The 72,089-nt window shown below is 38.6% G+C and overlaps 1 protein-coding gene and 1 pseudogene across 1 annotated transcript; one reads left to right on the top strand and one right to left on the bottom strand.

Annotated features, from left to right (window-relative positions):
- The first annotated feature begins 30,108 nt into the window (after positions 1 to 30,108).
- LOC101438977 (A-kinase anchor protein 7 pseudogene) lies at positions 30,109 to 31,025 on the top strand (annotated as a pseudogene).
- Positions 31,026 to 52,052: 21,027 nt separating this feature from the next.
- Positions 52,053 to 53,000, bottom strand: LOC101439396 (olfactory receptor 5V1-like). Its single transcript, XM_004473018.1, has one exon. It carries the CDS (start codon positions 52,998 to 53,000, stop codon positions 52,053 to 52,055), a length of 948 nt encoding a protein of 315 aa, XP_004473075.1.
- Positions 53,001 to 72,089: the final 19,089 nt, after the last annotated feature.

The following is a 72,089-nucleotide window of genomic DNA, read 5'->3' as shown; positions in this document are numbered from 1 at the left end:
CTGCATCCATCCACGTCAACTGCTCTGCCACCAACTCAGGAAGGAAAGCCAGGAGGTTAGCCTTCTCCTCACTCAGCATGTTCTCTGAGGTCTCATGTCATGGGCAGGAAGGCTCTGATGGTGTAACCTGCCCTGCTGCTGACTTTAGCTCTGGTAGTGGTTCTGGTGGTTCTGCCAGACATGCCTTCCCCTCAAGAGGTGGTACTGGTGAAGGTGAAGAAATAGGCTGTGCCTCCAGAATGGACACTGGTGCAGACTGTGTAGGTGGCACCGGAGGTAGTGGTGATCCCACCTCCAGATCAGGAGCTTGTGGTACAGATGATGACATGACTTCCTCCAGTCTGGAAGCATGTGCTCCATCTGGGGATGGAGTTGGCTCTACCTTCAGAGTGGTTATTTGTGCTACCACCATAGGTAGCAGTGGATGTGGCAATGGAGCCAAATAAGCCTCAGGACCTGTCCCTGTGTTTGCTGCAGGTGATGCAATTGGTGCCACAGTTTGCACTGAAGGCATTTGCAGCTCTGGAGCTGACAAATGAGTGGGAGAAGAGGAAGATTTGCACCATGAATGGCTCCAAGTATCTTTCAAATACAAAGAAGATCCCACAACCTCTAGGGTAATATCCAGCCCAAAAAGTGTTCCCATACTGCAATTCCCCAGGTGACTACTCTGAGGCTCTTCCTTGCTCCTGGCCCAAGGCCAATCTCTGGTAGGGCTTGCCTATGTGGCCCAGTCCTGGTCCCCACCCCAAAAGCTCATGTGCTACCACCCCGAGCCTCCTCACTCTTTGACTCTGCCTCAGTGGGTTCAGGATGACTCATCTGTGAAAGCAGAAACTTGGAATGGTGCTCCAGGGCAAAGATAGGTAAATGCACCTGAGCATACCCCACCAACAGCTTGAGATAGGGACAGTCTGCTGGTTGTAGGAAATCTTCAGGGTACTTGTCGATCCAGGTGCCCAGCAGGGAGGAGAGGGAGCTGAGGGCAGGTGGTGTGTAGCAGAGTCAGAAAATGGCCTTTCTTCCACACTGTCCCCCCAAAGACCCTCCCACTGGAAAATAAAGCCCATAAGGACAGGGAAGGGTCTTGACTTCTCTGCTCATAGTCTGGCACTGACACACAGTAGGAACTTTATCATTATCTAAGTGAGGAGGGGACAGGGTCTGTCCTGTGCTGGGTTCTCCCGTCCCCTACCCAGTAACTTCTGAGGAGCTGCCTCATCTCCTGCCATGTGTCATATGTCTCCTTTTCCCCTTAATACTGCCTTCCCAAATGATAGAAGCACAGCTGGCCCTACCATCCCTGCAGGAGACAGACAGGACTGAAGCCCATGGCAGATATCGAGCAGGTTGCTCACCACCTCCTTTCATGGATTTGCATGAAATGGTGTTTGAGGGTCTTGGGTCTGTGGTGGGAAAGGGCCCTCTCAGGGACCAAAAATGATTTCCCAGGGTCCTCTGCAGCTAGTGCCCCAGGACTCCACCCACAGCTTCTTTAGACTCCTTTCCAAATAGAGGGGAAAGCCCTCTGGACTCAGCCCTCCCAGGACATCATTGAATGAGTGGAGTCCAGGGTTCTTCCCAGCCTAACTCCTCAATCTGGTCTCAGGTGAGGAGAACCCCTGCCCCTCTCCCAAAGAGAACTCACTTTTTCATTTCAAGACAAATGTCATGCCTGCCACTGCCCCAACATTTATGCCCATATCTAGGAGAGTCTATGAGCATGTCATGGGAAACTTACTAAGTGTACTCCCCTGCTTCAGATGGCTTGTGTTACTGCCTCCAGCCCCAACTCAAATGGAACCCAGAAGAGCAGGGAAATTTGCCTGCTTTGTTCACTGCATGAAGTGACATGCTTCAGAAAGTGTCTGCACCTAGTAGACACTTGATATATACTTGCTGAAGGAATGTGTCCTAAGCAGCACCTTCTCAGGCCTAGGATGAGTCTGGACTCCTTTGGCAGCCTACAATGATCCCTGCTCTGACAACACCAAGATTGGAGGCACAGAAAAGGTCTCAAACCTCCTTTAGAAATGAGAAAACTGGAGTATTTAAGGCGGAGAAGCTGTGAACTTCTTCACTCGGAAGAGGAAAGTCCTGCCTAGGAACAACCCTGCCCCTTCAGCCACCCTGTCCACTGATCCAGGCTCGGGGAAGCACTTTCCATGGATTCTCCAGTTATACCTTATAATCAACCTTGAAGGTTTTTCCTTTAACTGCTCCCCTTCCCAAGGAGGAAACTGGGGCCAGTGAGTGAAATGACATTTCTGAGAAACAAGCATGTTGGGGGCAGAGCAGTCAAGTGAGTAGGGATGGGACTGGCTCTCACCTGTGGAACAACCAGTCCAGGACCTGCTCAGTGGTGGTGAAGCCCTGGTATGTTCCAAAGAAGATGTTGGCATAAATGAGGTTGCCCTCCTGCAAGGCAGGCACAAGGTGCTCCACCAGCTTCTCCCAATTGTCTGCCTTGACTGTCCATGCAGTTCTCCTCTCTTGTGAGTCTTAAGTTGTTCTTCCTTTAGGGTGGGCCAGAGAAGGCACATGGGGTCAGAGGGAGAACCGTGGATGCTTAGGTGGGTCTGGGGCTGTAGGCAGACCTGCTCTCCCCAAGCCCTCAGCAACTTCAGGCTGAAGGGGTCATGTGTGCCTCTAGCAGAGAAAGGTCCTCTGCCTTAAAATTAAATTTGATGTGAGGAAATACTTGTAAGATGAGATCCTAGGCCCAGTAAAGGACAGATGCCTGGAGTGTCCCTGCAGAGAGAAAGACACCTGCAGGCCCAAGGATCTGAACAGACACCTCAGAGAACAGAAGGCCCACCTGGTCAGTAAATAATTTTTAGGACTCCACTTCTCATAGGGCCAGAGTTACAAGGCTATGCCATTTGCCACCCTGACCCCAGATCAGGAAAATGAAGGAAAATGAAAAGACACAGGCAGGGTGCAGCGATGCTCCTGCCCACACAGGCAGCAGGTTGTAACTGAACTCCAGCCTTAGGGAAGTAATCTGGCCCTTGTGCTTGAAAGTGATGTCTGCATGTTCTCTGTTCAGTCCTCCCTTTCCTGGGAACCTTTACCAGGGGCAGGAGGGATCAGTGTTTTGGGGCACATGGGAGGTGACCAGGGCAGCAGTGCTGACAGGGCCACAGGGAAGGACCATTAAAGGTTCAGCAACACCAAAGGCCAAATCACTGCTCTAAGCTTCCTCCCTTCTGGAATACTGGGCAGCCAAGTCAGGCCTCAGGTCCTGACCCGGGAAGGTGAAGGGGACAGTTACGGGAGATAGCAAGAACTTTTCTAAGTGAGAGGAGCACTATGGCTTGGAGCAAGTTTTGAAGGGTAGTTATGAAGACCGCTGCCCAGTGACATGGGACCAGGGAGGGGAAACAGAAATACAGCGGCAAAAAGCATGCATATGTAAAGTGAGCCCACCCCTCAGCCTACCCTGAAGGGAAACCCATGGAAAAGACTCCTTTCTCCTGTTCCTTTAAACATTTGAAGTGACCTGACCCCTGGTCTATCGAATGGCAGTGTGGTGGGTGATTGGTGGGGGCCCAGGTTCCTCAGAAAGTGGGATATTGGGCCACTTAGGGGCTAAAGCACCAGCAGAGAGAGCAAGGGAATGGCCAGGGTGGGATACAGGCCCTGTGGTGCTCCCCAACTCTTTCAGGACCCCAATTGGCACCTGCTCCTACCTGGAACCAGTGCTGGCTCTGTCTGGGCCCATGAGGGACCTGAACTTTTGGCAGAGAGAAGGTATAAATGAGGCCATCCTCCAGCTCCTCGCTGACCATCTGCATGGAGCTCTTGGGAAACATTGCCCAGCAGCCTAGCCAAGGAAGTGAACAAGTGACCTGCTGTACTCCACAAGGGAAGCTGTGCCCTGTTTAGTCTGGGACCCGGATCTGGCCCAGATGGGTGTCTTCCTTTCCCTCCAGCCCCATTGAAGAGGAGATGACAGCTGAGAACTCAAGGTTAACACTGGTAAACATGGGTGCCAACCCCAAGTTGAGCCTTCCCATTCATCCAGCCATGACCTGGCAGGTGACAGGAAGAACCTACTGGGGACCTGTCCCTTTCTTCCTGCTCCTTCCCAGGCTGGTCCCAATGCTTATGACTCTCACTACTGGGAGTTGGATGGGAAGTGGGGCTGTCCAGGCAGGAGCACAGTAGGGGCAGGTGCTGAATTGAGTGGCCCTGGGCCACCTCATGTTACCTTTGGGTACCTCCTGGCCGATGACCAGGAGTCTTGTGGCTGAGATCTAAGCCAATGTTGAAAGCAATGGTTAAAGGACTCTTTCCTGGTTTGGTTGAAGCTGGAGCCTCGTGAACTACGATCACAGCAGGAGAACATGGTTCCCTCTTGGGTGTCTCCTGCCAAGTGAGCTGGGAAGTGGCTGCTTTTGGAATCTGGGTGCCTGGTTACCAGAGTTCCAAGTTCTGTTGGGGTCTCTCACCAAGGAAGTGAGGTCACCTCCTTAGGTCCCCTTACCTGGGCCCCTCAACTGTAAGAACTCCACAAAAATCCCCCTGCATGTGTGTCTCTCTATACTCCTCACCTAGATCACCTTGTAACTGGACACAGTTCTGCCAACATGTCCTTCCCCACAGCTACCTGTGAAGGCCTGTGTGCAGCTCAGGCCCTGGCTATGAGGAGACACAGCCTGGTATATACCTGGCTACTCCTTCCTTTTCAGTTTTGTGACCCAAAACTAGTCACTGTGGCTTCCCTGGTCTCCTCACTGACACAGTGGGAATCATTCTAGCATTTGCTTCCTTGGAACATCATCAAATCTGTGGGGAGAACACTGCAAAACCCATAGTCTTGTTTCACATGTAGTTAATACACAGTCATGGAATAAAAGGACATGACAAAAACACAACTCAAAACAGGGCTGGGTAGGGCTGTGTGATCTTAGGAAACTCATCTTCACTCCTGGATTTCTGTCTCCATTCTATACCATGACGAAGTTGAAATGAGATGAAATTCAGCCATTGCTGCTGTGCCAGAATCCTTCTAGAGTCTTCCCATTGTAATTAGATTCACATGCAAGTGCCTGCTCTCAACCTCTGTGGTGAGCTGCCTGTGCCCTGGGTACCTGCCATCTCTTCTTCCAGGTACAAGCAATTTCAGAAAACCACCCTTGAACTGAGTCCTGGCCTATTGACTCACTACTAAACAAAATAAAATGACTGAATGTTAGGATATTTCTAATACTTACACAAAATGTTTTCTGTTTTCACCACTTTTCCTTGTGAGTGAACTCTCCCTCTCTTGGTCTCTCTCCCATTTAACATGAATCCTGCAGCTCAACACAACAGGACTGGGAAGCAGCTTGTCCCACAGCTGAGCCTCAGTTGAGGCTCTGCCCCAGCAGCTGCCTTCCCAACCTCCTTTCTGACCAAACTCCTTTTGCCTCCCACTCCTCCTCTGCTGTGCTTTCTCCCAGGTGTTAAATATTCCCACATGTGTACAGGGCTGGCTCCTTCTTGGCATTCTGGTCACAATGTACATGTCACCTCAATGTGTCCTTTTAGGCATTCCCACCTGGTGGTCTCATAGCTCTCCTCGCAGCTCCCTGCTTAGACTTCTCTATAGCACTTGCCCTTTTCTTGCATTTGTGTTTGTTTTGGTCTGCCTCCTGATTGGCAGAGGCCACAGGGGTCCTTTTCACTCCACAGCCTGGACCAGACCAGGGCTTGGTGTAGGGTGAGTGCTCAGTGCACAGTTGCTGAATGAGTACCCGAGATAATTTCTGAGACCATTTACCAGCCTCTGTCTAGCTCAGTATTTAGAGATGGATGCTCATGATAGGAGGTACATGCTGTGTCTGAGGCAGGTGGACAGCCAGAAAGACCTCTGGATGACTCTCTCAGTCTCCAGGGTCTCAGCAGGCACAGTGGGCACAGCTGGTGACATGGCTGCCTGGCCCCTGCCAGCCAGCATCAGCACTGCAACTCCTGGCAGGATAACCACAAAAGTGATCACACACTTTGACACTCCTCAAGGCAATGGCTCTCCTGGGCCCCTGGAAGAGCAGTGGGTCATCACAGAAGGACCAGGGTGAATGGACACTTCCTGAGTCTGTGAAACCATTGTGGGTCACCCACTGTAAACATCCCAATAGGCAGAGGAGGAGACTGAGGCCTCCCTCCTGGATCCCCCTTCTACTCCAGGGAGGGGTTCATCCCAGTTCCAAGTGCCCAGAGCCCCTCTGACCCCAGGCTTGTCTTTCAAGTTTGCCCTGGGGCTGTCACCAGCTCTGCAGGCCCTGAAACCTTGGGAATCCCCTCAGCTTGGCATCTTTCCCTGTGCTCATGTTTGAGTCTGTGGGCAAGTGGTAAGAAGAGTGGGTGCCACTGCCCAGCAGCAGAGCTGCCCCCAGCATCTTCCTCAGTTCCACCTGCTCATCCCCCTGGTGTCCTGTCCTCCTCTGACCCCAACCCCATAGTCCACACCTGGGGTCTTATGTGTGTTCTGGACCCATGCAGGGAGGTCAAAAGGAAAATTGTCTCGTATGAGAAAAGTCTGAGCAGGAGATCTAGGCGTGAAGGTGCCCTCATTCTGATAGCAAATGCAGTGATCAGGTTGGCACCCTGGCCTAGAAGGGAGTCACCTTAAGTCATCCCTTGTGCTCTGCTTGCCTCAGAGTCTCTGGGTCATTCCTGTGCTTCTCTGGGCCTCACTTTCCACATGGCAATGACTGGCTGCAATCACAGGTTCATCAGCATGTGCTCATGCAGGACATGGAGACAGGTCTCCTCAAGGGTAGACCTGGAGGTGGGCACAGCCTTGTGAGTCTGAGCAGGGAGGAAAGCTGTTGAACCTTGCAGTTCCTTCTCCTCTCTGCCTCCTTCTGTCCTCACTGAGAGGACACAGGGCACCCAATCTCCACCCATCTCTAGCAGAGGCCAGGGGATGTAAGAGGGGCAGGAGGGAGCCCAGGGTGGAGGCAGGCCAGACTGCCAGGGTTGAGAGTTGGAGGCACTCACTGCAGCTAAGGAGCTGCTCCTGGGCCTCCCTGACTTTGCCCCACATTGATGGGTGAGCAGCAAGCACCAGCATCATGTTCTATGGCTCTAAGTGAGCAAGCCCAGCCTCCGACGTGGGCTCAAGTTCATTGCTCTGGCCCATTCCTCTTCCTGAGCAGGGCCTTGTCCCCTGGCCTGCTCACTGGAGGACGGGATCTCCCTAGGTGAAGCTCATTAGGAGCCTTCAGTTCCCATTATCTGTCCCTCAACACATGCTTTTGAGGTTGGAATCACTGGCTTCCTTTTGCATTAAAGAAAACTGAGGGGCCGGGATCCTGACACAGGACTGTGATGTGCTCCAGCAGTGGGTTTCAAAGTCAGGCCTGACCCCAAAGTCTGTGCCTTACAGAAGAGCCTGAGGATGTGGGTGGGCTACAGGGGATAGCCCTGCAGGCAAGGGGCTCTGAGGTGGGCATGGCCTGGTTAAGGCTGAAGGAGGTTCCTCTGAAGCTGGAACACAGGGTGGGGGAGCACACTGGGGTGGGCTCCTTGGGCACAGTGCACAGAATGGTGAGAACTGGCAGGAGCTGAGGGGGCACAAACCCTTTAACCACCAGAGCCAGGGCACTGGACAGCTGCCATGGATGAGGGGGCCTGCCTCAGTGTCCTGCTTTGAACACTGTGGGGCCTACAGTGACCTCCTTGGTTTGACTATTCTATTTGCAAGCCCCAGGATGAAGAGTCAAGCAGCTGTTCAGGAGGGTCAGTACCCAGAGAGGACTTATGGCCTTGAAGTTATTTAATCCTTTCAGGGGTCAAAGACCTGCAGTGACCAGCCTGATGGTCTACTACTTAGATGTGGTGCTGGGAATGCCTTATAAATCTGTTTCTTTCCACTGTCTCAGTTCTGCAGTCACTCAACAAACCTTTATTGAGTGTTTTCTGGGTGCCCAGCACCATGGGACAGAGTATCAGACACTCTCTATTCCCTGTTAGAACTGATACCTGAGGAGGGGTAGAGTTGGGCATAACAATTTGTAAATGTTGACACAGAGACCAGAAGAAGGTGTTATGGGACCCCAGAAAGACCTACTCCAGAGGGCACACATCAAGGCAGGCTTCCTGAAGGATTTGACAGCACAGTGAGTCACTGGGAATTGTGCAGGTGGTGGGACAGGGGTGGTGGGAAGAGCAGCCTGACTGGTGGACAGAATGATCATGGGTGTGCTGAGCCAGGCCCTACAGGCCATGTGTCTTACTTTGCCAAAGGGCTGCTGATGCAAAGTACCAGATACAGGCTGGCTTTTATTAGAGGATGTATTTGGGTTAGAAGCTTACAAGACTATGAAAAACCCAACTTGAGGAATCATAACAGGTGCTTTCTCATCAAAGTCAGATGCCACATGGTGAACCAAGAAGGCCTGTGCTCTCTGCTGAGATCTCTGCCTTTCTGCAGCTGTGGGAAAATCTGGCATAGAGCTTGTCTCTTCCTGGGTCCCCTCTCTCATTCTCTAATGGCAGGATCAAGCATGCCATATTACTTGTCCTGTGTCTGTGCTTCTATCTTTGTGTTTCCATTTATATCAGACCAGGAAAGGGGCAGAGGTTAAACCTGAGTCAGGCCTCACTGACAAAGTCGAATCAAAAGCACTGAAGCAATCTTACCAAGTAATCTACTCGAAGGACTTGGAACTTAATGCAGTTAAAGGGTATCACACTCACAGGAATGGATTAGATTAAAAGCATAATCTTTCTCTTTTTGGGATTCATAAAATCATTTCAAGCTTTCATACCATGAGTGATGTGAGGGGAGGGAAGACTTGACCATTAAGGTTGTACCTGAAGATTAAGATGCAGGAGTCCATGGCAAGTGGGGCTACAGGCATCTGAACATGTCATTCATTAAAGTGGTAACTCCCAAATGTTAAAGTTTCAGTGCCTACAGAATTCTGACCTCTTTTGACACCTGTATTTACAGAAAATTCTGACCTGATATTCTTTGGACAGGGCTGAGGTTTCCCAGCTGGGATTATGCCCCAAGAGCACTGCTTGGCTTAAATTACAGAACTTTTTTGGCTCACAAGTTTTGGAGGTGAGAAATCCAAATTCAAGGTATAGGCAGTTCTTGTTTTCTCCTATAGTCTGTAATATTCTGCTATTGTCTGTAGATGCATTTTTGTCTCCATCACATGACAATCTCTCTCACTCTCTCTGGTTTCCCCAGTTTATGGCTTCTGGCTCTATGTAACAGTTCCTTTGTCTATAAGGATTTCAACCTTATGAATTAAGAACCACCCTGTTTTAATTTGAAGTCACCTAAAAATCCTGCTCACAATTGAGTCCACACTTTAACTAATAATATAGGACCTCCTATTGTTTAATGGGGACAACCATAGGAATACTGATTCCTCTGTGGAGTACATGAGTACATGGAGTACATGGCTCAATCCCTAACCAGGATTCAATCCTCAGACCAGGAAAATGCAGTCGTACCAAATGGTTTGTACTCTCATCAGGTGACCATGAAGCTTACCCAAGGCTTATAGGGGAAGTGGATTTCGAACCTGTCTGTTCTGATTTCACCGGACCCATGTTAAAACCACAGATTTCCAGTTTCCACCCCATATAAGGCCCTGTGTCCTTCTGGTCCCAGCTCTCTTCTCCAGCCAGCCAAAGCAGATGGTGGAAAAGAGCAGATGACATGTGATTATGGGGATGATGAACAGGAGGATGATGTTAAGGAAAGAGGTGGTAAAAATATTGAACAGGAGTGAGAAAGAAACAGATATGGAGATTCTGGATTATGTGTGACAGATCTCTGGGCTCAAGGCTGGGGTGTCCCTGACCAGGTGAGGATCATGCCCACATCTAATGAAGAACTCAAGGCAAGCCATGACCCTTCAGTATAAGAACAGTAGCCAGAATTGCCCTGGGAGGACACTCTCTGTATAGCTGGGATCCCAGCAATGGGTGCAGCCGAGTCTGGCCCAGGCTGTGTCATGATGCTTGATGCTGCCTTCCACCCTGGGGGTCATGGAGACTGTTGGAGATTTGGGCTCAAAGGGTACTGGGAATGAAAGAAAGAGAAAAAGGAGAGTGAAAGAAAGAGAAAGAAAAAGAAAAAAGAATGAGAGAGCTGGGATGAGGGGGTCTGTGAGTAGAAACTCATCAGACAATTTTATTGTTCATGAGGGGCTCTATATATACTCCAGTCCACATGACAACAAGTAGCAACATGCAGTTAACCATCAGCATTACTCATAGCCTAGGGAATTAAAAAAATCTTATCTCAAGGTAAAAAGTCTAAGTGTTCTATTTACTACAAAAGATATGTGCTCATCTTGTCTTTCAGCCTTTAACTGTGTCATCCTGTTTGCTGGTAACTCTTAATTACTGCATTCCTTAGGCTGCAAGCATAGCCATGGAAACAGCACATCTCTCCGTGTGAGACCACTGTGCCTCAGTTTCCAACATTTCCTGCTTTTTGTTTTAGTCAAGGTGACTGTGCCCATCTCTGAGAGTCTTATCCATCATTGACTATCAGTCAAGCTCTTTGATTTGAGGAAATTATTGATGTACTTTTGCTAGCACCAGATTATTCACATGTCCCATGGCTGTTACACTTTGCAATTTTCTTCGACAGCACTATTTGGCACAGGAGAGAATCATGAGCAACAGAACAAATATGATTAGCCTTATTCCTAAAACTGACAGGAAATGCTGTCATATGCACCAATTAACTGGGTTAAATTTTGTAATATGTGAAATCATAGCTGAGAAAACATCCTTATCATTTGCTATATGAATTTGATTATGAGACATCTCTAATATTTTCCTTTGTAATTCAATTATTTCCAGAGAGATATTACTTTTATGGCCTAATAAATGATTTTTAATTTTTCCATACTATATCTGATGAATTATATGCAAGTGGAGTTATACAGAAATTATTTTCATTCCAATGACACCTCAACCCCCTTAACAAATTTAAATTATAAAACTGATCTCCAATATGTAACACAGCTGATTCCAAATCATTAACTCAATTATTTAACTGCTTATCTATATGTTCTTGACTATGGCACAAATCACTAACATTTTTATGCCAATCATGTACATATTGTTGTGTTTGTACTTTCGTGTAAAGCTACTGCAGGAGAAGCAGCAGCTGTAGTGATTGCAATTAGTCCCAAACTGCTTATAATAAGCAGTCCAATAAAGCATTTAATCCATTTCAAGAATTCTTATGTAGCAATAATTGACTTTCAGGAGATGACTGCCAAATCTGCATCATTCTCATTGGTATCCAGATGCCTTTTCTTCTTCTGGCTATAGCTATTGTTTCTTCATCGATGTTCACCTTTTCAGTGGAGCCACTTTTGCCTTCAGGTTTCAGTGGTAGGGCCCTGGATCTTCACAAAGGCATCTGCATCAACAGTCCTAAAAGGGATGTTAGTGGAATGGGCAGGGACATGACAGTCACCTGTTACTACTAGCAAGTATCCTGGATGTTTTATCATAATGTGAGGGTGATTTCCAATAGTTCATCATTTCTGTCTTGCTTTTAGTATTTGCAATGTACCCCTGGATAGGGATGGCAGTCTTTAGAGTGACCAGACACTATTGGGTTAAGTCTTTCACTTTTAGCAGGACCTCCCATGCTGCACACAATTGCTTTTTTATATTTTGCTTTTGGTCTTTTTTCAGAATTGTGATTAAAAACCAAGGGTTAATTGTTAAGAATTTTGATTTTGCCACAGTCTCCACCCAAAGCCAATATTGGTGCTTGCTACATCCAATTCATAGGCTAAGTTAATGTCCACAATTTACTTTCCTTTTATTATTATTTAAAGCAGCTTGCAGGAGGTTTTCCTACTTCTATGAAGGACTTTTTCCAATTAATACATATAATGATTTTAATTTTTGAGCTAAATGAGGGATGAAAGATTTTTAGCACTTCGACAATATTACAAACTATACTAACATGAGAAGACATTGCACTCCATCAGCTACAACTGAGGGCATAGTTTTGTCCCACCCAACCAAACAACATTGAAGAATTTAATAGAACAGCAGGAACTTTGCAGACTGTCCCAATTTTTTGCCTAGTTCAGGCTCTTAAGATAAGATACTATTGTCTCTGATGTTTCTTTTCATTCTGAAAAACGGATTACTGGTTAACATAATGTCATCAGTAGAGTTTCAGCCACTGATTTTTTTTTCTATGCAGCCAGATTATTATCACATGCCAGGACAGATGGTTGGGCTATGCACACAACCTTGGGGAAGCACTGCAAAAGTCCATTGTTAGGTTTTCCATAAATAGGGAAATGCAGGCTGGCTTGACCTAAGAAGACACTAAAGAAAATCTTAGCAAGTTTTAAAACAAAGTGATAGCAACACAGCTGGACATAAACTTCTTGCAACAAACTAGCAATATTTGGGACGGCTGCATACTACAGTGTTGTTATTTTAATTTATGATAAGAGGTTGTTTCTATGATACATACGTTTTTGTAATAATTAAAACCACAATTAACCACATTGTACTTCTGTTTAATATTATGCTGAAATATTGGTGAATTTATACACTCTTAAGCACTCATTTGAAACTTTTACTTATATAACTTTAATTAACAGAGGGTTAAAAAAACTGTTAATTTTGTAACACTTTTAAACACCTTCCATGCAACTTATAACATGTTAAATGAATTCAACTATTTTATTACCTTAATTTTTCTTTCAAGGAAAAAGAACAAATCTCTTGTAACTAGTTTGAAATAGAAACTTACTTTTCAGGATTATATTTTGAGAATGCAGGTTTGAACATTATTTTCCTTTAAAAGAGATAAGACCTTTTATTCTTTGAACACTGAGGAAATGATGAGGTTAAAGCACAAGAAGCTATTTTGATAAAACAGGCTTTCTTTGTATACTGATTATTCAGGATAAAAACTTTTCATAAAATTTTACCAAAACAGACTAATGATTTGAGAGATTTTGAGATAGAACAAAATTTTAACTTTGAATTAGTATACTACTTGATACTAAAACTTTTAAAACTTTATAGACAGACCCATCAAATTTTATTTAACTTTAACCATAGAAAATTCTTCTTTCATGAACCTTTTGCACTTTCAGTATTCATTCAGGTTTTGCCCCACATTTTAATGGTTCCCAAAAATCAATCATTTTTTCTTAGGACAAAATCATCTCCTGTTTCCTTAACAATAAAAACACATTCCATACATCTCACATACATAAGTTACTAAAACAAATTTGGAAACTGTTTCCAGGCAAACTTCTTCTAACATATAATTACCATCAACACTAAAAAAACTTGTTAAACTAATGAACTTTTCTTCACTTTAAACACTTAGTAGCATGCTATACCAGAAACAGTCCCCTAGAAGCAAGTTGTCAGGGGAGGCTGGCTGCTGACAAGTTTTCCTGTTATAAAATTACCTTTTTATTATTATTATTATTATCAATTCAGTTTTTGTTTAATAATGACTTTTTGGAATTAGCCATTTAAATACCTTAACTTAAACGATGCTTTGTTAAACTTCTAATAATTATTTATAACCACATAGACTATAATTCTATTATTTTAAGACAAATTTTACCTTTACAGAACACATTCTCTTACCTAAAGTTACCACAGTACCTTCTACAACTTGGCACATGCATTTAGGTCCAATGAGTTTATGAAAATTAGTCATCCCATTTTAGGATAAAACACACCTTTTTGAAAAAACGTATTAAATTTCAGTCAGCATTCCCACAAACTTTTAACTTTCTTTAATATTCATTTAAGTTTTACATCTATGTAAGTTACATCAGTGTAAATTTTACATACAACTATTCATTTCATTTTAGGCAAGAACCATTTTTTTATGAAGAGACATAGTAATTTCATTAAGACTTACAATTTTTATCATTGTTGTGATGTCAGTAACATTTAAACTTAAGTATTAATATAAGTGCTTATTTAATTTTTGGCCATTTGAATAGAACTCTTTGAGAAATTTTTATTTATTAATTTATATTACCATAGGGGGTATCAAAATACACACTGACATTGAACAAACAGACAAACACAAAGCAATTAAAACACACCAGTAGAAACATACAGTTTACAATTGACTCATCCTTCTTACTTTATTTGGTATAGCTGTTTTTAAGTTCTCCATCATATCACATCTTAGATTTTACTTTTTAAGATTTCTTCTGGAATTCATGTTGCCTGTAAAATGCAAGCTTGTGCTTGGAAACATTTTTATTAGCTATCAGCAATCAGTTAAGATAACTTGAGCAGCATAAATGTAGTTAAGCTCTTATTTAGCAGTTTAAACCATTAACACATATTTTTTAGATTACTACTTTTTAACTCTACACTGAGATTTGAAGTTCAGGAGTAAACTATTGATTTAAAACTGAAAATTCCTTTTAACACCTTGATAAAAATTTTATACCAATTTTATTTTCTTGGTTAAATAGGCCCAATCAGAATTAGCATGGACACAAAACAGAACACCAATGTTGCCATGTTTTTCTCCTTTTCCAGAAGTTTATTTCTATTAACTCCTGTTAGCCCACAGCTACATTTTATGTAGACAGCAGGGGGTTTACAGAGTTGCTGCCAGAATAATTTCTTTATCTTAGTTAACACTTTAACCGAGAGTTTTCTTACAAACCTGATTTCACTAACAAGGACTTCATTTAGTATTTTTGCCTGTTTTAAATCTTACAATAGTTTAAAAGATATTTGTTCATGATGGAACTCAGCACCTCCCTGAGGATTATTAGCATCTGATGGAATTGGTCATGATATAACCAGAAAAGCTGATAAGAATTGCATGGCATGACAGATCCCCTTGTCGAGATCCTTGCAATAAACAGTGCATCAAGGGTGTTTGAGGAGGAGGGTTGGAAACAACTATCTTTTAGCATAGGGTAAAGCATCTGCCATATCTGAAAAAATTCCATGTGCTGAGGTTGGGGCAGCCATAAGTGGTGGCTCATCAGGTGCAGTAGGTTGAACTGGATATAAGCTAGGATAAGTGCCTGGATAAGATATATGGAGATTGGATATTTCATTACCACAGACAGTTGTCTTCTTATCTATAAAAGGATTAGTACTAGGATTAGGCATAAAGCCATGAAACTCTCCTCCAATTTTTGGCTCAGAATTTAGTTCTTTCAAATGGCCCTCCATTTTCTGTTTGTCTATGGGTTTGAAAATATAGTAATTTCTTCTTCATCATCTTCCTCTGATTGTAAAGGATCTAAGGTGGCAGCAATTTGCTGGCACAAAGCTTACACAAATAAAAGGAATGGATCCCATTCTTTGATATGCTCTCCTTAAAGCTTTCATTACACATCTCCACAGTTTCAAATTTAAAACATTATGCCCCTGAGGCTGAAATCAGCAACAATGCTTTTATATTAAAGCAAACAATTCTAGTAATTCATAGCTTTTTACAGGCACCCCATTAACTTATAATAAAGTTTTCAACAATTGTGAATATTCTTCCACATGTCCCATTTGATTACCCATTATCCTAATGACTTCATGGAAATGATACTTGCCTGAAAGAAGACTCAAGTCATACATTCGTGACCATTGTAGGAGTCCTTTCCATGGTTCCTGATACTGTTTTGGAAGACTCACTTCTTTGGGCCCCATGTTGGGTGCCATTTGTTGGAGATTTGGGCCCAAAGTGTATCACAGATGAAAGAAAGAGAAAAAGGAGAGTGAAAGAGAAAGAAAGAAAGAAAGAAAGAAAGAAAGAAAGAAAGAAAGAAAGAAAGAAAGAAAGAAAGAAAGAAAAGAAAGAAAGAAAGAAAGAAAGAAAGAAAGAAAGAAAGAAAGAAAGAAAGAAAGAAAGAAAGAAAGAAAGAAAAGAAAAGAAAGAAAAGAAAGAAAAGAAAGAAAAGAAAGAAAAGAAAGAAAGACCAAGAACACTGGGATCAGGGAGTCTGCAAGTAGAGATGCATCAGAAAATTTTATTGTTCACAAGGGGCTCTATGTATACCCCAGTCCACATGACAACAAGCAGCAACATGCAGTTAACCATAAGCATTATTCATAGTCTAAGGAATTCAAAAAATCTTATTTCAAGGTACAAAGTCTAAGTGTTCTATTTACTACAAAAGGTATGTGCTCATCTTTTCTTTCAGCCTTTAACAGCTTCATCCTGTTTGCTGGGAAATCTTAATTACTGCATTCCTTAGGTTGCAAGCATAGCCATGGAAACAGCACATCTCTCCTTGCAAGACCACTGTGCCTCAGTTTCCAACAGGAGACATTCCTTGAAAGAAGGAGTCCCTGGCTTAGTGCATCCACAAGCCCAATCCTAGATAAACTAAATTTAAGGGAGCTTGTTACTAGTAGACCTGTCTTACCAGAAATGCTAAAGGGATTACCTCAGGCTTTTCAGAGGAGCCAAAGTGAGAAAGAGATGTTTGGTTTGGGATGTTATTAATTTAGGAAAGTACGTATAAAGAATTATTGGATTGCAAGAAATATAGCCACTCAAATATACACATTAAAAAGGAATTTATTGTGAGAGGGCACTCAAATGTAAGATTTGTAAGGACAGGGACCATATTTTTCTATTTAACAAAATATCTCTTGGACCTATCAAATCTCCTGATGAGAAGTAGGTTGTCAGAGTTGAACCCAGTTGTGGTTTGCTTCATATGACTCTTCTGCCCTTTCTATTTGAACCTATACTTAGTAATAGAGTTGATAGGTGTATATCCAAGAGACTTAAATCTTTAGGCTGTTAATGTGCCAGTTGAGTTCTGAATTTCAAAAGAGTTGCAACACCTACTCTCCAGTTCATTGGACTCACCCAGCACAACTAACAAGGAGATGATGATAGAAAACACCCATCCTATGGAACAGAGAGTGTGAAACTGCAAGCAAGATAGTCCCATCATCTGCCCATGGGATCTAAGCCCCCACTCAACTAGAGGCAGAGTGGGCATCACCATCCCAGATCCTCAGGAATGGGGAATGAACAACAGAGTAGAGTAGACTTACTGTTATTTTACTATAAAGTTATTGTGATTCTAGCATTGGAAGTACATTTATCATTGATGTGGAAACAGTGGTTACTTGATAGTCTGATGGGAGGGAGAAGGAAAAAAATGTGTAATATGGGGGCATTTTTAGGATTTGGAATTTGTCCTGAATGACATTGCAATGACAGATACTGGTCATTATATATCTTGTCATGACTTACAAAACTTCGTGGGGAGAGTGTAAACTACAATGTAAACTATAATCCACACTTAGTGGCAATTCTCCAAACTTATTCATCAATTGTAACAAATGTACCACACTAATGAAGGATGTTGTTAATGTGGGAAAATGTGGGAGGGGTAGGGAGCAGGGCATATGAGAAGCGCTATAGATTTTATTTAATATTTATGTAATCTAAGTATATATTTTTTAAAATTAAAATTATGTATATTAAAAAGTAGGTTATTAAAAAATATTGGAAAAATGAGTATTAAATCTCATGAAATATGATGGAAGGAACTAGAACTGGTGATCTTGCCAGTCCTGAAAAATTCTCAGGCATCCAAACTCTCCATCACTAGCTCTCTGAAATCCTACTATGCCTTGCTTTGCTTTTCTATGCATTTATTCCCTATTCTCCAGATTCTTTTTGTATCCTGTATTCCTGTACTTACCCTTCATCTTCAGGTCCTAAACCCTTCATCAATATCACCTTACAATTGCATTAACTGTGAAAGGGGATTCCCAGGCCAGGGGATCCAATTGACCTACCTGGATCAGGTGGCCACTTTGGTCAACTCAGCTATGGCCTGGGGAATGAGATCCCATAGTGTTTTATTTGGTAGATACACTCTCCTAAGAAGGGAGTATTGGCAGAGAAAATGTAGCCAATATTTCTGATATAAGGCTTTGGCCAAACATCCAGGTGTAACTGAGAATATGAAATTGCATTTTGAAAAGAGTGGCAATAGATCTTGGTGTCATTAGCAGATATGTGGTGGTGGAAATTAGGATTAAATGAGACAAACTTGGGAGAGTAGATTTATGATAGTATTTAAAAGTGATGGAAACTGGACTACAGTTTTTTTTTTTTTTTTTTTTTTTACTAATTCCTCCAAGTGTGCAGCTAGGTCTTCAATTTTAGCTCTTTTTTCTTTTTTGTTGTATGAATTTATGGCTGTAAATTTCCCTCTCAGTACTGATTTTTGCTGCATCCCATGAGTTTTAATATATTGTGTTATCATTTTGATTAGTTTCAAGGTAGTTACTGATTTCTACTGACATTTCTCCTTAGCCCTCTGTTTGTCTATGAGTGTGTTGTCTCAATTCCATATCTTGGTGTCAAATCTGGGTCTCTGGTCCTTGCAGAATTCCAGCTTCATTCCACTGTGGTCAGATAAATTATTTTGCATGATTTTAATCTTTCTGACTTCACTGAGACTTTCTCTGTGGCCTAGCATGTGGTCCATCTTGGAGAATGATCCATATGCACTTGAGAAGAATGTATATCCTGCTGTATTTGGGGATAATGTTCTGTATATGTCTATTAGGTCTAGCTCTTCTAATATATTGTTCAAGCTCTTTGTTTCTTTATTGATTCTCTGTTGAGATGTTCTGTTCAATGGTGATAATGGTGTATTAAAGTCCCCCAGTATAATTGTAGAGGCATCTATTCCTTCACTTATTTTTTCCAGTGTTTGCCTCACATATTTGGAGGTGCCCTGGTTAGGGGCGTAAAAGTTTATGATTGTTTTTTTTTTCCTTGAAAGATTATCCCTTTCACTTATATGTAATTTCAGTGTTTCTCTCTCAATCATTTTGCACTTAAAGTCTATTTTGTCTGATATTAATATAGTTACTCCTGCCTTTTTTTGGTTATTGTTTGCTTGTAAGATAGTTCACTTTCAACCTCCTTGAATCCCTGGGTCTAAGATGTGTTTCTTGTAGACAGCATATAGGTGGGTCATGTTTCCTTATCCATTCTTCCAATCTTTGTCTCCTTACAAGTGAGTTTAATCCATTGACATTCAGTTTTACTACTCTGAAGGAGTTGCTTATATTCACCATATTTTCCTTGGATTTGTGTTTGTCATGTTTTTTTCTCTCTCTTTGTCTTTTTAGTTGTTCTTACACTCTCCTCAACTCTGTGTCCCTGTTTGTTTTTTTCTTTCCTCCTGCAGAACTCCCTTTATTATTTCTTGAAGGGCTGGTTTCTTGTTGGAATACTCTCTTAGTTTCTGTTTTTCTGTGAGTATTTTGAACTTATCATCATTTTTGAATGATAGCTTCACTGGGTACAGAATTCTTGTTTGGAATTTTTTTTTTAATTATCCTGACTATGTCATATGACTGCCTTCTTGCCTCCATGGTTTGAGATGAGAAATCAGCAGTTAATCTTATGGAGCCTCCCTTATATGTGATGGTTTTCTTTTCTCTTACTGCTTTCAGTATTTTCTCTTTGTCTTGAGCATTGGATAATTTGACAAGTATATGTCTTGGGATAGACCTGTTGGGATTTATGCTGTTTGGTGTATGTTGTGCTTTCCGAACATGTACATCCATCTCCCTCAACAGGCTTGGGAAGTTTTCATCCATTATTTCCTCCAACACCCCTCCTGTCCCTTTCCCCTCTCTTCTCCTTCTGGGATACTTTTAATGCATATGTTTGTGCATTTTGCATTGTCATTCAGGTCCCTAAGTCTCAGCTGGATTTTTTCCTATCTTTTTATCATTCAATTGTACTATCTGTTTGATTTCAGTTGTAATGTCTTCCACATCACTAATTCTTTCCTCTGCCTCTTCACCTCTGCTATTATTAGCTTGGTGTGTATTTTTGATTTCTTGGATTGTGTTGTCCATCACTGTCATATTTGTTATCTTTTTGTGTATGTTTAAAATTCTCCTGTATGCTCTCCAAGTGTTTTCTTAATATTCTTAATCTCTTCCTTCACTTCATTAATTTGGTCCATGATATATGTTTTGAGAGCTTTGATCAGTTGTTCAAAGTTCTTCTCTTCATGGTTCTTTGTTCATGGATTGGGCCATGTTTTCCTGATTATTGGTATGGTTTGTAATTTTTTGTTGCTGTCTGGGCATCATTTTATCTTGATGAGTTTATTCAGTTGATTACCTTCTCCATCTAGTCTCAACTTTTATTTAGGTTTTGTTTTTGTGTGTATGTTAAATCATCTCTTTGACACTTTGTTTCTCTTATTCTATTTTCTTATTGTTGTGTAAGTTCCCTTAAAGTAAACTATTAGGGCCAGGGAAAGGAAAAGAGGTAAGAAAAGAAAAAAAAAAAAGTGTAATAGTAGTATTGATAGTAAATGTTAGCAGAATAATTATGTAAGACCTTGGAAAATGGGTATTAAGCTTATTAAGTTGTGTGGAGTTATAACAGTAAAAAATATGCTATTGGAAGCCTACAAAGCACACCCTGCTGTCTCACTCCCTTAGGTGTGCTCCAGAGGACTAGTGGACTTTCTGACTCCACCTTCTACCTGCACAAGTTTCCCTATTCCAGGGCATCTAGGTAATTTGGGCTCTCTCAGGAGATTCATCTCTCCTATCTTTCTAGCCTCTCCCCAAGCCAGCTGGTATGCTCCTCCAAGCTCAAAAAAAGGGGGGACCATACAATTGAACCTGTACTCCTTGGGTCCCTCTGCACCCCTCACCGAAACCCTCCTACTCATGGAGTTTGCCTGAGACTGGAGGGCTAGGGGAATGCCAGAGTGCAGAGAGTGGTGGGTTTGGGGAACATGGCCTTGGGAGAATGTGGGTTCAGGGTATGCAGGCTTGGGGAAGATGGGTTATGGGGAATATGGGCTGCAGGGAACATGAGGTTCAGGGAACACTGGTTTTGGGATCATGTGTTTGGGGAACATAGGGCTCAGGAACACCATTGAGTGACCAGCAGTGTTCAGGGACTGTTGTGGCTATCCCCTGGGGGAAGGATTTTGCCTTCCCACACCTTTGGGCCTTAGTGTCAGAAACCTGCTGTTTTACCTTGAGCAAGTAGTCCTTTAGTCACAGTCTCTCCAGATTGATGTCCAGACACCCCCTGCTTTGTAAGTTCCTAAAACTGCTCACTTGGGCAAAATGCTGTCCCCACTCAGCCAGTTTTTTGCACAAGAGATGATGAGGGTGCACTCAATCAGATGCCATTTTTCCTACCTCCCCTCCTTCTTCTTAAGGCTCAATAGTCCCAGCTTCTTTTGATCTCAGTTGTAGGCTTGCATAGAGCTCATTTCTTTCTGGGCCTTCTTAGCTGCTCAACTGCTCTGTTCTCTTCAGTTTCAAACTAACAGACAAATGGTGCATATCTCCCCAGGGCTTTATCTATTTAAACCTTTCTGTCACATGGCAGGATTGAAATGACCGAGTTCTTTCTCTCTTGTTATGTGTATGGAGCTCTCTCTTTCTGTGTCTTCTTGTATGACTGTCCATTTATAAAGTCCCACCAAGGGAGTAGATACACAACCAGAGTTCAATAAAAAGCTCTAAATTGATTTAACCAAGTAAACTTAAAACCTTTGAATTTAATGCAACCAAAGGGTATCACATCTTGAGGAACAGACCATTTTACAAACACAATGATTCTTTTTTGGGGGGATTCATAAATAATCTCAAACTGCCACAATCACATTAACTCCAAAAGGTATTATTGATAAAGAAAAGGCAGGGTTTCTTTTTCACAGGTGATATATGTATGTGTATGTATATATATATATGCATATATGCATGTATGTATATAATGTATATGTCTTAAGTTTGTGGGAAAGAGGGGCAGGATGGTGATTTAGACTTCAGGAATACCAGCATATAAAGCAGTAGTTGAAACATTGAGAGTTGTGATGAGTTTACAAAGAAGTCTTGTATAGGGCGAGAAGAGGTAGACAAAAGAAGAGGAGTCCAAAATAGAGACAGAAAAGGAGTAGTCAGAGAAGTAGGTGAAGGATTAGAAGACTGTGGCATTGTTAAAACTACAAATGAGAAGATGATCTAAAGAAGTGATCAACAAAGTAATTCTGCCTTACCTAGAAATACTCATAGTTTTTCTAATGAAAGAATATTGATGCTAAACAGTTTTAAGAATGTTTGAATGTTTTCAATTTGAATGAACTTATCTGAATTTCAAATGCCATAGGGTAGTGACTTCTTTTTAGACCATCACTGTTAACAAGTATCCAAGGAAATGGTCAGCTGAAGCTACCCTTTAATGTAAATGTGTTCATTTTTTCAGTCTTAGAGTAGCTTGATGTATTTTGTGGAGGTAGCAGTAAAAGGTATTTCAAATTCAGTACGATATAAATCTCTCTCTCTGGTTACTAGATGGCTTGGTGGGATTTGTTTGCCAAATTTATTTTACTATTATTCTAACTTGAGCTCAAATAATGAACAGCGGACAGTAGAACAACTCCTTTGTCATCTTAGTTAGCAAAACTATCATTTGTAGATGGTTAGTGTGCCCAAAGTCAAGAGGGCTTCATAAGATTAGCATTGCTATGTAGGGAAGTGCTTCTTCAGCTTCCACAATCTTTATGCAAGAGTTGTAGAAGTTTCAGTAGATCTGTCATAGGGTTCAAGGAGTCTGTTTGTACAAAAATGTCTCTGGTATTTAAGTGGCCTTTTGGGTGACTCTCTCAAGAGATGAAGATGGCTTAAATTCATGACTGTTAGGTCTAACCAAGAAAGTGGGAAAGCCCAGTTGTAAAGAAAGACTGTTAAAAAACATTCCCAGTAATTGTTGTACTGTAAGGTCACAAACTGGCATAGTACATATTGAAAATTGCTTTCTCATTATTGTTCCCCCTTTTTTTCCAGTGTATTTTGTATTTAGTTGATTAAATGACTAAAAATTTGCTCAAAAATATACACAACTTACTGTTTGCCAGGATGGTGGAGGGGATTGCCTGCAAAGGACCCTGTTGGAACTTTTTGGGATGATGGATAATTATTGAGATTGTGGTGAAGGTTCCAGGACTATGCATTTGTCAAAACTCATCTTACTGTACCTTGTTATCTGTTAGTTATGTCTTAATGAACCTGACTTTAAAAGTTCCAAAGTGGAAGCGTTGAGAAACTATTAGAATTTTTATTGGGATTGCATTGAAACTGTAAATCATTTTAGGTCAAATTGACATCCTGACAATATTTAGCCTTCCAATCCATGAACATTCAATGTCCTATTATTTATTTAAACCTTCTTTGATTTATTTTAGCAAAGTTTTGTAGTTTTCCATGTGTAAGTTCTTTATATCCTTGGTTAAATTTATTCTTAGATAATAAAATATTTTGTTGTTCTTGTAAACATATTTTTTTCTTGATTTCTTCCTCAGATTGCTCATTACTAGTATATAGAAACACTACTTAATTTTGCTTGTTGACCTTGTACCCTGACACTTTGCAAATCTCTTATTAGTTGTAGCAATTTTTGTTGTAGAATTTTCAGGATTGCAAAGAGTGGAAGTTTTACTTCTTCCTTCCCAATTTATATGTCTGTTACTTCTTTTTCTTGCCGAAATGTGGGCTTTTGGTTCAATGCTAAATAACAGTGGTGACAGTGGTCATCCTTATCTTCTTCCTGATTTTAGAGGGAAAACTTTCAGTCTTTGATCCTTGAGAATAGAATATGATCTATATCAACCTGAGGATATTTCCTTTTTTCCCCCATTTATCTAGGTGTTTATATCAAGAAAGGAAGTTGGTTTCTGTTAAATACATTTTCTGCTTCCATTGAGATGGTCATGCATTTTTTTCCCCTTCATTTTGTTAATGTGGTGTATTACTTTAATTGGTTTATTATGTTGAACCACACTTGCATACCCTGGATGAATCCCAATAGACTACAATATATACTTATTTTAATATGCTCTTGGATTCAATTTTGCAAATATTTTATTGAGGAATTTTGCATCTAGATTCAAAAGAGAAATTGGCCTGTCAATTTCTTTTACTGTATATCTTTATTTGATTTTGTTAGTAGGGTGATGCAAGTCTCACCAAATGAGTTAGGAATTGTTTCTTCATGTTCAAAATTTTTGAAGATTTTAACCAGTATTGATATTAATTATTCTTAGAGTGTATGGTAGAAGCCACATGTGAAGCCATCTGGTCCTGGGCTTTTCTTTGTTGGGAGGCTTTTAACAACCGATTCAAGGTCTTTCCTTTTTTATTTATTATATATTTTTTTAGATCTGTTATATCTACCGGAGACTTGGTAGGTAATTTGTGTGTTTTTAAGTATTTGTTCATTTCACTAAGTTTATCTAACTTATTGGCACACATTTGCTCATTGTATCCTCTAATAGTCCTTTTTTATTTAATTAGAGTCAATAGTAATGTCCCATCATTTCTGACAGTTCTCATTTTTTTCCTTTGTCAGTAAAGCTAAATTTTTGTTAATTTTATTGACATTTTCAAACTTAGAGGATTTTGAGTTATTTTCCTTCCTTCATTTATATTTTAGAGAAGTTTTACACATACATTCACAGAACAGTTACACTGAAAGTATAGGGAATTCCCATGTAACCTCACACACCCACACACACAGTTCCCCCTACTAGAGACATCTTAGATTAGTGTGGCACATTTGTTACAGTTGATGAACCAATATTGAAGCATTGCTGTTAACCAAATCTCTGGTTGACATTTTGGTTTACACTTTTGCTGTACAATTCCATAGAGCATCATTGCAGTATGATACAGAACAATCTCACCACTCCAAATTCCAGTGTTCCACCCATTCATCTCTCCTCCTCCCTTCTGAAACCCTGGCAACTACTATCTTTATATCAGTGTTACAAGTCAGTCAATCTCCCACCACTGGATTCCCTGTGTTATACAGTTCCAAGCATTGTACACCTCATTCAAAGGGTACACTCAGTGGCTCTTATTTTCATCACATAATAGTACTAGCATCACCTCAGTCAATTTAAGAATGTTTTCATTACTCCAAAAGGAAAAATTCCATACACCCTATACCTCCTCTTGTTGTCCCTTTGGATTGATTTATCTTCTTTGCCATTGCTGCAAAAATATTACAATATTGCTGTTAACTACTGTCCATAAATCACATTAGTTTTAATTTTTCCATATTCTTAACAGTTCATAAAAGATCAATCTTATATTTATACTATTAAGCAAAATCCCCATCTACCTCCAAAATCACTGTTATACATTCACTAGATTATTCTCTAGCTTCCTTTCAATTGAGGTTTACATCCATAGACTATCCCTTTCAGCCCAGTCACATTTACAAATCAACAGTGTTAATTATAGTCACTATAATGTGTTACCATCAATTCTTCATTTCTATACTTTTATAATAAAGCTTATTAAAAATTCTCTATACGTTAAACATCAGCTCCCATTCTCAACACAAAAACTATGTTCTAGAAACCTATACTCTAGAGTTTACCTCTGTGAGTTTACTCACTATATTTAGTTCATGTTAAGTGAGACCATACAATATCTGTCATGTTTCATCTGGCTTATTCCTCTCAATATAATATCTCAAGATTCACCCATGTTGTCATATGCATCCTGATTTCTTTTTTTCTTACAGCTGAATAGTATTCCATGGTATGGCTAGATTACATTTTGTGGGATGCTAATGCTCTATAAGTGTCTGTTTGTCCAAGAAATATTCATTGTATTTAATGACCATCTGGTGAAAGGTTAATTGGACCCTGGGGCTGATTCCAAGTATACTCAGTTTACAAGTTGGAAGAAAGAGAAAGAAAGCTTACTATTAAAGAAAGAGATCCTTTTTGAGGGTTGATTTCAGTAGGCAATCAGGTACTGATAACTTGCTCTTTTCTCAATTCATAGCCTCTGGAACAGCAGTTCTATGTTTCGAGTCCCACACCATTGACAAAAACTGAAATACAGTTGTGATATAGGGACAGAGCTGTCAGAAACTGCTTCTTCATTCCTTCTGCCATGTTCACATATCTGAGTTTTAACTTTTTGGGTCTCTACTGTCACAGCTATCACCAGAATTGCTGTGATAGCAATTCCACTCCTACTCAACATCTTCACCTCCTTGTTAGCCAGTCTTGGCTGCTACAGATGCCACTCCTGCTACTCCAGTGCACATTGTCTCTACTGCAACTGTAACGTTTTCTCCTCCTTCACTCCCTGGAAACTTGGCATATTTGCTCCTGTGGGTAAAGACCAAACTCACTGTCTGGGAATTTACATTCTAGTGGGGGAAGATGTATCATTTCATCTTATTGCTGCATAATATTCTGTCACGTGTATACACTGCAATTTGTTTATCCACTCATCAGTTGATGGGTACCTGGGTTGTTTCCAGTTTTTGGCAATCATGAATACTGGTCCTATGAATATTGGTGTGAAGATGTCTATTTATGCCACTGATCTCAGTTCTTCTGGGTATATACCTAGAAATGGCATTGCCAGGTCACCTGGCAAATCTATATGCAACTTCCTTAGGAAGTGCCCAACAATCCTCTGTAATGGCTATATTTGTCTACAGTCCCACCAACAATGAATAAGCATTCCTATTTCTCCACATATTCTTCAATATTTACAGTCTTATGACTTTTTAACAGTGGTCAGTCTAATAGGTGTGAAATAATATCACACTGAAGTTTCATTTGTATTTCCCTAATCAGTAGTGATACTGAACTTTTTTTTCATGTGTTTTTTTTTTTGCCATTTGTATTTCTTCTTCAGACAACTGTCAAATCTTTTGCCCATTTTTTATTTAGGTAGTTTGTATTTTAATTGTTGAGTTGCATGATCTCTTTCAATATCATAGATATTAAAACTTTATCAGATATGTGATTATCAAATATTTTCTCTTCCTGAGTCCACTGCCTTTTCACCCTCTTGACAAAGTCTTTTGAAGTACAGCAATGCTTAGTTTAGTGGAGGTCCTATTTATCTTTTTTTTTTCCTTTCATTTTTTGCTCGTGTTTTGGGTGTAAGGTTTAAGAAACTGCTGCCTACCACAAGATCTTGAAGATGTTTTCCTACATTTTCTTCTACGCATTTTATGGTTGTTGGTTTTATATTTAGTTCCTTGATCAATTTGGGGTTAAATGTTTTTATTAGGTGTAAGATGAGGATCTTCTTTATTTCTTTTGGATATAGATATCCAGTTCACCCAGGACCACTTGTTGACTAGATTGTTCTGTCTGGGCTGGGAAGGAGACTTGTTGAAAATCACTTGACTGTAGATGTGAGGGTCTATTTCTGAGTTCTTGATTCAGTTCCATTAGCCAATCTCTCTGTCTATGCCAGTACCATGCTGTTTTATACCACTGTAGCTAACTAATATACTTTAATGTCAGGAATTGACAGTCCTCCAACTTCATTCTTTTTTATGACATGTTTTGGCTATTAGGGCCATTTACCCTTCCAAATAAATTTGATAATTGGTTTTTCCATTCCTGCAATAAAGGCTGTTAGTAACATTCTATAAGTTTTTGTGTGTCCATGAAGACTGAACTCACCTTCCTATTTGAAGGACAGCTTTGCCAGATAAAGAATTCTTGGCTGGAAGTTTTTCTTGTTCAGGGCCTTAAATACATCATTCCACTTTCTTCTCTCCTCCATGATTTCCAATGAAGGATTACAATGAATCTTACTGAGTTTCCCTTTTATGTGATCCTTTGTTCTTCTCTTGCTACTTTCAGAATCCTCTCTATATCTGATAATTGTCATTCTGAATAGTAGGTATCTTGGGGTAGGTCTATTTGCATTTATTTTGTTTGGGGTGCATTGTCCTTCTTAGATATTACTATGTATGTCCTTCATAAGGGTTGGAAAGTTTTTGGTCTTTATTTCCTCATATATTCTTTCTGCCCATTTTCCATTTTCTTCTACTTCTGGGGGACAACCATAATGTGAATGTGCATTTTGTGTTCACATTCAATTCCATGAGACTCTGTTCCAATTTTTCCATTCTCTTCTCTTTTTATCCTTTAGTCTTTTCCAGTTCAGTTGTTCTTCATTCAAAATCACATTCTGTCTTCAGGCAATTCAAATCTGCTTTTATGTGCTTCTCATGTATTTTTAATCTAATCCATTGGGTCTTTCATTCCCATAAGTTCTGTTATTTTTCTTTGCAGGTTTTCAAATTGTTCTTTAGGCTATCCCAGTGTCCTTTTAATATCTTTTATTTCTTTAATATTTTCTTTAAATTTGTTGAAGTGATTTAGGAGAATTGTGTGATTATCGCTGATTAATTGTATTAAATCCTGTATTTCTTCATGATATTTGATTTTTTCTTTTGGATTTCTTCATGATATTTGATTTCTTCTTTTGGATTTCTTCTTTTGGCTCTTCCTTAGTATAGCTTCTAATTTTGTACTGATATCTAGGCACCTGAATATGAAGGTGAGCTCAAAGTCTTCACAAACAAACAAAAATGATAGAATATGTTACCAAAAGACCAGATTTACAAGACATACTATAGGGGGTGCTGCACCCTGAAAGGAAAAAAACAAGGGCAAGAGATTTGTAGAAGAGTTTAGAAATGGATTATTAGAAAAGGTAAACTAAAGAATAAGAAGCCTGGCAGTACAAGACATGACAGCTGAGAACTGAAGGACAAAATGAAGTAACTAATGCCTTTACAGTAATGACACTGAATGTTAATGCATTGGAATTCCCAATCAAAAGACATAGACTGATAGAATGGATAAAAAATGAGTCATCTATATCTTGTCCACAAGTGACCCACCTCAGATGTAAGGACACAGCCAGTTAAAAGTAAAAGGTTGGCAAATGGTATTACATGCAAATAGTAATAAAAAAAGAGCTGGAGTAGACCGGATAAATGTAAAATGACAACATTACAGTATATGAACAATAATGACTCAGTGCAATGGGCAAATTGTTCCTGTGATCAGTATTTTGTAATTTTTTCATTCAAAATAGTCACTTGCTTTTAATTGAGGAGGGCTGGAAAAGGTATATTTTTAAACACTTCATTTTTCTTTAACCCTTTCTTATTCATATTCTAATTATTAATAAGATAATCTATCTGAATCAATAATGATTTAGCATGACTACTGTTGAACAAGATTTTGAATTTGTTGGCCTCATAAAATTATGAGTTGGCAAATTTTTATCTGCTATAAATCGTTCCAATAAAATGTGAAGAATTCTTAAATAGGAATTTGATTATCTAGAAAGAATTATGGCCTAAATGGAAATTAAATAACTAAACCAATAATTTATTACATTCTTAGAGATTTTTACATCCAATATTTAGAACTGTAACATAAAAAATAGAATTAATTTTTATAAATACTGACTTTGCTCTATTCCAAAGGCTTTATTATTTTTTTAAGGGAAGACAGCATATTTCTTCATAGGCATGAAAATGCTTAAACTCATTTATAAGTAAATGTAATGTAATTTGCCCGGTGAAAAAATAGCTAAAATCCATAAATAAACATGATTTTATATTTGAAATAATTTGATATTTGATGTCCAAATAATTTCCCCTCCATCATGATCTATTAGTAGTTTTTCACAACTATGAAAAAAGTTGTTTTAATATTCATATGGGAGAGATTTTTTCAAGAATTTTCTTAAAAAAATTAACCAGTGCAAATAAATTCAGATTGCAGGGGATAAGGTACTACCTGGGACTTATCTTCAGTAAAGTAGAAGAGAAAAATTCCACACTTTCATTCATTAAAAAATGAATAACCAAAGTATATTTTGATCAGTGAAAATTAATTCAAATGAATATCATAAAACATTCTTAACCAGTAATTGCAATAATTACATATAGAAATGTTCATTCAGGTACTAATGCTGAAAAAACTTTCACACGTCCTGTTAAAAATAACACTAGACCTAGGCATGCTTGGACATTGCTTCTTTTGATTTAACAACAATGACAAAAAAAAAAATCAAGTCAACAGGAGGCAAGAGACCCTTACAATACTCTTTTCTTTATTGTCTGTAAATGATTTTTTCTGAGTCTGTATTTTTAATCTGCAAGAACCTAAGGAACAGCTCATGACGGCATTCAGCACCCTCACAGGCCGAATAGTCCCGGGCTGTCTAGCACCCAACCGCCAGCTCTGCCCCGGGTTTGGGGCCAGCCTGGACCAGACCATGGAGAAACCAGGAGAAGGAGGAATGAATTCCCGTAAGTATGAAAACACATCAAGAAAACAGAAAATGAGGAATGTGAATCCAACATTATGGATTCTTTGATAGATATGCGATTTGCAACTATAGATATAAGAGATGATTATGAACCCTACAAGTGGAATTAAGATCCTGCAAAAGGCAATAATCCAACGAGATAACCGACTGTCCAAAGCCGTGGTCAGTGGTGGTTCCTTTCATAATACCCTGCTTGTGATGTAGTTACTAAAGGAAGATGAAGTGAACGTTGGTATTGATGAATCTTTTGGAATTAAACCCCTTCATAGAAGAAATCCTCCAAGCACTTGACTTGGTTGTTTCAAGGATTGGCACTTTTGGAAATCAGATTGGATTTGTGAGACTGGCACAAGGAGATCACTTAAACCCACTTTTAAAGACAGCAGAGGCTGCAAAAATAACATTTCAAGCAACCAGCCTCTTGACAGGAGAAAACAGGAGTTTTAAGCCTCATTCGACCTTCATGACATTGTCGAAACACCAGGGTTCCATAAGGAAGAAGTGAAAAAATAGATCCCAACCTCTATGAAAAATTGATCAATCACAGATTTGGAGAAGAAATATTTTTATCAAATAGATCTTTGCTCCATGTTGAAAAAAACAAAGCAATGTTTACTATTACTGGGAGTCTTCAATTGTGATAGGTGAGCCGGATGAGGCTGAGCTAGTGAGGCTCAGTAAGAGGCTGGTGGAGGAGGCGGTTCTCAAGGTTGTGCCGCAGAATTTGGAAGAAACACAGAACAACATCCAGCCAGGGTGGGAGCTCGGTGAAAACCGAAGAGGCTGAAAGGAATGGCCAGGACGGCCACAGCACAGGAAGTGAGGCTGGAACACAGCCCCTGGCCCCTCTGCCAAGGCCCTAGACTCACTGCCCCTGCCGTTTAAGTTTCTCCGGGCGAATCGGGGAGACAACCTGATAATTTAGAGATACATGTGCATGCATTTCTGAGACACAAAAGAAGAGAAGAGTAGTGCTGGGACTAGCAGAAAATTAGGTGATGAAAGAAGAATGAAAGGCCAGGTGTCATCTGCCCTCAGTTCCCGGGAGCTCTTGCTGTCACCGGGGGAGTAAACTCCGAGTTATGCTTCCTGGACTCAAATTTGAGACAGTGGAACAGGCCTGCAGTCAACGGTATACTCCCATAGGTTTGATATGTTGTGTTCTCAATTTCATTCTTCTCAAGATATTTGCTCAGTTGTCTCACAATTTATTCTTTGATGCACTGATTATTTAAGAGCGTGTCGTTTATTCTCCGTATATTTATGAATATTTCCATCCATTATTAATTTTCAGCTTCATACCATTATGATCAGAGAAAGCATTTTGTATAATTTCAACCCTTTTTTGCATTTTTATTATCTTTTTTAAAAGATAAATAAATCACACAAAATGTTACATTAAAAAATATTAGGTTCCCATATACTCCACTCCCCACACGCCCACTCCTCCCACATTGACAACTTCTTTCATTAGTGTGGTACATTCATTGCATTTGATGAATGCACTTTGGAGCATTGTTACACAAGCTGGATTATAGTTTATGTTGTAATTTCAACCTTTTAAAATTTATTGAATCTTGTCTTGTTACACAATGTATGGTCTATCCTGAAGCAAGATCTATGAGCGCTTAAAAAGAATGGATATACTGTTTTTGGGTGCAATTCTCTATAACAGTTTGCTAGGTCTAGTTCATTTACCATTATATTTAACTTTTCTTTTCTTTCTTTATCCTTTGTAAATGTTCTATCCAATACTGAGAGTGGTATACTGAAGCCTTCAACTATTATTTTGGAGATTCTATTTTCTCCCTTCAATTCTGCCAGTGTTTGCCACAAGTATCTTGGGGCACCAAGGTTAGGTACACAAATATTTAATATAGTTATTTCTTTTAATGAATCGACCCTTTTATTAATATATAATGACCTTCCTCCTCCCTTTCAAAGGTTTCCATTTAAAATCTCTTTTGTCCAAGATTAGAATTGCTATTCCAGCTCTTTTTGGTTACTGTTTACATGGAATATCTATTTCCAATCTTTCACTTTTAATCCAGTTGTGTCCTTCCATCTGAAGTGAGTCTCTAGTAGACAGCATGTAGGTGGCTCATATTTTTTCTTCCACTCTGTCACATCTTTTGATTGGGGAGTTCAATCCATTAACATTCAATGTTATTACTGTAAAGGCATTAATTATTTCATCTATTTTGTCCTTTAGCTTTCTCTTGCCATATCTAACTATTGTCTGTCTTTTTACCCTTTAATTACCCTTTTTAACAATCTTCATTTCTATAGTCTTCTCCAAATATTTCACCCTTTTTTGTTGTTGTTTGATTTTGTTTACCTTTCAGACTGCAGCACTCCCTTACTATATCTTGTAATTCTGGTCTTTTGGTTACATATTCTAACAGTTATTGTCTGAGAAGACTTTGAACCTACCCTCATTTATTGTTTTTTTTTTTTTTTTTTGGCTTTTATAAAGGGAATTTATTTGGGGTAAACATGTACAGTTCTGAGACCATGGCATGTTCAAATCAAGGCAATGTTAGCAGAATGCTCTGGGTTCTGAGCTTCTAGATTCTTGGCTATGTCTCATAAAAGAATTTACATATAAGCCATAGGGTAGGCAAGGGTGTAAACACCCTTCTTTTCTAGTTTGTTAATAAACTAGAAAAGAAATAAGTATGCAATGAGACATTGATCGAGGGTGTGATACAGTGTAAGAGACATGCATGTGTGACCCAAAGTTAGGTATTTTTAAGACCTTTTTTCCTCTGCCTTCCTAATATTAGGGAGGGGCCCCAGCTGTCTGCTGTTCTCATGGGTTGCCTCACTTGTTAGCTCTCAAAAGACCCATTTTTGGTGGTATTCAGGGCTTCCCCTTGACCCTGGAGAGTTCCCAATGGGTCATCTTGGCCAGGGTCTCAGCACAGCAGCTTGGCTGAGTCTCAAAATGCCCCCTTGATACCCAGGTTTGCTGCTGCCCCTGCTATTCCTGCCGCCCAGTGGAGACCGCCTCACCTGGCTCTGTGACCTTTTCTTCCTGCTCACTCCTGGGTGGCTGCCACATTTGCTTCTCCTTGGTGCTGAGACCCATGGTGCATGTGCACCTCTTGCTGTTGAATTAGTCACAGATACTACCTGTTGGCCTGTACAAAAGGCATCACTCCCACTACTGATAATGTCCTCAACCATTCCTTTACTAAATCCACAGATATTTACTGAGGGAGGGTCAAATATGTGTGAGGAAATATGTTAATTACTAGGAGGTATATTTGTGAATAAAGACAAAAATCCTATTCTAGAAATGAAATTGACATTCTTGTGGGGAAGGTAGAAAAATATATAATAAAAAATGGAAGTATAAACTATTTTATATAGTGATAAGTACCAAGAACAAAAAATAAAAGAGAAGGGATTAAATGCGTGGGATTGAATGTTTGAAATTGAAATGCATTTATGAAAGTGCTCAATCAGAAAGTGACCTGGGAATCAAGATCGGAAAAATGGAAGGGAGTGAGCTAAAGAGGATTCTGGTGGAAAGTATCCCAGATCTATCATTGTAGTATACCCAAAGGAAAGTTCCAATGAGCTTATTTAGAAATAGAGCATTGAAGATGGTGATTAAGAAAAAACTGATCAGGTCAGTCTAGGTCCTATTCCAATGTGACTGTTGACCTTCTAAGAATAGGGGGATCTGGTCCCATAGAAAAATACAGGGGAGAAGGTAATGTGAAAAGAGTGGCAGAGATTGGGGTTATATTGCCACAAGCCAGCGAACACCCATGATTGCCAGTAACTACCAGAACCTAGGAAGGAGCAAGAAAGGATCCTCTCTTAAAGCCTTCAGAGAGGGGGGGTAGGTACGGTGGCCCCTAGGCATGTGACAACATGGCGGTGCCTCCCTCCTGTCATCACAAAAGTGCGTTGCAGTAGCCGGCAGGAGCAGAAAAGCCTGGATGGCATTGTCCAAAAAGCAAAAGAAAACAAGTCAGGAGTCCAGGAATTATGGGAGTACTGCTCAGGTTTTTGTTTCAGGGTCAGCAAGTTTCCTGAGGTGTGCCTTTGAAAAGGCCATTCTGTAATCTTCCCTTAAAACAACAAGAAGTTCAGGAATGCAAGCTTTGCCAAGCTCTGAGCTGACTTCTGTGGTGATGAACTCCCAGCACTTTACATGGAGGCTGAAGAGACTGGGCTCCTATCTGGATTTAGGATTCCTCCAGCTGCGTTGGCCTGAGGGTACCTGTTAACTGGCAGTACCTTCCAGAAGGATCTGTGCTTTTTCCTCATCTTTGTAAAGTCATTTACTGGGAGGTGATTTGTTCATTGAAATTCAGATGAAGGTATTTTACAATTTGAGAGAGGCTGGGTAAAGTGCTAACTATAAACATGAAATGTTCTTAGATGTTTACAAGGAAACTTCTAAACTTCTGTCTCAATAGATACCTCCAGCTCCTCTGCTTTTCTGTTAGCATGGGTTTTATTCACATTGGGGCATCCCAGAGTCTGAAGGTCACCTATGTAAAGTAAAAAACTCCACATTGTTTTTTCTAGAAACCAAAGAGTCCATGTAGTCTTTATATAGCTTATTGACCTTTCAAATATTTGGTTCAATCCTCTAATGGGTTAAATCCCATGAAAGTGCTGTTAGGTGGGATCGATTGTTATATCCCAACCTAGTGACTAACTGATGCCTGAGATGTTTACAAAAAGCTTTCCCCAAACACACTTAGTGGGGCTGTGCCAGCCATGTGCCTTCACAAAGAGTCCTCTAACTGCTAGTCCAAAACAGTTGTGAAACTTAAGTGTAACTGAGACCTCTCCTCCCCATTCCACACCCTCTTATAGTGACTTCTACCAATCACAGTCTTCTTAGGTCTGTTCCTGTGTGAAAAACAGAAGCAAGTTGTTTGGTTTAATGGATAATTCCACTGAATATTGATATTTTAGAAGAGGGCACAAAATAGAGGGCTCCCAAATGGTGCCTCTTTCATTGTGGTGATTTCCAGAATCAAGACCCTCAGGGGAAAAGATGACAGTTCTCCTCAGAATTTAAGATGTGGCCTGGTCCTTAGATCTTTTTTTTTTTTTTTAAAGATTTATTTTTATTTATTTATTTAATTCCCCTCCCCTCCCCCAGTTGTCTGTTTTCTGTGTCTTTTTGCTGCGTCTTGTTTCTTTGTCCACTTCTGTTGTCGTCAGCGGCACGGGAAGTGTGGGCGGCGCCATTCCTCGGCAGGCTGCTCCCTCCTTCCCGCTGGGCGGCTCTCCTTATGGGTGCACTCCTTGCGCGTGGGGCTCCCCTATGCGGGGGACACCCCTGTGTGGCAGGGCACTCCTTGCGCGCATCAGCACTGCGCACGGGCCAGCTCCACACAGGTCAAGGAGGCCCGGGGCTTGAACCGCGGACCTCCCATGTGGTAGACGGACGCCCTAACCACTGGGCCAAAGTCCGTTTCCCTAGATCTTTTTGAATATTGTTTTCTTTGCCAGCCTTGTCACTTAGTCACCTCTGATATGTACTCAATGAATGCCTAGTGACATGGGAATGGTAATGTGCTCTAAATTTTTTGTGGGATGTATTCCCTGTCAAACTCAGTCACCCTATTATTTATATGTGAGCTGGGGTCATGTGGAGATCTTCATGGAAATTAACAGCTGTTGGTTGTAGGTTGTTTGCACATACTCTGTCAGACACAGCATTTCATTTCACACTTGCAAGGTGGAAATACCTTTCATAATGTCATGTGGGAAAGCACACACTGGCAAGGCCACATCTGGGGCATGGGAATTTCATGTGCCCATGACGGAAAAGGAGATGTTTTCTAATAAGACTCCTGTGCTGAACAGGATGGTTTCCACACAGCAGTATTCAATGATATATTAGTTATCATTAGGAATCCAGACCCTGTTTGCGAATGGTATTTGACTTTTATCCAAGCATTTCTCTGTTAGCTTCCAGCACTCTTCCGCTGAGCATACTCTGCAAGTTGGTGGGAACATAAAACTACCTGGGAACTGTGAAAAAGCAGTCGCTGGTAACATTTGAATCCCCATGGGCAACTGCTGATGATACTGGAAACCCAGGAACCTCACAATATAGGTGTCTACCCAGGGTGCTTAACCCCTTCTATTTTTCAATGCTTAAGAGAGAGCATCCCTCAGGCTTTAGCTGTCACTTTCCATATTCATCTATTGGATTCCTTTTCCTGTTAGTGGTCTGGCATGTGTTGCCATTTTTGTTTTCCCACAGGGGCAGTTACATTGTCTCAAAGGAACACTGCTAGCACTCTCATGGAAGAGTTTGCTGTAAATACAGCAAAGAGGGATTTGTGCAACTTTTGTAGGACTTTAGCAACTGGAGCATTTGAAAAATAGGGTGGAGTTGCATTTGAGGTAATTTGGGGGCAGATGGTTTCCCTATTTCAGGCTTTTGATTTCTCTCAATTAGTCCACTCTGAGACTGGTTACAGGATAGTCTGACCAGTGTATAGAGGATATTCCAAAGGACAAGGATTAAGAAGACCATTGGAAGGACAAGGGAATTTATTGTGAGAGGTGTGGTAGGTGCTGGGTGTTGAAGGGAGAGTGTCCTGCTGTCTTGCCCATCTCCTGCAATACTTTGCAGTCAGGGTAGCTGGGGGACAGAAGACAGCAATGCACATTGTTGATTGTTCTATGCACAAATATAGCCCTCTTGCAAAAATAAGACATACAGGATGGAGATAGTGACTTATTCTCCATATTCCCTGAGCATTGTTGCATAGCACAGTACTGAGGGAAGGAACCACGGTCAGTTCTGATGATCTTTAGCTCTTGGTTGAGTTGACCACTCACTCCATCACTTTTATAACAAGCTAGAGCCTCTGGAGACACTTACGAACATGAACTCCTGGTGCTGATATGTTCTTTCAACATTGTCCTCCAGACACAGCACTTCACTTTCCACCTTTACATGGCTCAGTCACCTAGATAAGGTCACACAGGAACACATACATTGCCCCTGAAAGCAACTGGGAAATGGGAAATTTTGGGTCCCAGGGAAGTTACTCAGCGATCGATATCTGACTGTCGGATTCCTGTGCTTTTGCACTAATCTGCTGAAGATGATGTTGCCCACATTGCAGTACAATAGGATATTAGTAATTAATAGAAATCCTGACTCAGTGTCTGGGAAAGCAAAGTGAATAATTTCCAAGGTTTCCTGTGAAAGTTCCTGCACTCTTCTGCTGCTCATACTCTGCAACTTGGTGGGAACAAAAACGTTACCTGACTACTGACTGTAATCAGTAACTGAGTTCGATTACTTTTGAATCTTGTGGCAGTCTGTAGATGATCCTGGAGGTCCAGGAACCTGTCAGGACAGGTCTCTCTATAGAATTCCTAATACCTCATACTCCTCAGTGCCCAAGAGGGCAATACCATCTGGCTTTAGCTGCCACTTTCCCTGTTTATTTGCTATAAGCCTTTGGCTGATGGTATTCTAAGTCCATGTTGCTCTTTTGGATGTGACAAAGCAGTTCTTATATTGTGTCAAGTCCAAAAGAGCACATCCTCTTGTGCCCTCTGCCCACTGAAGTCATACTAGGTCTCTCTTCAATGTGTGAAAAACAGAAGTGAATGGTTTGGCCTACTGGATAATTCCACTGAGTATAGGCAAAAAAGCATTCAAGTGATAGCAAATTCCAAAAACCATGATTCACTAATTCCTGGTAATTTCAAGAATCGAGACCCACTTGGAGAAAGAAGACAACCTTCCTCAGAATTTAAGGTGTGGCCTGGTCCTTGGCTCCTTCTGAGAAATTCTTTCCTCTGCCAGCCTTGTCTCTGAGGCCCCTTTGGCAAGTCCTCAATGAATGTCTACTGACATGGGAATGGTGAAGTGCTGTAAATTCTTTGTGGGATGTATTCCACGTCAAACTCAGTCACTCTATTATTTTTTAGTGTGCTAGGGTCATATGAAAGCTAAGAGCTGTTGGTAGTAGTTTGTTCACACATACACGGCCACACAGAGCATTCCTTTATTGTATACTCCTTATGACTCAAGTGCCTTCTTTAAGGTCTCACAGAGAAGCACACGCTGCCATGGGCAATCTTTGGGGCATGGGAGATGGCCTTACACTGATGAGCTGGAGTGTACAATTTCCACAGTGAGAAACAATGGGAAAGTAGTACCTATTAGAAATTCTAATGCATTGTATGGGAATGCAATTTGGGTTTATCCAATCATTTTCCTAATAACTTCCTACACTCTTCTGCTGATCACACTCTGCACATTTGTGGATGGGAAAGAAAGGTTCCCTGGACTGTCAATAAGCAGTAACTGAGGCTGCTGAGTTTTTGACCCCAATGGTCATCTGCAGATAAGACTGCACATGCAGGATCCTCTCTAAAAGTGTACAGTGAATGTTCACATTGCCCACACCCTCTGGATTTGGGCTTGCCTTATTACTTGCTCCACATCACAGCAGACACATTACTGACTGCCACAGGCAGGGGGACCATGCAACATTGTAAATGTGGGTTGGCATTCTGAGCTTCCCTTGCCTCTTTCTATTCAAAATGGGGCTCACTCTACTGTTCTTTATGTACTTGGAAAAAGTACAGTGGTATGCGGATGCATAATAGGATTCACTTATTTTCTCAGTCTACCCTTTCAGTTTTAAATACCCTGTCCTATAATACTGGAAAGTCCTGTTGTTGACCCCGCCAGAGTTACTATAGGTTTTCCAGTCAGGGTGCTGAGCTCCAGGCTGTGGAGCCTGGGTTAGACCAGCAAACAGGCAGCTGATCCTCACTTCCACAGGCCAGAACAGAGGGATCTGGGAATTTGGGCTAAGAGGTGATCATAGAACCTCCCATGATTCCAGAGAGGGCTGCACCCCAACACCTCCACTCTTACTTTGTATGTATAAAGATTTTAGAAAGCAAGGGTAAGAATGCCTCTACCAGGAAACCTGGGTAATGCCTATTACAGTTTCTATATAATTGGTTTACCTTTATTACTCAATTTGTATGTAATATAATATTTTATAATATCTGTATGTTTCTGAATGTCAAAGAATCACATTAGTTCTACAAAAGCCATGAACTTCACCTGCACGACTTTGACTCCAAGAGTGGCCCATGACATCAGCTATTCCACGATCTGACTGGATTCCCCTTTGGCTACTGTGACTTTGTGTTTGAATTTGGTTTGGACTTCGGGTTTTTCCCCAGGTTTACAATGTCTGCATTTGTGCTTACACAGGGACCTTGAAATGGTACTTACGGGGAAATGGCAAAATGTGTATGTACTATGTTTGTTATACTACAAGATGGAAGGCAGTCATCATGGGCCAGGTGGTTTTTCAAGCAGTCTCCTTTTGTCTGAGACCTGCTTATTGCAAAGACACTCTCTTGCTTGCCCTCTCACTGAGTCCCCAGATACTTGCTCTAATACTTGTCACTTCACCCTAGTTGAGGCAATCTTATTGTTGTATTAATTTTGGAATTTGTATCTAGACTTCAAGACTGAGTGATTCTCTGCTAAGAGTCATGAATGTCATTGCTTTACAGAGAACCTTATTTGGTAGACTACTTTTAGTCTCTATACAGTGTGTTTTTTAGAATTTGTAAAATACACGTGTTCTTCCAATAAAATTGATTTGCTAGAGAAGCTAAAAAAAAAAAAAAAGCCTTCAGAGAGAGCATGGCCTTGTTGCAACTTGATTTCAGACATCTGTCCTCTAATACTGTGAGACAATAAACTACTATTGCTGTAAGATACCAAGTCTGTGATGATTTGGAATAGCAACACTAGGAAATTAATACAAACTGTAAGACAACCAAAGGCAGTATAGCAGGTGGGCAAGGTGGAGAAGGATAGGGGATGAAGTCAAGGAGGCCAGATCATGGGAGACCTGTATTTATGATAAACACAAAGATTTTTCTCTGGATATGATTGAAAGTTCTGACCTGGGCAAAGGAGTGGCATTTCAGAGTCACTATGGCCACAGTACTGAGAAATTATTTGAAGAGCAATGAAAAATGGGAACAAATTGGGAAGACTATTTCAGTAATATAGACAAGAGCTGATCACATCTTTGGACATACTTATCAGATTAGGATGCATTGAGGAAATGGAGCTGATAGGATATGCTAATTGTTTAGATGTGGTGTGTGAAAATGAGCAGTCAAAAATGATTCCATGGTTTTAAGCTGTGAAACTGGAAACCTGAAGTTGACATATATTGAGATGGGGAAGATTGTGGGTAGAGTTCTTTGTTTCTTTGTTTGTTTTGTGGTACCGGGGCCAGGACTGAATCCAGGACCTCATAAATGGGTGTTCAACCACTGAACCACATCAGGTCTCCTGAGTTGGTTCTTTCCTTTGGTTGCTTGTTGTTTGTCTTTGTTTTAAAGAGGCATCAAAAACCAAACCTAGGACCTCCCATGTGGTAAGCAGGTGCTCAACTGCTTGAGCCACATCTGCTCCTTGGGTAGAGTTTTGATGGTGTTTTAGGTAAGCATTTTTAGTGAATTGCAATAATAAGTGCTACGCTGTAGTCCTATTGCTCATTCCTCATTTGTTTCGCAGGCTCTTGGCTAGCAGTTGGGAGTGACATCTTGTTTGTTTAAGGAAAGATGACAAACATCTGATTAGGGGAGACTCAGCATCAGTCACAATCCCCACCAGCAATCACTAAGGACACATTACCTGTCCTACTTGAGAATTTATGAAGTAGTAGTCACAGAAATTGCTGGACAGAAGATTCATTTTTGTTAAAAAATAGGAATGTTAGTTTGATCCAAAGATATCCAAAGCCAATGCTAATTCTAGCTTTCCTGAAGTTATTATGTAAATCTAAGATGTATATAAAAGGGGATAGAGTGTGCTTGCCTGAGATTTCTGTAACTTGCCCCTGCTTGTTTTCAGATTTTTCATTTGTTGCTCAATTTGTGTCCTGGTTTTCTAGTGAAAATTGAAAAATGTCACCATTAGTCTAAATATATGTCTCTAATTGAAGATCTATGCATTCTTCCTGGTAGCAGATATAACTGCTTATTGAACAAATAACCACAAACCACTAGTAAAATTAATACAACTCAATGACATATATTATGGGTTCCAGAGGAGTCAAAATCAAGGACAAAGCTCAAATTGGTTCATTGTTGGGAACAAAATCTGTGGAGAAGAATTTTAAAACACATATGTTTATATACATAATCATATTAAAAGGACAGCATTCCTTTGCCTCATAGAATTTCTATATACTTTTACAATGATGGATACAGGTCATGTTAAATTTCATCAAATTTTATATCCTGCCATAATCCACTGAATGTACTAGGGGAGAGTGTAAACTACAATGTAAATGATTATCCATGTGGTACAGCAGTGCTCCCAAATGTATTCATCAAGTGCAATCAATGTGCCACAATGATGACAGAGGTTGTTGATGTGGGAGGAGTGGGGTCATGGGTGTGGGGTATATGGGAACCTTTTATATTTTTTAATGTAACAATTTTTGTAATCTATGTATCTTCAAAAAATACAATTAAAATTATTAGTTAATTAATTTTAAAAGGTTATAAAAGTGTATAGTCAAAATGTAAATGATAATGTAAATCATTGACCATGGTTAATAGCAATGTTTCAATATACATCAATTGTAACAAATGTATTAATACCATATGCATGTAAAATATTATTAATAGGGGAAACAGGAAAAGGGGGAAGATGTTGGGTATATAGGAATCCCCTACATTTTGTACATGACTTTTCCTGTAAACTAAAGCTTCTTTGAAGACAAAATGAAAAAAATAAGGAACTGGGGGAACAAACAGAAGAAAATGTCACTGTACATACAAGAAAATGTCACTGTACATATAAGACCACTGATCTAACATTAATGAAAGACAATGTCAAAAAATTTTAATTTTATATTTTTTATTATTTTTATATTATTTCAAAAAATTTAAATGTTTTTGTATTTATTTGTTATTTTTAAAACTACTGTTATTATATAATTTTCTTATTAATTGTATTTGATTATTTTGTTGGCTTCATTTTTGAAGAAGTTTTGGGTCACAGAAGGTTACAGCTGTTGTAGGGGAGGATCAATGGTGTGGGGTGTCAGTGAGAGGATGCAAGGGAGAAAGTTCAATTTACCTGTGGTATAGCTGCAAGGTATATGAATGTGTTCAAGTATTTATGGGGCATTGTCACAGTGGGTGGAGTTTCACACAGTAGCTGAAAGAATATTGAATTCCCATCCTGGTGCACTCTGCCACATTTTCTAATGGGAAAGCAAGAATCCCCTGAGTACAGGGGCTATGACTAGTGAAGGGGGATGGACCATGGAAGGGCCCTTGATAATGATGAACTTTTTCTTTTGAAATTAAAACTTAGCCTAGTATTATAGGTGCCTAAGAATTACCTCTTGAGAGCCTCCTTGTTACACAAATGTGGCCTCTCTTTAAGGCAAATTCAGCATTTAAATGTATTACCTTCCCCGGTGTGGGACATGACTCCTGGGCATGAGTCTACCTTGAACCAAAGGATTAATACCAAGTGCTTACTAGCAATCCAACTGGAAAAAGAACAAAAGGGGGAATGCATAAAGACAAATGAGAATATATGGCTAAGAAACTTCAAAGTGAGTTGGGAGGTCATTCCAGAGGTTATGCTTGTGCATATCTGAGCAGGATCTCATTGACTGCCAAAATAAATATTGTCTCAAATAGTGAGGCTCTGATGTCTTGGGAGATGTCCAAACACTATAGGCAGGGCAGACAGCTCAGGAGTTTGGCACACTGCCAGTGGGCTCTACTTTGGAATTTATGCTCCCCAATGTGATAGAGTTGGACTCCATTGTGGTTTCCCTACACATGGCTCTTCTGCCTCTTCTATTTGAACCTATAGTTAGTATTAGAGTAGATAGGCTGTCCATATGCCAGTTGGGCCATGAATCTCAAAGAGAGTTGTAGCACCTACTTTCCAGTTCATTGGACTCACTCAGGACAAATAACAAGGACATGATGATGGATAACCATCTCAAGGAGCACAAAGAGTCTGCAACTGCAAGCAAGATAGTTCCATTCATCTGCCCCATGAGATCTAAGACCCCTCTCAATTAGAGGTAGAATGAACATCACCACCTGAGAATCTGCATGATTGGAGAGTGAACCATGAACTAGAGTAGTTTAATGTTATTCTACTATACAGTTATTGTTATTCTAACAATGGGATAACTTTTAACATTGATGTGGGAGCAGTGGCCACTGGAGTTTCTGAGGGGAGGGAGAGGAAAAATAGGTGTAATACGGGGGTATTCCCTGGATGTAAGGATTTTCCTGAATGACATTGAAATGACATAGACAGGCTACTATATATCTTGTCATAACTTACAAAACTGTGTGAAAGAGAGTGTAAATTACAATGTAAACTATAATCTATGCTTAGTGGCAATGCCTCAATATGTGTTCATCAATTGTAACAAATGTACCACATTAATGAAAGATTTTGTTAATGTGGGAAAATGTGGGAGGGCTAGGAACAGGGGCATATGGGAATCCCTATTTTTTTATGTAACATTTAAGCAATCTAAGCATCTTTGTTTAAAAAAATTAAGAAGTATATTAAAAAATAAAATAAAAAAGACAGTATTCCTTTTTCCTCATAGAAATTTGAGTGGAATGCTCTCACACAGAAATGTGAAATATCAAAAAATGTGTTTATGGTCAGTTGAATACATGTTTTGTGGCACAAGACCCCATGTTACTATAAATTAACTGTGAAGTAGGGACTATAGCATTGGAGCAGACTGGACAAATTCTACTACATCACTATCTACAGTTATTTCCAGGGATGCATAGACATGAGAGGATTTGCAAGAGACTACAAAGAATACATTTAGGGGAAGAGAAGAATAGAATAGATGGAAGAGGGGGCAATGGAAGTGTTCTGCATGATCAGGCAATGATGGATACAGGACATGTTAAATTTCACCAAAAATTTATAGAAGTATATAGTCTAAAATGTAAGCCACAATGTAAACTACTGACCATGTAGCTGTAACAGTTTGATATGTTTATGAATTCCAAAAATAGATATTGGATGATGTTTATAATCTGGTTAACTTGGGCATGGTTAAGTTATGATTAAGGCATTGATTGGGCCACATCATTAGGGCATTGGGGACTCACAGATAAAAGGCATGGCAAAGGACAGAGTTGGATCCTTTTGATGCTAGAAGATTCTGATGATGGAGTTATGATTTGGAGCCCTAGGAACTAAGCACCCAGAGGAAAGAGAAGCAAGCCCTGGGAAGAGAGGACCTGAGCCAGGAGAAGAACACAGAAGAATAGAGACAGATCCTTAGGCATGGAAGAAACACCAGGGAGAGTAAAAAAGCTGTTTGCCTGATAGTCTACAGCTGACCTTGTGGAGAGAAGCAAAGTCTAGAGAGCCTCATAGTCTACAGCTGACCTTGTGGAGGAACCAGAGGACCTGAGACCAGAGAGAAGACCTGGGAAGAGAGGAACCCAGATAGCTCTAACCCTGGCAGACATTGCCAGCCATCTAGCTCCAGCACATGGAAATAGACTTCATTGAGGGAAGTAACTTATGTTTTATGGCCTTGTATCTGTAAGCTCCTACCCCAAAAAATACCCTTTATAAAAGCCAGAAGACTTCTGGTATTTTACATCAGCACCCCTTCGACTGACTAATACCCCACATGACTGGGGTAGTGCTTTTACAATTACTGAAATGCTGGAATAGTTTTATAAATGGGTAAGGGATATTTTTTGGAGGAATTGTGAGATCCTTTATGGAAAAGGCTTAGATCACTTTGAAAAGACTGTTGGTAACAATATGGATGCTACAGAGACTTTTTATAATGTCGTGGAAGTAAATGATGAAACTATTATTGGGAACTGGAGGAAAAGTGATCCATGTTTTAAGTTGCAGAGAACTAAGCAAGATTAACTCCTGGTGCTTTATGGAGGGCAGAATTTGAAAATGGCCAGCCTGGGCATTTAGCTGAAGAAACTTCCAAAGTAAACCCAGGAAATGCAGCTTGACTTCTACTTGCAGCTTATAGCAAACTGCTAGATGAGAGAGCTATGCTGAGCACTGAACTGTTGGGTGCAAAGGAAACAGAAGGTGATTTTGGAAATTCCAAACCTCTGGAAATCAAGCTCCCAGATGAAAGTGCCCCATTGAAGGATTTAACTAAAATTGGAACTTGTAAATCAGGATTGAAGATACAGTTATCTAGGAAAGATTTGTGGATCTTTGTCTGATGGCTTGCATGCAAAACCAACATGTTTTTTGAGAGAGCTGTATGAGAATAAAACAAAATCAGCCTGCAATAAAAGTGACATGGAAAGGAGAGATTGAAGGAGAAACAGCTTTAGGAGGAAAACCATGGAAGCTGATATCTGGACTTAAGACATCACCTTGGGCCAAAAGAGGAACCCCATCCATGTGTACAGAGAGGATGAGTTTGCCCCAGCACTTGAAGAGGGTGGATGGTCCCACCTGATGTTCTGGGAGAGTAGTTTGGCTGCCCCAGGGTGCAGAGAGTATGGAACACATTCCCCAAGGATTATGGCAGTTAAGGTCAGCACCCCACAGGTCAGAGGGGGGTGGACCTGTCCCCCATGGATTAGGGAAGGCCAGGTGGCCAACTCTGCTCTGAGAGTGTTGAGCCTGCACACCAAAGTTTAGGAAAGGCCAGGTGGTCAACTTATTGCTTTGAGTTGGTTGAGCCTATTTGCCAAAGGTTAGGGGGAAAGTAGTCTTCACATCACTGTATTGGAGGGGGGTGTTTAAGACTCTAACCCAAAGATTGGGTAAGATGTGGCAATCACCCCAGCATTCTTGAGGGGTGAGGTCTGGAGCTCGGTCAACAGCCAGATGCTTGATGAGAGTGGTACCAAGAAAATGGCCATTGGGGAAGCTTGTGGAAAGGGTGGGTTCCCATAAGGCACCAAGGAGAAGAAACTATCACCTTAAGAATGACTCTCAAACTGAATTTGAATGTAGGATGCCTTGTAGGTTTACTGAACTGTAGAGGACCCATGACTCATGTTTCCCTCCCAATTTCTCCTTATTGTAATGAAAATGTTTATCCTTTGTCCATTTGTGTATTAGAATCAGATAAATTGTTCCGTAAGTTTCAGAGGTCTATAGCAGACAGGACTTTGCCCCAAGACAAACTATATTGCTTAAAATTGATTGTGACATGATTTAGTACTTGCATTGTTAATGATTTAAAGTTTTTTTCAAATATTGCAATGTCTTTTTGGAATTCAGAGGGTGGAGTGTAGCAGTTTGATATGGTTATGAATTCCAAAAATAGATATTTGATTATGTTTATAATCTGGCCTGTACCTGGGCATGATTAAGTTATGATTAGGATTTTGATTGGGCCAGATCATTAGTGCTTTGAGTGACCACCCTTTGGTGGGTGGAGGCTCATAGATAAAAGGCATGGCAAAGGACAGAGTTGGAGCTTTTTGATGCTGGAAGATGTTGATTTTGGAGTTTTGATTTGGAGCCCTGGGAAGTAAGTACAGAGGAAAGTGAAGCAAGCTCCGGGAAGAGAGGGCCTGAGCCAGGATAAGAACACAGAGGAATAGAGATGTTTCCTTAGACATGGCAGAAATCTCAGGGAGAGAGACAGAGCCATTTGCCTGATAGTCTACAGCTGACCTTGTGGAGAGAGGCAAAGCCTAGAGAGCCTCATAGTCTACATCTGACCTTGTGGAGAAAACAGAGGACCTGATCCCAGAAAGAAGCAAGACTTGGGAAGAGAGGGACTTGGAAAGAGAGGAACCCAGTAAGCCTGAACCCTGGCAGACGTTGCCAGCCATCTTGCTTCAACATGGAAATAGACTTCATTGAGGGAAGTAACTTATGCTTTATGGCTTGGTGTCTGTAAGTTCCTACCCCAAATAAATACCCTTTATAAAAGCCAGCAGGTTTCTGGTATTTTGCATCAGCACCCCTTTGGCTGACTAATACAGTAGCTTTGTTTCAATATTTTTACATCAGTTGTAACAAATGTAACATCCACGTGTAATAAGACCATTGTTGGGGATGGGGTAAAAGGGGAAGGATTTTGGGTATTTAGGAGTCCCCTATATTCTGTATGTGAATTTACTGTGACCTAAAACTTCTTTGAAGACATAATGAAAAAAAGAGGTAAGACACCTAGGAAGAAATGGAGGAGATTACCTTGCCACTGTACATAAAGGAAAACACCTATTACAGAGATGAAAGGCAAAATGTCACATTTTTCTATTAACTGAATTTGGCAGTATATTAGGCTTTATTTTTTAAGAAGTTTTGGATCACAAAGGAGTTCACCTATGGCACAGGAGGAGCACTGGTGTGTGGTGTCATTGATGGGGAATGCATGGTAGGGAGTTGGCCTAGACATGCATATAGGGTATATAGATATGTTCAGATGTTCATTGGGCATTGACACAGTGGGTAAAGATTCACACAACAACTGAGGGAGTGCTGGGTTCCCATCCTGGGGACCTCTGTTGCATTCCCCAATGGAACTGCAACAATCCCCCAAGTTCAAGGGTGATGACCAGTGAAGGATTATCCAATGATGGGCCCTTGATACTGATGATTATGCTTATGAGCCTGTTGTGCTTGCAATTTCAACTTGGCCTAGTGTTGCAGGGTGCCTAAGAGTTACCTCTTGAGAGTCTTCATGTTGCTCAAATGTGGCCACTCTCTAAGCCAAACTCAGCATGTAAATGCATTACCTTCTTCCCAGCATGGGACATGACTCCTGGGGATGAGCCCCTGGGCAAGGAAGGATTAGTACCAAACACTGGTTGGTGATACAACTAGAAAAAGACCTTAAATAAAAGGGGGAAATGGTAAAGACAAATGAGTTTATATGGCTAAGACATTTCAAAATGAGTTGGGAGGTCATCAGAGAAGTCATGCTTATGCACGTCTCAGCAGGATTTTGGAGACATCCAAAGTAGATACAACCCCAGATAGTGGTGCTCCTGAGGGCTATGGAAACACCCAGGTCCTATGGTCACGGCAGATGGCTCCAGAGTTTGGTGCCTTGCCAGTGGGCCCTACTTTGGAATTTGTTCTCCTGAGTGTGATGGATTTGAACTTGTTTTTAAACTGTGATAGGTGCTGGGGTTGGTGTATGCCCAGGAGACTTGAATCTCTGGGCTGTCCATATGTCAACTGGGCCCTGAGCCTCAGCAAAGTCGCAGCAACTACTCTCCAGTTCATTGGACTTACCCGGGTCCTCTGACAGAGAGGTGAGAATGGACAACTACCACACCAATGAAACAAGAGTCTAGAGCTGCAGGCAAGAGAGTCCCTCCACCAGCCATGTGGGACTGAAGCCCCCTCTCAATTGAGAGGTGGAGTGGGCAACACCACCACAGGGTCCTCAGGATGGAGGAATAAAATATTAGATTAGAGTAGACTTACTGGTATTTTAATATAGAATTATTGTGACTCTAGCAATGGAAGAAATTATATCATTGATGTGGAGACAGGGCCTGTGGGGGTTACTTAGGGCAAGGAGAGGGAAAAGGAGGTAACATATATTGGCATTTTTGGGACTTGGAGTTGTCCTGAATGATGTTGCAGGGACAGATGCAGGACATTATATATATCCTGCTATAACCACTGAATGGGCTGAGAAAGAGTGTAACCTACAATGTAATCTATAATCCAGGCTGTGTAGCAGTGCTCCAAAATGTATTCACCAATTGCAATGAATGTACCACACTAATGAAATAAGTTGTTGATGTGGGAAAAGTGGGAAGTGGGGCATGTAGGAACCTCCTATATTTTTTAATGTAACATTTTGTGTGATTTATGTATGTATATTTTTAAAATTATATATGAAAAAAAAGAATACATTGATTCTAGGATGTCATGCCTAAATACCCATCTACTCTGGAATTCAAATGTTTGAATACATTTTAATAGCCAAAGCGGTCACTGATTTTGATATTTTTTCAATGATTCCTCCCTATCTTCCTGCCAGAATGTTTATTTCCTTTCAACAAAAGGAAAGTCATTTTATTTTCCTCTATCAAAAGGAAATTCCTTCTGTCTTTCCATTTGTCTTTATTGCATCCATGATTTTTTTGTCTTTATTCTTTTTTTTTAATATTACATTCAAAAAATATGAGGTCCCCATATACCCCCATCCCCCTCACCCCACTACTCCCCCCATAGCAACATTCTTCTCCATCATCATGAGACATTCATTGCATTTGGTGAATACATCTCTGAGCACCACTGCACCTCACGGTCAATGGTCCACATCATAGCCCACACTCTCCCACGTTCCATCCAGTGGTATTGCATCCATGATTGCTGTCAGTCTGCTTTTAAAATAATCAGTGTATGTTGCAAAATTGTTTATCCAAGTACTAGTTATCCAGGACTAACCAATTTGTTCACCCCTCTGGAGTGTCTTGAATTTAGACTCAAATATCCACTCATATTGCTGCTAATGTCTCACCTACATATGATGAGAAGTTACTCAGAAAATAACCATCAAATAATTTGGACAGGTGCTATGAGAAGACTAGAGAACTATACACCTCATTTCTAACACAGCAAACCAAGGTATTTTCAAGAAAAACATAATGCAGTCATCAATATATGATCATCTCTAGATTTAGATGATGCCATCTACCCAAATCCAGGAAAAACGTCAACCACCAATCTCACTCCCCTTAAATATATGATGATTTAAGTGCATTGTCATCACTATCTCCCATAATATCACAGAAAGGAACCAATGAGAAATCACACACTTTTACTCGTGTTTTGAGGAAATTTTGGTATTTAAGAAGATAATAGCATTACCATGAAAAAATCGATTTTATCATTCTATAAAAAATAATTATTCTATAAAATATCTATATTTTAGTACACATGAGAAATTGTACAATAGATTTTTAAACCATTTTCAAACAATTTCTTCCAGGTTTGTCCCCCCCAAAAATACCAAATTTATACCAGACTTAGTGAGAAACAGTGTTTCTGGCAAGACAGAATCTAGATTTTACAATGGTTTCTGTAATGCGGACATATTACCAATATTACAATTAATTTGGTGGGACAAAATTATTGAATTTAGTATTCAAATGTTAAATATTTGTATTTCAGGTATCAAAATTGAGCAAGTATTTGAAATGTAATGTTTTATTTAATTTTATGTGCTCCATTTAACATATTCCATGATATTTTATACAAAGGTAATCCTTTGATTCTTGATTCTTTCATGTCACATATAAACTGCTATGGAGAATCAAATTAAGGCAGAAATATATAACCAGTTTGTACCATGACTACTTTATTTCATTGGTCATGTGCATATGGATTTTTCTACACTCTAAGTCTAGGTTACAGATATTTGATTAAGAAATACTATGAATACCTCTGGAAAATTGTGGAAGATATACATTGAGATATTGCTGAGTTTTGGAAAGTATACCTGATCTGAAGGGATGGCATCTCGAAGTGAATATAGCCTCTAGCTTTTAAGGCAAACCTACAGATGATAATGCCTTTTTAATGAAGTTTTCAAAATGATTATAGATCAATGGCAGTCCAGAAAAGTAAAGAACGATACACATTTGAATAATATAAAGACACTTCAATAGTGTTAGGATCACTTCACTTAATTGTAAAGAAAGGACAGAATGTGGATAAGTGGAAGAGAGAACACATTGTATGCTATAAAGTAAATGGTCAGGAAATACAGAGAATAAGTGGGTATTGCATGTACTAACAAAACACAAATTAATGTGATCCCCAGACCAGGATCTGTTTTTAGGAAATAATAGGAATACAGTTGGGGAAAATTATGGAGAAAATTGTATATTATTGCTGAATTTAAATTGTGTATTATCTAAGCAGGGACCATAGGGAAACTTTTTAATTTCCACAGGAGATATGATGAGAAAAACAGGTGATGATGGTGTGTAAACCACATTTAGACATGAGCTCTCTATTAACACTGAATACAGGTGATGAGCTACAAGGTAAAGCTCAATATCAACAATTTTAATCTGAATACCTAGGAAAAAGTATATAATGCATATGATGAAAAATTTATTTTGTAAGCATATGTGATAAAGATAGTTTCAATTTCGAACTTGTTTAAGTTAGATGAAAGTAATTCAAATGAATTAAATAACTAAGATCGGAGATACAGAAAAGTAAGTGCTCCACTTGGAAGGACAGGTGGAACCTAGAATGGATGTGGACATAGGAAAAAGAAAAGCAGTGGAGAAATATAGATTAAATGGAAACCAAATTTAAAGAGAGGAAGAATGCAATGACCAAGTTAAGTAGGCATTTGAAAATAAGCAGGTAGGCAATGAAGATTAAAAAAAAAAAATGAGTATCTGCAGATATCTTAATACAGAGAGAGATATAAGAAGATATAGATAAATATGGGTAATACAGTTGTTATAGTTGGAAATATAGGTAAAGATAGATATAGGTATAGATATAGGTATGGCCATGATAGTATGCACATAGATAACATGACCAAAGACCCAAATTTACACAAGACAAGTCCAAATTATACCACTTATAGAAGTGTAAATGTTAGCAATTCTCTGTTTTACTCTAAAAATATTTATTTTGGATGATAATTTATTATGATACAAACAAATTTTGATAGAAATGGGTACATGCACAGACATAACTCTATGTACATGTATGTGTATGTGTCCATAAACAGGGTGTAAATTTCTGATACACACAGTTATATCTACATTATATGGCTTGATATCCAGATTTATTTATTTTTCTGTGAATCATTACAACTCTTCTAATAATTAAATCTAAATATAGTACCAAAGAGGTAATTTTGTCAATATCATTTAAGCAGTAAACATGTTTTATGGTGTAAAACCTTTCTGAGGGCTTCTTTAACGTCTGTGTTTCTCAAGCTGTAGATGATGGGGTTTAACATTGGAGTGATGACCCCATACAGCATTGAGATGAGCCTGTTTCTGGCTGGGGACTGTTGACTGGAGGAGGGACGCATATAGGTAAATAGTAACGTGCCATAAAACAGACCTACGACAAGGAGGTGAGAAGTACATGTGGAGAAGGCTTTGCGCTTCCCTTCGGCTGACTGGATCTTTAGGATGGCAGATATGATGTAGATATAAGAGATAAGGGTGATCAGAAAGGCACTGATAGCTAAGATCCCTCCTACCACTAAAACCAGCATCTTTGCCACATACGTGGAAGAGCAGGAGAGCGCCACCACTGGCGGGATGTCACAGTAATACTGGTCGACGTGATTGGACTTGCAGAAAGACAGGCGGAAAGTGAACACCGTATGCAGAAGGGAATTTAGAAACCCAGCTGCCCAGGTTCCAGACATCAGCTGGGCACAGCGCACCTTGGTCATAATGAGGGTGTACTGAAGGGGGAAACATATGGCCACATATCGGTCATAAGCCATGGCAGAGAGAAGGAAGACCTCGGTCCCTGCCATAGACACAAAGAAATAAAGCTGCAAAACACACCCAACAAAAGAGATGCTTTGCTTCTCAGTCAGGAGGTTCTCAAGCATCTTGGGAACAGTAGCTGATGGGCAGAGTATGTCTAAGAGGGACAAATTTCCCAAGAAGTAATACATGGGTGTGCGCAGTTTTTTCTCAGTCGTGATGGCGAGGAGAATGGCACAGTTCCCCAGCAAGGTGACTTGATAGATGAGAGCAAAAAGTACAAAGAGGGGATAGCGCACCTGGGGGAGATCAGAGAGTCCTATGAAGATAAATTCATTCACGGTGGTGAAATTGTAGCTGTCCATCTCTTCTTGCCACATGGGTCCTTCTGGAACAAATGAAGTCAACATACAATATTTAGGTGAATCCACCACATCTACTTAGATACATATCTTTTTCTGCCTTGTGCTATCTCAAGGTTTACAACTTCATGCTCTGTCTCAATATTAAGGACATATATGTTAGAAGCTCTGCATTATTTTGATATGCAAATTTTAACAATTGTTAGCATCTAGTAGGGACATAATTAAAGTACATGAATACGTTTTCAGTGAAAGATTGAATTAATTGAGTGTTATCTGATCTGGCAAAGCATTCCTCTTAAAAAGGAATAATTATGAGAATGGTTCTGTAATTCAAAATCATAATATTTTAAATATGAACTTTTATTATTAATCTTTTCATGTATTTATAATATATTTCATATATTAATATTAATTAAATTTCGGCTATATAATATAAATAACATCCAGTTGATAATGTCTATATGTGACTCCAAAAAGAAACGGATATATTTACATACATATTCAATACCCTTTCCCCTTAAAATTTAAATATTTGACCATATAGTTTTCAAATTTGTATATGCTAGCACATATTGATCTAATTTATCTATTTAATCTTCTAAAATTACTTCAATATACCAAAATAGCCTAAAGCATGACAATGTTTATCATAATTTGCAAAAATACTTTAATGTAATTGAAGGTCTGCAAATAGATTTTTTTCTGTCATTTTAAAAACTGTCTCTGTTTTAAAAAATATTACACGTGCTTCAAACTGAATATATGTTTAGGAAATAAAATGCAAAAATCAGTGTATAAGTGTCACTTACATTAACTCCCACCATTCCTTTCTTTTACCTGGTGGAAATTCTTAATGATTTCTTGGCTCAGATGAAATATGTAGCTTAATGCAAAGTATACATAATGATTTCTTTAAACAAATGGACTAATTATACTCTGCCAACTTTTTTTCTATAGAAAGATTTAAATAAGAATTTCTGAGATTTATTGAAAGATGTCATTACTCTTTTCTTAACAGCACTGTTATAATTGATATTCTTTCATTTCATCAAATAGCACAAATTATGTGCTCCATTGAACAGAAAATCCACTCTTTTCAGAGTTTCTCTTAAATAATGAAACTTTTGGAAGGAAATTCTTAACCTAAGCACAAAATATTTAGTTAATTTTAATCAATGAAAAAAAAATTTGTCAAATGAGTGAATATAGATTGAAGTGAAAAAATACCTGCAGCCTCAATTCTCTAATTCTCAAATATTCAAGATTCTAGTAAAGACAATAGAGAATATAAGAAATTAATGTAATTTTATTACACTAAACATTAATATTTGAGACAGTAAATAGTGTTTTACATTATATACTCATTTTCCTTTATACCCACACTTAGTAATTTTACTTAAGTTTTTAAACAAGGATTGTGAGAAATAAGACAATAACTACTTGAGAAAAACACCAGGTATTTTCTATATCAGGCTACATAATCAATATGTATCCTCAAATAATGATAATACATTTTCTCTACATTTTCTCCTTGAATGATTAAATTTCTTAATTCAAAATTTTGTTGGCTTAAACAACACAGAATTTGTTCATGTGGAGCAGGAACTTAGATTAACAATCTTCCTTTTGAAACAATTTCATAATTAAATCCAAACTATTTGCCCATACAATTAGAAAAAAGTGATATTTTCTTTAATAATATATTGTTAAGGGTACATTTCTATAATTTTCCTTAGTAAACAATGGATTAATAGCTTCTTTGCTCATGAATCAGAAAAGTCCTTATGAATTTCAATCTTCCCCCTGCCTTCTGAGATTACTAATTATAATTATAAGCATATGAGTAGATAAATTATATATGATGAAGTCAGCATTTTTCACAGTCATAAACAGCCAACCATCTGTGAGGATCCAGGGCAAGGGGTGTATAGCTAGGATTAGACTTCCATTTTTACATATGGTCAAAGGCCAACATACCATATATGAAATCTTTCTGTAGCAAATAGTTACTTCAAGTTTCCTCTACATAGAGAAAATACAAATGAGCTCATTAAGCAAATTTTTGCTGATAGATCTTTGATTTTAAGAAAATTAAGGATTTATAATTTATTTAGTACATCAATATCAATGGAAAAGTTACATTTAAAATTTCTTAGAAAAGTAGGTTTTCAAATTGTCTTTTAAAATACATTGCTAAACAAGCATTAACCCCCGTCCTTTTTAACCCAATCAACTAAAAGTGATGGACAGGAGGACTCAAAAAGTCATTCTATATTGTAATCTCTCCACTTGCTTTTTGATGTCCTAGTTATTAGGTATCTGGACCCAATTATCTAGGAAACATAAATTAAGGTGTATGGGTCAGAAACATGCTTTAGATAGAGGAGAAAGTTACTTACATGTAATTGGACATGTGTGTGGGCATGAACATCTTCTAGAACTCAAATAATTTTTATACATTTATTTAACCACTCACTCTAATATTATTAAAAAAATACACACTCTAACTTACCTAAGTAATATTTGATTTCAACAATTTCCTTGAATGTGTGTATTTTCACATCATTGTAACATTTTAACAAAAATCTAATTGCTCCTCTTAGTTTAGATAATCTGGAATTTAGCACAGAATTTTCTTCTCAGTTTCAGAGATTTCACTAGTAATATGAGGTTTCAATAAGATGAAAGTAAAATGATCGAGTCTGCAAAAACACATCAGTAAAGAAAAATAAACTTCTCAGTATATAGAGTATTCATATTGAAATTTGTTGTATACTTTATATTATGCTTCCTTTCCCCTTAGGGAAAGCAATTATTATGCCTCTAGAGGGAATATGCTCCTCTTCTTGATAAAACTGAATTAATACCAACCTAATAATGGGAGCTTATTTTATACATAATCAAACTGATATGTTGGGAAAAAAATGTAAATTGTGAAAGAGTGGCATATTGTTTCATTTTTATATTCTAGAGTAAGATACAAAAAAGAGTTTCTAGGAATTGTATTGCCAGGCAATAGTAAAGAATAAATTGATGTCATTTGAATTCTTTTATTGAAACCTGAAAATTAAATCCTGTAAAATATGATTGTGCAATCACTAAAATTTACATTTTTCATGATAGACAGGTAAACTTTAATGCTATTTTAATGTATTATTACATATTTTATATCATTGAAATTATATACCATGCACATGAGAAATGGTGTTTTTATAACCAGTTAGATCCAAACTAGTGGGATTTCTACATTACTTTAAAATGCAGCTCATAACTCTATTCACCAGCAGTGAATTGATTACCTATGAGTTTGTAAGTTTTTATAAATTAGTTATTTTATTAATTTAAATTATACATAACTAAAAGTATGTTTTATGTCTCTGGAGTGCATAAGAATAATTCTATTTCCATTTAACATCAATAAAATATATAAAAATACCCTTCCTTATATCCCTATTATTTCATAACTCCTATTTCCAATAGTGAAATTCTGGTTTCTCAAAAATGTCATTATATCATCATTTCCTATAGTCTACAATAGATAACTTACTAATTTTGTAATTACTACACTGTGATTTTGTTTAAAAAATGCTACCACCATTACCAAAAAAAAAAAGTTCGATATTATTTGGCAGTCCTTTTTGTGTTGAGAATGTATGCTACTAATTTTATATCCTTAGTTACTATGTGCCCACAAATTATTAGAATTAATTTTCGTTTTTTTTCCTTTATGACTACAATAGGAATTTCATGTACAGTTCAATTCATTTTCATCTTTGTATTCAATTTTATGACTTGTTTGATTTGTCTATTTAAATATAAATAAGAGAACTTGTACAATATCATAAATACATTTCCATTGCCAACCTTATCCCTCCCACCATATTTCTACCCAAGATAGGTTTTTGGTTTTTCATTCATTTTGTCAGTCATTCTTATTACAAATATTATTAACATTTTATGTATTTGTGTGTGTATATGAGTATAGGTATATGTATATTTATTATTTTTCCTTATTTTCCATTCTTTCTTACAGGAAAAGAAGCCTGCTATACATATATTTTATGTAAATCATTGAATATTAACTTATAGAAAAACATATTCTTCAGACTCTAATAGGAATTAATAAACATTTTTTAGATGAATTATAATTTATACAAACATTATAAGGTTATTAAATATGTATCATATTTTATAATATATAGATATATATGATATTTAAAATATGTAATATTATACATATTTGTACCTATAAAATTTGTGATATAGGTAGATCAAGGTTGACTTTCTTTCTTGCCTATCTGAATGAAATTGCGAGTTTGTTGGAGAACATCCTTATTTTGTCTCATATGTTCTAATGAGTTTGAGGATGAAGTGTCAGGATGACCATAACCTTCTGTGAAATGTTTAAATAATGCCCTGAGAAAAATGTTTATAGGAACATTAGGAATAATATATCAATAAATGTATATATGGTAATTGTGTAAAAAAATTGTACTTTGTATGAAACATTGGAAAGAATTTATGTTATAAATTTAAAATTATGTATATACATAAAATATGTTAGTAATTAGTAAATTCAGGTGAAGGGTACATAAGTGCCCATTATAAGGTTTCAATTTTTAAATAAAATTTCAACTTTTTAAATAACATTGTAAATTTTCAAGATAATTGTTGAATAAAATCAAACATGAAGATAAAAAATCACGATACAGGCAAAAATATGTCTCATAGTCTGTTATGTTTAGGCTATTGTGTCAACTCAGCCAGGTAATTGTGCCTGGTTGTTTGGTCAAGAAAGCACTGGGCTAACTGTAATGCAAGGGCATTTATGGACTTTAGTCACCGTTGACTTTACTGCAGTAGTAAATCATAGATAGCTGGTTATAATTACATCAGTCAGGGATATTACCATCAGCAGTGAGTGATGCCTAACCCATTCACCTGAATCCCTTAAAAAGGGAAGTGATTCAAGCATTGAGAGAGAATTTCTCAGCTCATCTTTGGATAGCCAGCATCTCCCAGAACTCATCAAGAACCTTTGGAGCTCCTGGTTGCAGCCTGCCTGTGGAACCTGGACTTGTGCATCCCCATGTCTGCATGAGAGATTCTGATAAATCCTTACTATCGATGGATATCCTTTGTTGATTCTGTTTCCCTAAAAGAACCCTGACTAATTCATAGTCTAACACTAAACTTCAGTATAATCAATATCCCTATTACTGTGGAAAGAAAAGGAGACTCTTAACCATGTACTTTGATTCTTTGGGGGAAATATTTTATTCACATTTAACAGTACTAATATGTTCATATAGACTTTGGGAGTTTATGCTTGTCATTTGTATGTTTTCCTCTACTAACAATTTAGAAGATTTGCAATCTCTTTATAACTCTATTTTTTTTTTTTTTTTGTATTTTGATGAAATTGACTTTATCTTCTATTGTTTTACATATTACTTTAAGGCTTTAGACTTTTGGACAATAGGGATGGATGCTGTGATAGTTGAATTTGTTTTATCAACCCAAGAAAGAAAAAGATTGTGTTTTTGAACTAATCCATTCCTGTGGCTGAGACCCTTTTGTTTAGACTACATCAGTGAGGTGTGACTCAGGTTGAGTCTCTGCTCTCTAACTTGTTGATATAAATGGAGACAAAAAGCAAAGGAAAGCCACCTTTTTGATCTGGTCTTATGAAATAAAGGACTCCAGGTTCACCCACAGCTGAGCACAAGGAGAGAAGCAATGAGAAGCTCAAGCAGCTGAGGCCCTGGGAGAAATGACTGAGTGGCCACAGCTGAGTTCAAGAAAAAAAGTAGGTGAGATCATCAGACCTGCTATCTTGCCTGACTGCCATGTGGTAGGATGTCGAGATCATCAGTAGCTGATTTTGATGAGAAAGTATATCTGGTGGTTTCTTAATTCGGACATTTCATGACCTCAGAACTATAAGCTTTTACCCCAAATAAAATTTCTATTTAAAATGCCAACCCATTTCTGCTACTTTGTGTCAGCAACCCTGTGGAAATTAAGGCAGAAATTGGTACCAGGAGAGTAGGGTCATTGACAAGTACTTGGAATTGCCAAAATGTTGGAACAGCTTTATAAAATAAGTGGTATTATTTGGAGAAATTGTGAGATGCTTTATAAAAGAGGTCTAGATTGCTTTGAAGAGATTGTTAGCAAAAATATGGATGTTAAATATAGTTCTGATATAGACTTAGACAGAAATGATGGCTGGAAATAAAGTGATCCTTGCTTTAAATTGGCAGAGAATTTGGCAAAATTGACTCTGATGTAAAATAGAAAGCAGAATTTGAAAATGACAAGCTTGAATATTTAGCTGAGGGGATTTCCAAAGTAAATGTGGAAAACACAGCCGCTTCTTATTGCAGCTCATAGCAAAATGAAAGAGGAAAGAGATAAGCTGAGAACTGAATTGCTGGTCTCAAAAAAACAGAAATTGTTGATTTTGGAAATTCCAAACTTCTTGAAAACAAGCCCCCAGAAGACAGTGCCCACATGAGGACTTAACTGAACTGGGAACATGGCAGCCATTTCATTGCAATGCAGGACTGGAAATGCAGCTATCCAGGAAAGACTTTTGGAAAGTCTTACTTTCTGATGGCTTGGACCTCTAAAGAGTGCACACAAAACTGACAAGCTATTTGCAAGATCTGTATGAATGAAGGCACTGTCGGCCTGGACTAAAAGAGACAAGGAGATTGAAGAAAATATGTCTTCAAGAGGGAAATCATGGAAACTGACATAATTTCCAACTGAAAGAATGACCCCACCCCTGTGTGCATAAAGGGTAAGTTTGCCCCTGCATTTGACAAGGATGAATCTTCCAGTCCATTGTTCAGGTAGAATTTGACTTCCTTAGGCCACAGGAAGCATGGTTCACATTCCCCGAAGATTAGAGATTTAATTTGCCACCCCACATTTTCAGGGGGTTGGTCCTGTGAGCTACATATCAGAGAGAATGTTACCATCATCCCGCTGTAGTAAGGGATTGATATTGTCCTCCAGAAATTGGGGAAAGTGTCACTGTCATCACAATGTTCTTGGAGAGTGAGGTCTAGAACTCAGCTACCACACAGGTGCTTGATGAGGGTGGAACTGAGAGGATGGCCATTGCACAAGCCCATGGAAGGGTGGGGCCCGAGGAAAAGGAGACGTTGTTTGCAGGAGAACTCTCAGACTTTGAAAGCTAATGGAGTATGCCTTGCAGGTTTTTGGAACTCTTTGGGAGCCATAATGCCTGTTTTCCTTCCATTTTCTCCATATGGTAATGCAAAAACTTATCCTATGTCTGTTCCTCCTTTGTATATTGGAAACAGATAATGTTTCCAAGATTAACAGGTCTAAATTTGGAAGGTGATGTTGCCCTGTTGTGGGAAATTGGCTTACCTGTTCCCTATTTATTGCACTTGTCCCCAGTTATGGTAAATGTTGCTGTGCTGATGAGGAACAGCTGTTTTGAGGTTCCTAATATATATGATGTGGAAACTAGGGTTGAGGCTGTCAGTTCCAGAAGCTGTGAGCCCGTGGTTCCATCCTTGTTTCCTCTCTCATATTTCTCTTTGTCCTTTAGTTCTGTAAGCTCTGTGCTTCCCCTTCTAGCAAACCTATTGCTGAGCTGGTTCTCAGCAACTGGTGCCCAATGTGGGGCCTGAAGAAAAGAAGGCTCACAGCAACGGGGACCCGAACAGAGACCCGAAGGAAAGAAGGATTGCTTTGAGCAAAATTAAAGTTGGTGTGATGGTGCAGAGCCCTGAGTGGTTTGGAAAGCCTTTGAAGTCCTCAAGGGTTTGCTTGTATTTCCCCAGGAGATGGAGAACATCCTGTGTAGGTGCCAACTCATTAGATAAAGCCATACCATGAATGCCAAGAGACAATGAAAGTTCCTGTGGAAACTGGAACCTCTGGTCATGCAGATAGAGAGATGGATGCTGAAAACCACATGGCTTGGGCCTCATTCCAAAGTCTAGAATGGCTTTACATCAAAGTATCGCAACTACAGAACATGTTCAAGTGTGGCATCACAAAGCAAATATGGCTTGGGGACAGAAAGAGATTAAGAAGGAAACTGAAAGGAGGAAAACTGGAAAAGAAATGTTGAATTAAGCAATGAAGAAATTCTAGAGTAATGGATTTGGAACTGCTTTTGTGTTTGCCTGTGTGTGTTCAAGTCAGTATGTATGTTGTAATTGTTTCAGTGTGTGTGAAAAAGGAAAAGATAGAAAAGAAATGGAGAAAAAAAGGAAGGCAAAAAGAAAAATAAAGGGAAAGAAAAAAATAAAAAGAGAGAAAAAAAGGAAGGAAAAAAGAGAAAGAAAAAGGAAGGAAGAAAGAAAGAGAGAAAGGAAGGAAAAAATGAACAATGTAAAAGTTAAGTAAATATTGAAAAAGGTAAAAAGTGTGGGAATGCTAACTGAAATGTTATAAGGTGTATTTTGTCCTAAAATGGTTACTATGGAGATATATAGGACAGAAATAGTATGCATATAGCAAGTTGTAAAAGTATTGTGGTAGCATTCAGTGAGAGGTATTTTGTAAAAGTAAAACAAGCCTGAATGAATGCAAAAAGTGCAAAAACTGTGAAAATATCAACAATGGACTTTTGCAATTCTTCAAGGCTTTCTACCCTGGCCTGAGGGCAATGAATTTGGCTGTGTAAAAGAAACCTGTGGCAGTGACCCTACTAAGAAACATCAGAGACTGATATTTTAAGGGCCTGGAATAGGCAAACAATTGGGACTATAAGGTCCTTGCTATTTGATCAAATTATTAAATGTTGTTTGGTTGAATAAAACAATACTATACTCTTTGCTGATAAAGTACAATGTTTTCTCATGTTAATAGAATTTGTAATATTGTTGGAATACTAAAAATCTTTTATCCATCACTGAGATGTGTTAATTAGGAAAGGTCCTTCATGGGAATAGGGGGACCTCCAGCAAGCTGCTGTAAAAAAAATTTAAAAAGAGGAAGATGTGAACAGCACCAATATTGGCTTTGGGTAGGGTTTGTGGCAAAGGCAGTATACTAATTGAGTATCCCTTGGGTTTTAGTCAAAGGTGTGGGAAGAGGCCAAAAGTACAGTATAAAAAGGCAATTGTGTGCAGCATAGGAAGCCCTGCTGAAAGTGAAAGATCTAACCCAATAGTATCTGGTTGCTCTGAAGACTGCCATCCCTATCCAGAGGTGGATGGCAAATACTAAAATCAAAACAGAAACAATGGATTGTTATGAATCACCCTCTATGCGGGAGAGATCTGTGGAAGAACATCTGGGACACCTGCCAGGAGTGACAGGTAACTATCTCATGTCCCTGCCTACTCCTCTAATATCCCTCTCAGGACTGTTGAGGTAGATGCCTCATTAAAATTCAGAGCCATACAATTGAGACCTGAGAAGATGCAGAGTAGCTCCACCAGAAAAGTGAACATCATGAACACCAGACCTTGTGCAGCAGTTCCTGCTACCTGCTATTCACCAACAGCTTGTGGCCTTAATGCTCACTTCAGTGACTGTGACATCAGCACCCTCCTGCTCTTGGAAGGGGCAAGACATGCTTTCACTGCTACAGACACTGCAATGGGACTCTTTTAACAAGTCAGCTATTGTTTTCAGCCTGGAAAATAGTCCTCATAATGATGGACTAAGTTTAAATTCAGCACGGAGTTGTGGCCCCAGGTCCAGTGAAGTTGCTAAGAGCAGGGCCAAGGAAGGCATTGAAATTATGTGATAAACTTCCAGCTGTCCCACAGTCCAAAATGGGAAAGTAACAATAATTTGTCATTGCCTATGCCTCAAACTTTACAAATTGGGGGAAATGAGGTCATTTTGGATTGAGTACTGGTCTATGTAGCCTATCTGGTAGGAAATCTTAAGCCCATGAGGAATAAGTCATCACTAGTTGGAAGTTTGTATAATCTGCTGTAGTTATGGATTATGTATAAAATGCTATTCTAAATTTGGAAGAAAAATTACAAAATGTAATTGTTACTTAAATGATCACTGGAATTGCTGATGGACTACAGACACTAAACCCTATAACTTGTGGGAAAAGTTGGGTAGGAAGTATTCTGAGAGAAATGTTGCTTTTTGTCTTTTGTTTCTTTTGAACTTAGTCCTCAAAAGCATGCAACGAACCTTCAGGATATGAAGCAGCAAGGAACCACTGAATCTGCCTTTATTGCATTACAAAAACAAAAAGGGGGAAATGTGGGAAACTGGCTTACCTGTTCCCTATTTGTGCACTCGTCCCCAATTACTGTAAATGTTGCCGTGCTGAAGAGGAAAGCTGCTTTGGAGTTCCTAATAAATATGATGCGGAAACTAGGGTCGAGGCTCTCAGTTCCAGAAGCTGTGGGCCCCCTGGTTCCAACCTTGTTTCCTTTTTTGTGTTTCTTTTTGTCCTTTATTTCTGTTAAGTTCTGCATCACCTTCCCTTCCAGCAAATCTATTGCTGAGCAGGTTCTCAGCATTGCCCCAATACAAACTGCATGCTGATAACTGATTTTTATGAGATTTTGTACTTAGCATTGCTATTGAAATGATTTAAGGTTTTAGAAATGTGATGTAATGAACATACTTTGTATATGGAAAGAATATTTCTTTTTGTGACAGTTCGAAGTTCTTTTATTAATCCCCAAAAGGAAAAGGGCCTCTTTTTGAACTAATCAATTCCTGCTTTTGCTTGGACTACATCAGTGAGGCATGACTCAGGGTGAGCCTGTCCCCTCCAGGTGGTTTATGCAAAAAGAGACATAGAAAGAAAGGAAGCCAACATTCTGATCTGGTCCAATGAGATAAAGAATTCCAGGTTCACCAATAGCTGAGCTCAAGGAGAGAAACCCCAAGATGCTCAGGGAGCCAAGACCCAGGGAGAGATGACAGGTTGGTTACAGCTGAGTTCAAGTAGAAACTAGAGAAGACTGGTAGGCCTGCTGTCTTGCCTAATTGCCACATGGCAAGATGCCAGGATCATGAGTAACTGTCTTTGGTGAGGAGATGTTTCTGATGGTGTCTTGATTTGGGCATTTCATGACCTCAAAACTATAAGCTTTAACCCTAAGTAAATTTCCCATTATAGAAACCAACCCAGAAATTTGCACCAGCAGTCCTATGGCAAACTAAGATGTAGCAGTTTGATATGGTTATGAATTCCAAAAATACATATTGGATTATGTTTTTAATCTGATCTGTATCTGGTTGTGATGATTGGGCCACATCATTAGAGTGTTGAGCCCCCACCCCTTGGTGGGTGAGGACTTACAGATAAAAGGCATGGCAAAAGATAGAGTTGAGGGGTCTTGATATTGGAGTTTTGATGTTGGAGTTTGATGCTGAAGCCTTAAGCTGGAGCCCTGGGAAGTAAGCTCACAGAAGAAAGAGAAGCAAGCCCCAGAAAGAGAGGAACCTGAGCCCAGGAAGAACCAAGCCCTGGGAAGAGAGAAACCCTGAAACCAGGGAAAAGCAAGACCCTGGAAAAGAGGAACCCAGGAAGTCTGAAACCTTGCAGACATCGGCAGACATCTTGCTCCAACATATGAAAGTAGACTTTGGTGAGGGAAGTAGCTTGTGCTTATGGCCTGGTATCTGAATAAGCTCCTACCCCAAATAAATATCCTTTATAAAAACCAACCAATTTCTGGTATTTTGCATCAGCACCCCTTTGGCCGATTAATATATAAGACATATGCTCTACTATAAGGAAATACCTTTACTTTATATCCCAAGAGTTTTCAAATCTTTTCTCCTCCCCTGCTGTTTTATTTTTGATGTTGTTGTTTATTGTATCAGTCTAGAATCATGATACTCTTGAATGAAAAAAGTCCCTCAAAATGATACTTAAACTAAGTAGGCTTTCCTCTTCAGTCACACTTAAGAAACGTTGAATGGAAATGCCAGCACAAACATCACCAGGCAGCCAGGTTTCTTTAGTTTTCAGCATCCTGAGTACATGGCTATGATTCCTCAGGAATTGAAATGAGCACTGAAATTCCAATCATTATATCATGGTCCAGACACCTGGAAGGACTGAAGGTGGTACGGCAGAAGGTTAAGTGTGGGCTGAGTTGAGCTCTTTATAAGAATTTTCCTGAAAGTAGTTCAAAAAATGTCCACATACTGTATATTCGAAAGAGTTGACCTTTCTACACATGCCTCTTCTGTTACTTTTACCAGACCTGTGGTTGGTGCTGGGGTTGCTGTATACTCAGGAGACCTGAATCTCTGGACTGTCCATGTGACAGCCAGGCCCTGAGCCTCAGCAGACTTGCAACTCCTACCCTCTGGTTTATTGGACTTATCCCAGCCAGCTAACAGGGAGGTGAAGAAGGTCAACCACCACACCAGGGAGCCAAGAATGCCTACAACTGCAAGCAGGAGAATTGCATCCATCATCCATATGGAATCTAAGCCCCCTCTTGATATACAGGTGGAATGGACATAAACATCCCAGGGTCCACAGGATGGAGGGATAGAGTATGGATTAGAGTGGACTTATTGATATTCTACTATAGAACTAACGAGATCAGTAATGGCAGAAATTGTGGCATGACGTGGAAAAAGTGGCCATGGTAGCTGCTGAGGGTAGGGAGAGGGAAGAAGAGATATGATGTGTGGGCATTTTCAGGACCTGGAGTTGTCCTGGGTGATACTGCAGGGACAGATGCTGGACATTTTATGTCCTGCCATGGCCCACTGGGTAGACTGGGGGAGAGGGTAAACTACAATGTAAACTATTATCCTTATGGTGCAGCAGTGCTACAAAATTTATTCGCCAAATGTAATGAATGTGCCATGATGATGAAAGAGGTTGTTAATGTGGGAAGAGTAGGGTGAGAAGTTGGTGGGGGTATATGGGGACCTCATATTTTTTGAATGTAACATTTTAAAAAAATAGAGAGAAAAAAATAACAGCTCTTCACCCTCCTCCTCCCAGGAAAACCTGGGAACCATGTTTTTATTTAAGAAAGCTCTAAGGAAAACAACTAGCAGTATCAGACATTACATTTTGAATTATTCTTTTCCTGAATTTCACATATAAAATATCATGATATAAAAATTAAATATCTGTAAACTATATATTTTGATATCCGGATTGAAATATTTGTAAATCATCAGACTTATTTTGAACTTTCTCTAACTTAGAATTTTCAATTGTTTTTTGGTAATTACTAATTATCTACAGATGTTTATTCTCCTTTCCTGTTTTGGGAATGGTGGGGACATTCCATCCATTTGTTATCAGCACACATAACTTCCAGGCTAGAGGATACAATTACAACATTCCTTGCAGCCAAGTATGGCAATATGATGACTTCAAGGCTAATGAGATTTTAGTGGATGAGCTGTATGTTCTGGGTCATAATCATAAGTATTGTGCTTGACCTCTACAGCCTTTTTTATATTAGCCAGACAAGAACCAGACTTTCCATTTTTCTTCCATCATAAACTATATGTCCAAGACACCAATCCAAGAAAAGACAGAGCAATGAGATAGAAAAGACGTGTATTTCCAGAAAAGAAAATCCTCCTTTGAATACTGCCTAGCAATTAAAGCTATACATGAGAGTCAAACAATCAATAAAAATAAAAATCTTTCTTTCATAAGAGAGTTAAATGAGTATCCATTAAAGAAGCTAAATAGGTTCCTAGTATAGTTAGTATTCCAGACTGTCAACATTATGAACTTTATATTTGTACAATTAAAAAATTTAATAATCAGCAAAGTTCCTTAATAGAATTTTATCCATTCATCTCTTGGCACATGGACCAGCTCCTTCCAGATTCATCAGCTGAAGAAGGGATTGTTAAAGCTATAATTCCTATTGTAATAATAATAATTAGTATTAGAATTGTGAACATCATTTATTATAATTACTATTGAAGCAAAAATTATATACCATGAAGAGAACAAAAATATTGCTCATTCTATTTCTCCATTATTTTTTATTTTATTTTTAAATTAGCATTTTAAAATAAAATTGCAATAAAATAGACTTTTTTGGTATATGATTCTATGAATTTCAACACATATATAGATTCTTGGAACTATCACCACAATTAAGATATAAAGCACTTTGTAAAATCTCCTCATTGCTATTCCTTTTTAATCACACTAACCTCAAATCCTAAGCCCTGACAACTACTCTTTTGTTCACCATCACTATAGTTTTGTTCTCTCAAGAAGTCATGTAAATAGACATACATATGTGAATTTTTGACACTATGCAGCATTTTTAATTAAAAATATTGTCTTTATAGTTCACCTAAGTTGTTGCACATATCAATAACATTCATTTTATTGTTGATTATAATTATTATATGGATGTTCTATTGAAGGACACTGGGTTTGTTTCCAGATTTTGATTATAAACAGTTACTATAAACATATGTATTTTTTATTTCTCCTTCCCCCTTGTTGTTTTGTGCTCACTATCTGCTCTCTGTGTCTGTCCACTGTGTGCTCATCTTCTTTTTAGGAGCACCAGGCATCAAACCTGGGACCTCCCATGTGGGAGGGAGGCACCCAATGGTTGGATCCACCTCTGCTCCCACTTGTTGTGTCTCTCATTGATGTTTCCTTATTGTGTCTCTTTGTAACATCTTCTTCTTGCATCAGCTCACTCTCCTGCTTGTCTTCTTTAGGAGGCACCAGGAACTGAACCTGGTACCTCCCATGTGGTAGCTTGGTGCCCAACTACTTGAACCACATCTGCTTCCTACTATAAATATTTAAATACTAGTTTTTGCATGAAAATAATTTTTTATTTCTATCAAACAAATGGGATTTCTGGGTCGTATGTGGTGTGTATGCTCAGCTTTGTAAGAAACTGACAAAATTTTCCTAAGTAGCAGTACTGTTTTACATTCATATCAGCTGGTGGGAGAGTTCCAGTTGTTACACAATCTTACCATCATTTGATATTGCTGTCATTTTTAATTTTAGCCCTTGTATCTCACATTAGTTTAAATTTGCATTTCTATAATTGTTTCTGATGGTGAGCACCGTTTCATGTGCTTATTTATTTTGCTTTATCTTTTTGGTGAAGTGTCTATCCATATTTAGTTGTTTATTTTTTCTGCTTAGTTTTAATTGTCCATCTTGTGTTCTGGATAAAAGTCCTCTTCAAATATGTGATTTGCAAATATTTTCGCACAATCTAAATATCTATACCTTGTCTTTTCATTGTCTTTCATAGAACATTAAAAAAATTAAGTGATGTCTAATGTATTATTTTCCCCTTCATGAGTTGTGCTTTATTTTATGAGAAACTCCTTGCCAACTTTATTCATGAAGAGTTTCTTTTAAAATTTTATAATTTTACAATTGATGTGTAGAGTTAATATTTTGTATACAGTGTATGAGGTTTAGGCCAAAGTTCCTTTTTTCTGCCTATGGATGCCAAAATGTTCCCACATCAATTTTTAAAAATATTATTCTTTTACCATTGAGTAGCCTTTCTTTGTCAAAAATCATATGACCATACATGTATGGGTTACAGAACTCTCTGTATATATCCTTTCATCTACTTGTTTGTCTATCACAAATACTACAAAAACTTACCCTTAGAGTTACTTTTAAAATAAGATTGTGTGATTCATCCAAATTTATGCTTCTTCTTCATATGTTTTGTCTAGTCTACCTTTTTGACTACCTTTTGTAGCTTAAAGCCAATTAGTCTAGATCTACAAAAAGCCTGCTGGTGTTTTAACTAGATTATGATATATGTACTGATCGATGTAAAAATTGGCACCTTAATATGTTGATTCTTGCAGTTCATAACATGACATGTATCTCAGTTTAGTTTAGATATTTGATATCTTTCATGAAACATATTTTAGTTTGTAGCCTACAGATTTTGTAGATTGCATTTAGCTATTTTTATTAGTATCCCATTTTTCTATATTATTGTAGTTAATTGCAATGTTCTTTTTCATTTTGGCTGTCATGTTTTTCATTGCTATTACATAGAAATATGATTGATTATTGGGTTTTGAGCCTGAAACTTCTGCTTTTGCAAAACTTGCATATTAGTTACAGTAGGTTTATTTTTTGTGTAGATTACTTGAGAAATTTATATTGAAAATCATGTACTCTGTGAATAGGGAAAATTTTATTAATTCTAACGATTTTAATACATTTTAGATTTTTTACTATGGCTAGGAATTATAGGATTGGACCTTTTCCTTGTTTATAATAATAGGGTTTAAACTTTCAATCTTCCACCATTATGATTTTAACTGTAAAATTTTTATCTTTATTAGTCTGAGGAAATTTTGAAGTTTTTAAAATGTTATTTTTAAAGTAGCTTTATATGCAATAAATGATACATCAAAAATATAGGGGGATTCCCATATACTCCACCTCCTTTCCCATCCACACTTTTCCCCACTAACACCTTTCATTAGTGTGGTACATTTTGTTACTGTTGATGAAAACATACTGAATCATTGCTACTAACCATGGTCAATACTTTACATAATACTTTACACTTTGCACTGCACATTTTAATAGGTTTTGAAAAAAATGTATCATGGTCTGTATCCATCATTGCAATTTCATTCAGAACATTCCAAGGTCCCAAAAATGCCCCATGTTACACCAATTTTTCCCCCTGCCTCCCCACTGAACCTTTGGTGACCACTGCCTTTAGATCAATGTTACAAGATCTTCCCTTGTTAGAATAATAATAAGTCTACTTTAGTCCATTGATGCATTCCTCCCTTAAGTTTGTTCATTCCTTAATCTTGAGGATTTTGAGATGATGATACTCACTCTGTTTCTAATTGGGGAGGGAGTTAGATCCAATAAGGCTGATGGATAGAACTGTCTTGCTTGAAGTTGTAGGCACTCTGTTTTTTGGGATGGGTGTTGTCCATCATCATCATTTTGTTAGTTGTCCTGGGTGAGAAAAATGAATGGGACAGTAAATGTTTCAACAATTCTGTACAATATTTAACTGGGTCATTTTAAATGGCTTTTGACAGTATCTGTGTTTTAATTGTTCTAAAATACCATTCACTCATTATTGGAATGTTTAAGTTTAATAAACCATCTTGTTATTTGTTTTAAGGTATTTTTTCCACTGATGTTTAGTAGTGATTCCTATTTTATTCCTTCTTTTCCCATATTTGAACCTCTTCTAATACTACATTTTCCTGTGTCTATTTTTTTTTATAATATATTTGGTATATTTTTTGTATAATTTTATAAGTTGTTCTAAGATTATTACTGTTTCCAATTCTATTTCCATATTTAAAACACAACAAACTTAGTAATTAAACCAAAATATATTATTATGTGACTATATTAATAGGTCAAAAACATAAGCATGGTGTGACTGAACTTTCTGTTCATAATTTCAGGAGAAAAATCAAGTTATCTGAAGGTTATTGTTTTGTGCTGAAAATTCTAGGAAATAATCTAATTAAACATTTATTCAAGTTGTTGGCAGAATCTCATTCCTTGCAGATTTAGGCCTCAGTCATAATTTCCTTTCAGGTTGTCAGTCAGGATCTCCTTAAAGTCACCTGTGTTCTTTCTTAGATGGCCACCTTTACATTCAACAGCAGCAAAATTCTGTTGATTTTTCTCACATTTCATATCTTTTTTACTTCCTCTTCTTCCACCAATAAGAAAAAGCTCTCTGCAGTTAAGGTTTCCTGTCATTACATGGAAGGCAACAGATAATTCAAAATGATATTCCTATTTTAAGGTCAGCTGTACGATATTACATAATTATAGGAGTGATATCTCAACATGTTAACACAATTTGGAGATTTAGGCATAAAGTCTATGGTGGAGCATTTATAAATGTTTTGCTACTACAACTATATACATTAATTCTCACAATCAACTTAGAATCAGTATTTTTACCATTCTAAGTAGAATGCAGAAATTTGACCAACACAAAGTCAGTTTACCTTTCCCTCTCTACATTTTAGTTGTCCTAAGCTATTACAAACCCCATTATACAATTTTCTATTTTTGTGTTTAAATATCCAAAAATTGTGAAGAACTAAAGGAAGAATAATCTATTATATTTATATAAATGTAACATTTCTGAAGAATTTCCTTCATTGCTTATATTCCAAAACTTCTTTTTGGTATCATTTTCCTTCTGTGGCAAGAAATTCTTGTAGCCATTATTTTACACTAAGTGTGCTGGCAATGAATTCCCTTTCTTCTTCTTTACTTGAAAATACCTGTACTTTTCTTGCATTTTTGTATTAGGATGTTCCAGAGAAACAGGATCAACAATACTTATTGTAAAGTGTTATCTCATGCACACATGGATGCTGGCAAGTCTGAACTTGTAAGAACATGGTGCAGGCTGCAATCTCTAATAAAAGTGATGTCCTTAGTCTGAAATCTGCTGGTGTAACTGGCTTGCTGTTAATTTTGGCAAGAGCCAGTGTTGAAGTGAGGCAGAAATTTTTCTGACCTCTAAAACGCTCAGTTCTCACTAAGACCTCCAACTGATTGGATAAAAAAATTACCCAAATTGCTGAGTTCGATCTTCTTTGGTTGATCATGGAAACAATTGAATGATTGTAGAAGCAAATCCCATCTACAAATTACCGTCACAGTAACAAATCACATAGTGTTTGACAAAACAACTGGACTTGATAATGTAGCTACGTTGACACATGAAATCAACCATCATAATACCTAATGAATATTTATACTGAATAAAGAATTCGGAATTAAACATTATTTTCCATCAGCAATAAACATTTTGTTCTACTCCCATCAGCCAAACAACAAATGGTAAGAATCCATATTCTTTAGAATCATTTCCCCCTTATATAATGTATCATTTTTTTCTCTCTGTGGTTGCTTTCAAGATTTTTACTTTATCTTTAGAATATGGAAGTTTTATTCCATATTCTTTGGTTTCAATCTAGTTAAGGCTGCTTTAGATTCTGAAAACTGTAGATCCTTGTTTTGCTACAAATCTAGTATGTTTTCCACCATAGGTACTTTGTTTTTTTGTATAACAGTCTTTCTCCTGGGGATTCAGTGATATAAATGTAAGACCTTTGTTACGCCCCACAGGCCCTTAACATTCT

Source organism: Dasypus novemcinctus, chromosome 22 (genome assembly GCF_030445035.2).
Source record: "Dasypus novemcinctus isolate mDasNov1 chromosome 22, mDasNov1.1.hap2, whole genome shotgun sequence".
NCBI classification, from domain to species: Eukaryota; Metazoa; Chordata; class Mammalia; order Cingulata; family Dasypodidae; genus Dasypus; species Dasypus novemcinctus.
This window is presented reverse-complemented; position numbering and strand designations above follow the sequence as displayed.

Excerpts from the sequence above, each read along its gene's own strand:
- LOC101439396 (XM_004473018.1), bottom strand. The coding sequence starts at position 53,000 with ATGGACAGCTACAATTTCACCACCGTGAATGAATTTATCTTCATAGGA.